The following is a 72,089-nucleotide window of genomic DNA, read 5'->3' as shown; positions in this document are numbered from 1 at the left end:
TTATGCCACGTGACTCACGCTCTCATCTCTCAATTTAAGGTTCTTTGGTTACAAGCAAGAGAAACTAGCTCTGGAGAATGGAAGCAAGGAGATTGGTCAGCTCGCCGAAGAGACTAGAAGGCTAGAGACCTGGGATCCAAAGAGGAACCCAGGCGCGTTCTCTCCGGAGTCTCGTCAGAGCTTGGCTGCCAGACTGAGGGGCACGTGTCATTCTGAGATTGTCCCCACCTGGATTCACTTTGATTGCTCAATTTGGTCACCTGATCACTCAAGCCAGGGAGGGCAGGACACCTTGATTTTTGTCCCTCTGATATGGAAGGTAAGTCCCAAAAAGGAAATCAAGGAGCTGCTACCGAAGGAAGGAGAGGAGATGTTGGACAGACAATAAACAGCCAACGTCCTACAAAACTGTTATAACACACCCATTTTGCAGATGAGGAAACTGAGGCCCAGAAAGGTCCGATCATTTTCCCAAGGCCACACGCTGAGGGCAGAGCCGGGATGCCAGCCCCACTCCGTGGGTTCCAAAGCCCATGTACTTCCCACGCACAAGAGCCCCGTCTCCGGAAAGCAGAGGCAAGGCACAGCCTGAGTGTTCTCTCCAAAGACCGGTCATCTGAAAGCTATGGCTTCTCAAACTCTCCGTGCGTTCTCGCTGCTGATGGAAATTAAGGCTGTGACCAAGTGCAGCACTTGTTGCTGGGATATGGGATGCTGCTGGAACGCCTGTCTTATTACAGCCATCCCACAGATGCAATTTCGCAGGCCATCTGGCCGGAGTACGTGCCTGCGAAGGACACAAAAAGATGCCCTTGGAGAAGCTAATTAAATAATAAATTGCAGATCCAATCCCGAGAGCACTGGTTCATGGAGAAATGGCCCCAGAAGCTGTTAAGGACCCTGAGCCCCAGACAGTGGGCCTGGCTTGTGTCCCTGCCATTAAGGGGAGGGACAGACATAGCTGCCCAGGCAGGGAGCTGGCAGGGGCCAGGGGTGGAGGGGATTGGGCTCGAAATGGAAAGCTTTTGGAATCAATGAAATGAGCTTGTTTGTTTCCCTCCAAATCAATGAAATGAGCTTGTTTGTTTGTCTCCGGAAGAGCCCAGTTAACCACACTCGGATAAAACATTTAGATCCACTCTCCCAGGAATCTTGTCACCACGATGATGACCAGTGTGTAAGGCTGTGCTTTTCTCCCAGAGAGGCCGGGGACAAGCAGGGAGACTGCTTAACGCGTAGAAACAGCTTCCCTCCAAAAACTGCCTCTGAACAAGGAGCAGGCAGCTTGGAACTGGCCTGAATGTATTTCAGGTGAAGAGATGGCGTGAGGTTGCCATTAAGAGATGGTCCCCTATGTCCTAACTTCGAGTTAAGAGTGTGTGTGTGACCTGCAATGCGCGGGACAGCCCTGAACAAGAGAGATTCATCCAGCCCAACACACGTCAGGGGTCCTCAGCCTCGCCACCACCACCGGCATTTGGGGCCAGTTCGTTCTTTGCCGTGGGGCTATTCTGCCCACTGTAGTGTGTGTAGCTGCACCTGGGGGCCTCCACCCACTGGATACCAGAAGCAACCCCCCCTCAAACAAGTCAAATTCCCCTCTCATTCTGATAATTCAGAAAGTCAGAGAAAGCAGCTGACTTATCCCTGGCTGGAGCTGAGTGGGGCCCGTGGGGCCTTGTCACCATGGCAACCTCCTGTTCTGCTCCCACCCATTTCCACTCCCCTGACTGACAGGACCAGGCCAGCCTCCAGGCATCTGCATTAGCGCCCCCTGGTCAGTGTGGATGCGGCAGGAGGTGCCCTGAGCACTGGGCATCTCTGTGAACAGCCCCTCCCAGCCGCAAGTGAGCTCTCCTCTTCCAAAGCAGGACCGCTCATCACAGGGCCCCTCGCAGTTTACAAGGCTGTCTTACCATCTCCCCTTCCCCTTCTTCATCTTCATAACAGTTCTAGAAGCTGGGACACAGAGGTATAATCTCCCCCAGAGCACGGGAGGGGAAACTGAGGGCCTCAAAGATGTGTCGTGCCACCTCACCCAGGGGACCCTATAAAGAGGAAAGTGGGGTGGAGCCCGAGGGCCTGGTCAGCGTTTCTTATGGACAGGATGCTCTCGTCCCCCAAGGTCATGTGTTGCGGCCCTAGCCCTGCCCTGTGACTGCATTTGAAGACAGGGACTCTAAAGAAGTGACCGGGGCTCAGTGAGGTCATGGCGGTGGGGGGAGGGACAGTGCTCTGACAGGACGGGTGTTCTTAAGAGAGACCTCAGAAAGTATCCTTCCTACACCCCCCTCCCCACCCTCAATGTGGAAGAAAGACCACGTGAGGACTCAGCAGGAACACAGCTGTTTGCAGGCTGGGAGAGAGTCCTCACCAGATGCAGGGCCCTGGGTCTGAGCGCCCAGCCTCCGGAAGCCTGGGGAATAAACGACTCCCGCTGCAGCCTCCAGCCTGTGGCGCACTGTGCCCGCAGCCCGAGCAGACAGAAAACATGCTCCAAAGTCTAATTTGTAAATTGCCTTTTCACTTCACAGTGTATCGTAGACATTTTGAGGGGTCCTATTCTGTAGGGGCAGCGAGTCCTTTTCAATGCCTGCATTCAGCTTATGGGGAATGAGTCTGCAATCAAGGCCTCTCACGTGTCAAAGCAATGCCTTCTCTGAGTCTCGGAGCAGGGACTCCAGAGAGCAGCATCCTGAGCTCAGCTGAGATGTGGCTGGGGCACGACCTCCCTGCGGAACCCATGTCCCCGACAGCGACAGCACCGTGGGCAGGGAAGTGAAGGCAAGACCCCCACCCCTACAGGGCATCCTTTCAGAGGGCAGAGGCTGTGAGGGCTTCTCCCCGCTCCCCATGGGGACCAGTCTCGAGGCGCTGCCGCAAGGACCCGCCAGGCAGAGTTTAATGCATTCCCAGCATGATTGCAGGTAATGGCTCTGAGTCAGATGGGAGGGCTGATTTTTTCAGCTCGATTTTTCAAATTAGGGCTGGGAAAGTGTGCCTGCCGCCACCCAGGCTGGCTGCCTGCAGCCTGCTGCCTCCCCCCAACTCCACCTCCTCCCAGCACAGGATTCTCAGAAATACAGAAGCCCCCACTTCTAATTAAAGGGAGTGAGAGACCTGCTCCCTTCACTAGAGCTGTTGACAAAAATCACTGGATGCTGAGACAGGACCACTGAGCCCAACACCCACATGCTTTCAAAGCCATAGTGTCCGTGCCTGGCCCCAGCTGGGAACAGGGGTCCTGCAGCCTCGGGGGTGGGGGACAGTCTCCTGGACAAGAGAGCAGGGCCTGCCTGGACAACGGAGAGGTAGGGCCCTTGCTGCCCGCTCTTGCTGAGTCCCTGGAATGTAGCTGAGAGATCAAGCCCCCACACTCCCCACTACCCCCGCCAACCAGGGCCACCTCTAGGCTCTTCCTTTCCTCCCCATGCGCCAAGACAGTGTGGTGACAAAGAGCCACTCTCTGAACAGCCACTGCACTCCAGGCATCGTCCAGAGCCGTTTACACAGACTGGCTCATTCAGTGCCCATCTGTCTGTGTGGCCGGTCCTAGTGCCTCCCTCTTCCACAGACAAGGTACAGGGGCTTAAGGGAACTGTCCAGGTAGGAAGCGGGGCGGTGGCTTTGACCCCAGCGCACCTGCTCTCCGGTGCGACGCTGGAGAGCCTGTACAGGTGGGCAGAGCACAGAAGGTGCCAGGCTGGGAAGGAGCGCTCACTGCCATCAGATGCTGCTCTGATGTCGCCCACACCCGACCCTTTCATCAAGTCACGGCACGGAGGAGTCCCCACACTCTTTTTCAGCTCTCAGATGGCACAGGACATCGGGCAGGCTCTGCCTGTAAGTTCTGACAGGGTAAGGCCTGGCGCCCTCATCTGCTCTGATGGCCTGGCTGTGCAACCTCGGGCAAGTCGCTTAACTTCTCTGAGCTCATGTTTCTCAAAGATCAAATGCAACAATTAGATAAAATTAGATCTGGTTTTCAAACACTTTTAGCAGCAGATTCCTAACATGCAAAACAAGCAAAGGCCCAGCCTGATAAATTCACGGGCTCTGGGACAGTCAGAATGGTCACCCAAAGACCCATCTGGGTGGTTTCTCTCCAGACCATCCAAGAGACTCCTCCACACACACTGAATGCAGCCTGTTCCCCGAGAATCATTTTGCCAAGTAGAAAATCATCCAAACAAACGGAAAATGTCATACATGAGTACTCACCAAGCAATTTGCCAGGTGACCAATTTGTCTACATTATTGGATTTCCAGTTTGATTCGGTCAATGTAATAGTAGCTTATTAGAGAATTTTATATTCATGAATATCAGAAGTCTGATAATGTAGACAAATTGATCATTCAGCAAATTGATCGGTGAATTCTTAGAATCAGATTCTAAGGCCTCATTCCAGACTCACGGAATCAGGGTCTGCATTTTAAACAAGATCTCCACGGTACTCCCAGTACCCGTCAGCGGCGACAGAGGGCTAACTTGTAGCGATGGTTTTCAGTCTCGGCTACACGTTAGAGTCACGGAGTCACTATTTCTATGAGACGCTCATTGCAGCATTGCAACAGCCAAGATATGGCAACAAGTGCCCATCCGTGGAAGGATGGATAAGAAACTGTGGCACGTGAATAAATAAAAAATATATGATGCGCACACGCTGGAATATTACTCAGCCACAAAAAAGCAGGATCTTCTATCGCCTGTAACAACATGGGTGAACCTGGAGGGCTTTATGCTAAGTGACATGAAGTCAGAGAAAGACAACTACTGGATGATCTCTTGTGTGGAATCTAGAAAAGCAAAACTCAAAGACATGGAGAGTAGATTTGTGGATGCCAGGGTTCTGGGGCAACAAGGAGATGCAGGTCAAAGGGTATAGATTTCCAGGTGTAAGGTGAATTAAGTTCCAGGATCCAGTGGATGGCATGAAGACTGTAATTGACAATCCTGTATTGTATGTTTGGAAGCTGCCACAAGGGTAGGTCTTCAACGTTCTCACCACTGCAACAAAAAAATGGTAACTGTTAACTAACATTTTGTGATAATCCCTTTGCAGTGCATGTGTCAACTCATCATATTGTACACTTTAAATGACACGAAATGTCAATCATATCTCCACAAAGCTGGAGAGTAAAACAAAAGAATCATCCAAGGAGCTTTTAAACACTACCCGTGCCCAGGGGCCACCCCGGGGGACTTTGGGCTCCCCAGGCGATGCACACAAGCAGCCGGGACCCTGTGTGCACATCGGGGCCGTCGCCTCCGCAGCTTCCATGCTTCTTCCATGCTTCCAGCTTCTCTATCGCCGCCCTCCCCTTCCTCCAGGGGACCCAAGAGCTGCAAGTGGGGGCAGAGATTCTCTGGTTGCTGTCATCATCTGAGGCTGACAATCAGTCACAACAGGCCATCAGCCAGGAGGATGCAGCCCTTTCAGAACAAGTGGGTAGCAGCTTCCATGCCCAGGCCACTTTCCGGGGGCGCGTTACTGGAAGGGCAACCATCTGAGAAGCAGCCCCCCGGCCCCCGCAGACTGCAGATGAATGACACCCAAGCAGGAGACGGGCCAGCAGCAGGCAGGCAGAGGCGGGACCATGTGCTTCTTGGCCTACTCTCAGGTCATGAGCAGGTCTGAAGAGGAGGGTCCCATCCAGGCATAGGTCACAGGGCAGCCAGGGCAGAGGAAAAGGCCGCTGGGCTGGGGATGGGGGCAGGTGGGGCCAGGACAGGCAGGAGCTGCCTGAAGCCAAGATCTGTAAGGCCCTGAGAGCTCCCACCTGCCCCAGGGTCACCTGGAGGGCTGGCGAGAGCACAGAGGACTGGCCCCACCCCCAGCATTTCTGATTCTGTCGTTTAAGGGTAGGACTGAGAATGACACCCTCCCATCCTCCTCCTGCCACCCCATTCTCCCCACCCTGCCAATCCAGAGAAATGCAAGCAGGGGGCCAGAAAAGAGGTCCTATCAAGTTCATCTCCTTCCCCTGGGTAATGAACGGAGCCAGGCCTGGTTGCCCCAGTAACCATACAAAACCCATCTATTTGAGGAAATCAAGAATCCTGTGCCCATTAATCTATATTAATGAGCCCTGACTGCAGAGGGCTCTGGGGGGCTCCATTCCAAAATTCCCATCCCCAGCTGGCTGGGTAATCACTTCTCCCTCCCCGGGCCAGCAGACAACAGCCTCCTCAGGGCTGAGCAGCCAGCCACCAAGCTGTGGTGACGCCATGCCAACCATGGCAGGGCCCACCAGGCCGAGGGGGAGGCAGGAGCCTGGCCAGGGCCCTCTCGGGCCCCCGACTCAGGAAGAAAGGCACTGGGAACCCCAAACAACAGGCCCTATACACCCCAAATGCCAGGCTCATCGGTGGGCTCGGTGGCTCCTAGCTGCTGCCAGGGCTGTTAAGTGACCTTCAGTGGGAGGATGGGGACCACTGTACGTCCCATACCCCTCCAGCCCAGGTCCTGACTCCACCGTGGACGCTCAGGGTACAATGACGGAATTGAGTGAAAAGGACAACTGAACTTTTGTTCTAATTTTAACCCTAGATGAGAAAAGTTGAAAAATGACTTAAGAACTGGTCTTCAGTTATCGTAAAACTTGGAACCTTAGGCCTGCTATAGGCCGTGTCCCCATGGGCATCCAAGCCACCTGGAGTGGAGCAAAGGGCAGGTTTCTGGGTCCTGCTCCAGAACCACAAAATCAGAATCTTGGGGGCCTCAAGGTAACAAGCCCCTGTATGGTAGCCCTGCACGCCGAAGTGCAGGAACCCACTGTCCCAACTGGCAAGAGGGGCAGCCAGTTGGGAGTGTCAGGGGGCAGCCTGAGGCACAGCTCTGCAACGTGCCCCTGCGGCCGAGAGGCAGGGTTAGACCTGCACCTGCTGGGAGGCAAGTAGACAGTGGCTCCAGGACTCTGCCTGCAGCACAGAAGAGGGCCTGGGTGGGCTCCGGCAGCCTTGTTGGCCAGAGAGGCAGGTGCAGGCCAGGTGGGCGGGGCCTCCATCCAGGGGCATCTCCAGGAAGAATCGCAACCACTGTGCTCAGACCACAGAGATGGGGCTGTAAGGAATGGCTCAGGTGGGGCTCGGGTTTGGCCTGGCCATGTCAGCTCTGCCACTTAGCAGTATTGCAACCCTAGGTACCTACCTCTCTGAGCCTTAGCTCCTCATCTGACACTGGGAGTAACCAGGGTTCTGGCTTCCCGGGGGGCTTTGGGCTGCACTAGACAACTGTGTCTCCTCCGCCGTGTCTGCTTCTCAGGTCCGCCCGCTTCCCTGCTGCCCACCTTCATCCTTTTCTATTGCTGAGCTCTGCTCCCAGACCTAAGCACCCCAGGCCCTTGGTGCACTTGCTTCCCCAGTTCCCGGCCCCACCAGACTCCAGGCTACTACTGCCTACAGTGCTGTTACATGCTAACTCACCCTGTTACATTACTCACATCTGTAACTGCCCATCAGGGCCAGTTACACCTTCCCAGGTGGCTGCGAGGAGTTAATAGCCTTTCAGCTGCCAAATGAGCCAGTCTGGCAGCATTTGGGGGTAAGTGATTGGTTCCTAGTAAGCGTCCTAAAATACTGAGGTGGCTCGGAGCCTCCTTCCCACTCAGGGTCTGCAGCGTGGCCCAGGACGAAGAGCGCAGCCTTGGGGACTGACCCAAGCCGGCCCTAGCTCTATCCCCTGTCAGCTGAAGGTCTTCAGATAAGTTACTGCATTTCCCTGGACCCCACTTACCCCACCTGTAAAATGGGGTTGCAAATCTTAGTGGCTCCCTTAAGGAAACGTCTTGGGGTTTGCCTGTCACCGTGTGCATACGGCGCTTAGCTCATGGCCCAACAAGGGACACACTCAATAACCGAAAGCAACTGTTTTTACCCAGGGACTTCAGTTCTGGGACCACAGCCTTGGACAAGGGCCTGGGTACAGATCTAAGACGAGGATGCTTCAGACTGCCACAGATCTTCCCATCTCCTCCAGGGAGGCTGCTCGGTGGCTGTTCGTGGAGTTAAAACAACAAAACAATCACACGAACAAACAAAAACAGGCATCTAATCTTCACCCGAGGAAGAAAAAGTTAAAAAACAACTTGAGCAGCAGGCTTTGGCTAGACAAGAGTGCAGTAACCACTGCCGTCCTCAGCACTTACCACGGGGTGCCGGCTGTCCTTGAGAAAAGGGCCATTTAAACTCATTATAATCACAGCGACTGTCATTTAGCCCCACTTCCAGTTCAAGGCCCAGCACATCAGAGGGGAAAGCCAGATGCACGAAGGCACATTTGCTAACTGGCAGAGCTGACATCTGCCTATCCCCAACGCAGCGTGCTCCTAGCTGGGCAGCCTACACGGTGCCAGTTCTCACCCTTGTCTCTTGCCAGGTGGAAGGGGATAGATGACGAGGCCCCAAGCAGTCCTCTGACATTACCCCTCCCTCCAAGTGGACCCCATGGTGCCACCAAGCCAGGGGCTGGCTGTGCCCAGGTGCGCTGCTAGAGTCAAGTCGGGGAAGTGGTGGCCCTGAGGGAGGAGTGGCAGACCTGGATTGGTCACCAGCTGGCTTCCCAGGGCCACAGCATAACAGAAGGCCCTCTGGAGTCAGACAGCCCTGGTTGGAACCCAGGACCAAACCTCACGAGGAAAACGGGGGGAATAAGTAGTATTCTCACAGGGGTACCTGCCTCGTGCAGTGGGTCCCACCCAGCAAGGGCTTGCGAAGTGAGACTATTTTTCCCAGACATCTTCCTTCCGAGGACAGAAACCGAGGCCTGTGATGCAGTGTCTGCTCAGGGCCCAGGGAGGCTGGGTGGTTGTGGGGGTCCTTCCAGATATCACATGGCATCTAATGAGAGGGCCACCCTTGTCCTTGCCCACCCCCAATCATTAGAGCCTGGTGTGTGTTGGGGGGACAAGGGTCCCCAGATTTACCCACTCCCTCCCTGAGCTGGCCTGGCTCCCACTCAAAGCCCAGGAGACCTGGCACCAAGGACAGGGGCCCGGGCTACCAGGTTGTCCCCGGAGCTCCTGCTGCAGTGACTTGCAAATGGCTAGAGGGACTTTCAAACAGTCAGCAGAGGAGCTGGTGGCTCTAGTGTTCGGCATCTCATTAAACAGTGTTGACCATGGCTTTGAGAGGCAGGCCAACGACCGGGTTCAAGCATCCATTCACACGGAGCGGAGGCCAGGCCCTGTTGGACAGTGTCTGGGGTGAGTGGACACCAGGGCTTCCCTGCTGGTGGGTGACCAAGGCTCATAGACACTGTGTCCCTGCTTCCTCCACCCTGAGAACATCCCCCTCTCCTATGCTATTTGAGCCGTCTCCTTTCACTAACAGACAATGTGTTCACCAAGCACCATCTGAACTGTTTTTGTTGTCCGATGCCCTCTTATCTTTACCTCATCACATGCCACCACCACCCCCCCTCCTTAGCTGTGGTTCAGGTGACCCATGCTCAGCTGGCCCAAGCTCTTTCTGGCTTTCTCTTCCTTATTTATAGCTCCTGGGTGTTCCGGTCTGCAGTATGACTATATGCTTTGTCATTTGTGTACTTTCAAAGGAAAACACATCATTCTAAAGGGGAAAACATATCATTCTAAAGGAGAGGCGGACAGGGTTGCTGTGCATTCGTGTACGGGCCTGGAAAACCCAGTTGTGGAGTCAGAGGGGGTTTCTTCTGTCCCCTCCTGCAGGCTCCCTCAGCAGTAGTCAGAGTCCTGGTAGCAGACTCCTGCACCCAACAGCCATTCCTCCTGGCCCCTAGCAGTGCTCCGGTATCTCCTCCTGAGGCCACTGGGAGGATGAGCCCAGCCCCAGCCCCAGCCCCAGGAGGGGACACCTACCATGCTGGACCCATCCTCCTTCCCAATTAAAGAGATGCTGGGGAGCACAGCCTTCTTCTCAAGAGGTCACTGTCGCCTCTGACAGCTGCAGCAGCCAAGCGCAGACCCTGAGGAAGTGGTATGGGGACAGGGCTACCAGCGAGGCTGGTAGAGCAGAACTGGCAGCAGTCTGGGCCCTCGATGTCGACGAGCAGCTGTATTCTTCAGCCCTGGCACTGCCCAAACTTGGATCTTCCGTGAGAGAATAAATCCCCGCAGTGTTTAAGCCAGCAGTCTCCAGGGCAAATGAGAACTGTAAGTGCTGGGAGAAAACGCGGGTTGTCATGTTTTTAAGAGCAAAGATGTTTGGCCAGTACACGGGCACTGCACAGGAGTGGTCAGGGAGCAGGTGGACACCCCGAGGGATCCTGACGAGGTAGGGGGGAGACATTGGGGGGGAGACGCCTCCAGCATGTGGGGGCGGGGGGGGACACATTGGTCCACTCTCTCAGTGCTGTGGTTGCTGTGACCCCGGATGGCAAATGGACGTAGCCACCTCATTCTCTTCCATGAGGGCCTCTTACAAGATCGTATCAGATGGGAAAAACTAAACCCCAAAAGTGGTTTGCTGGTTTTCTCAGGGCAACACCCTGAGAAATGCTGTCAAATGAAAAAAGATGTGTTTTTATTGATAAAAAGGCAAATGTTTGCCATCTGCCAATCTTTCTCATGGTGGTGACAAGCACTGATCAGTAATGTGTAATCGGAAAGTATTAAAGAAAAAACAGACCGTATCTGACCCTTCGAGGTAAAGATGAGAGTGCACCGATGGGTAAGTAGCTATTTTTCCAAGAGAAACTCATGGTATGTGCATTTTGAACACGGTTAGCCATGCTTGAAGCTCCGTGAAAATGTGTTGCCAAAAATTGTCACCTACACAAATTCTTACAAGTGCACATTTCAACTCGGGACCTGAAACCCCAAAATGAGTTTTGGTGAGTTCTGAACCCATTTGTGACCAAAAGTAAACATGCCAGACTCCCAATTAGTGAGCAAGGACAAGTTACTGACAGGGAGAAAGATGGAAATGACAAAGATTTCAGCAAACATTATTTTAAGACTAGTGGATGGAACTGAAAAGTGAGTTGTTTTTCAGTACAGCACAGTCTTTTGGATCCACAGATCTTAATGAAAGAGCTTTTTCAGCTACAACAGCCATTACACTAAACCGACCTTGGAACTAGACATTGAAAGTTTTTACCATGAAGTGTTAAACCTAAGAGTTGCAAAAATGATGAGGCATTTTTAATCCTATGGCTCTAACATATTTTTTTAAAGAGCAAAAAGTTTTCTAAAGCACAAATACACATGGAAATATTTTAAACTTTTACCTCATCTTTCCTATTTCTTTCTTACATGTCTTAGGACAGCACAGAAATATTAAGATCTTTGTACACATACACACACACGCGTGCGCTCTTCATCCTGCTATCGGGTGACGGGTTCACCCCGGGCTGCTGAACGTTGCTGTGAGCACCCTTAGAACAGGCTTCTGCCCCAAGAAAATATTGACTGTATTGTCTTCTGGTTTTTATAACTTCATTGACTTTGGTGAATGGTGTTAACAGGAATCAATGTAATTTTCTCCAGTTCTACTAACATCTGTTATTGAAGAATCCATCACGGCCAGAATTATTTCAAAAGGCTGGGTCTATTTTTATACCAGCATTAACACTTATAAAAACATGAGTCCTTTTTCGGGGCAGCAAGTTCCTTTCCCTTTTCAATGAAGATCTTCCCATGCCCATGTTTAGACTCTACCACAGGATTTTTAAAAAGTCAGGTATCTGAAATGAACATAAATACCAATGACCTACTTTTAAAAGATATTTTTGTGCATTTCTTTCATAACACATCTACCCAAAGGGTTCATACAGCTCTGCTTTCCACGGATTGCATTTTCCCATCATGCGATCTTCCACAGGCCCCTTTTAAGGTCCCCTGTTAATACGCTCCTGTTGGACATTTGTTCTTTCTTTGAGGTGTAATTGACATTAAACATGGTATTCATTTCAAGATCCATCGTTGATTAACTTACACTAAAATAACCTTTGGTATTTGAATTGGCTTTGCACTGCATTCACAGCATTCACTCGAGAACCGCCACGTTCAGAGGTCAAAATGTCCCAATCACCAAGTTCTCACGATCCCGGGCGCTCCTCTCTGCTCATCCCCCTCCACCCCATCCCACGGCACGAGTTTCTCCAGCTGTAAATCCTGGGCTATAAGATACACCCGTGTCCAACTTCACTGGATAATACTGGTTTCCAACGTGGCAGAGACGATTTGCATGCCGACGGTAGCACATGCAAGGACCTGTTGAATAAGCTCTCCAACTGTTGGTATTTTCTGGCATTTTGGTTACTTCCAATTTGGTGGCTAGGAAATGGCATTTATGATTTTAATATGCATTTCCACTTTTCACGTTTATGGGCCATTTCTGTTTCTTCTGTGAAACATTTGCTTGTGTTTTCCACCTGTTTCTCTCCCACGCTGCTTTCGTTATAGGCTTGCATTCAGGGGCCAACAGCTACGTACATATTGTGACAATCTGCACCCCATTCCAGCTTGGGCCTTTTTTCACTCTATGGCATGTTCAGTACACAGAAGTTCTTACTATCAACATAACCAAATCATCCTCTCTTAGTTAACGATTTGCACTTGCTTATTTACAAAGTCCTTACCTTTTACCCAAGTCCTAAAAAAATGCTCCCATGTTGTTTTGTAAATTCAAGTGTCCTCTGTAAATCTCTGATCCGCCTGGGACAGACGGCTGTGCCTGGTGGAAGGCAAAGGTCCAGTTCGTCCTGTCCTTTGTGAGAATTCCTGGCGCCCTGTTGGAGTTGCCTGGCCTCCTCCACACTGGTCTGTAGTGCCGGTGGCCACGCACGGGCGCGCCGGCTCCCTGGCTCACTCTTCTTGTTCATTCACCTACTTGTCATCTCGGTACCGTTTCCACATCGTTTCAATCACTGTATTTGATGTTAAGTTTTACAATCTGGTAGTGCTTGTTCCCCTTCGCTTTTTTTTTTAGGAATGTCTTGGATATCCTTGATCCTTTGTTCTTCCATTTATACTTTAGGATCAGCTTGTCAAGGGACAGAATGAAACCGTTGGTATTATTTGTTGGAATGCAGGGACTTATTAACCAATCTGTATACAGAGTTGAGGCCTCCATGATCTTACCCACCAGTCTCTCCATACATTTAGGTAAGTAAAGGTGGTTTTTTAAAATAACCATTTTCTCATTAAAAGGCTTATACCTTTTATTAAAGTGTATTCTTAGGTACTTCATATTTTTGCTCCTACTATAAACTTTATTTAATTGTGTTTAAAAAATGTAAGAGGCATTATTGCTTGTAGCTGGTGCATGAAAATGTAATCACCATTTGTGTATTGATTGTGTTCTGGCAACTTTGAAAAACCTGTGAGTCTTCTAATGTGCCCCGTAGGTTCTTTGTATATAGACGGTCTGAGCATCCAAAGTTAATCCATTACTAGATGAGTCACATTGATTTCCTAATCTTAACCAATCTGCATTCCTGAGATAAATCTAATTTGGATGTTTGTTATACTTTAAATGCAATGTTAGATTTGGTTAGTAAACATGCTTATTTTTTTACTGGAGGGTGCGAAGGGAGGTATGGAGATTTTATTTACATATATATCCATCACATCCAATTTATTAGCTGTGCTATTTAAACCTTCTGTGCTCTTAATCATCATTAATTTTGTCTTCTGCACCATCTATTGATTAATAGATCACGCTGGCAGATTATTTCTCCTTGTAGTTGTGGCCACTTTTTTCTCTATATGTTTTGAGGTATGTTATTAGTAACTTAGGTGCATAATTAGTAAGTTTAGAGTCGTTATACCCCTCTGGATAAGTAAGCCCATTGCCATACGTGGAGGCTCAACCACTAGCAGTAAGGTAAGGGGGGTACGTGTTGAATATTAATATGAAGAAACTTAGCTTCAGAAAAACAACCTACCCAAGAATAGTAGCAATAGCTAGTCGAAACAAACTTTTGCTCTCAGATTCTGTGTATGATATTCCTTCTACTATATCTTGCTTTTTGAAATTCAAATATTTTAGAACTGTGGACTATTGAGAAACAAGCCAATAGGGGAAATAAACATACATAAATATACGCTAAGAACTGGCTCTAGCAGGAAAGTTTTACACTCAGTTTAAAAAACAGCGAACAGGAGAGGACTTGCTTGGCGAGGCAGGGGCAGGCGGTACCTGAAGGAAAATTTCAGGTGATTTAAATACAGAGAAAAAGAAGATATAAATTCACTGAATCCCGCTTCTGTGGGGTAATCATATAGGTTCGTTACAACACAGCTTAGGTCATTTTTTAAAAAAAGGATGAGAACTGGCATTCTGAGAACACTGTAGGAAAGGATGCTTGCAAAGAGACAGTGAGAAACTAAAATTGTGAGATTTCACAACACATTAGGGGATATAACTGATTTCACAGCAAGAAAACACCAAGGCTTATTTTTTTTAAAGCTCAATATAATCAACGCAACCCCCTCCAAGTCAGAAGTTTTGATTAAAAGCCCACAATGTACCCAGTGTTTAAAAGGAAAACTACATCTGCATGTACATATGTATACATACTATCTACGTGTAGAGTTAAACACAGGCACGCTGTTTCTCATCACCGGTGTGGGGGTCGCGACGGGTGCCCACTCTGCGGGCTGAAGGGCCACCGTGGAGCAGACAAGGGCCGAGTGTGGCTCTCACTTAGGAGCATTACGAGGGTACTGTAAGCAAATCATTATGTTCTATATTGTAACAAGGTTCTGGTGACCCAGGCACCAAGATAGCAAGGCCAAGGACATCTGTACAAGATTTATTTCATTAACTGCAATGTTTTAGGGTGATGGTTTACACCCTAATGCGGCAGGACTGATTCAAAACCAGCAAACTCAAAGGTCAGAACCCTAGTCAGTGGCTCTGACTCTCCGGTCAGGGAGTCTCATACACCACATTGTTTTTCTTGGACTTGTGAAAGGCTGATGCACAGAATACCTCGTGCTTCCCAACAAGGAGCAGCACCAGAGCCTAGATTTCACTGCTTCATGCCGGCTCTGGCTGTGCTGGTGGGGGGCTGAGCCTCCCATCCGCCTCTACCCCTCCATTCACTCACAAGCACCCCCGTTTCCAGCCACAGCTCCCCGTGACTGCACATGTGCACAGCTTCCCATGAACTGCATGGCTGTGATACTGGCAAACGGGCCTAATGCAAGAAATTAAATCGTCATCTGTTTAACAAAACACACCCTTTGAAGTGAATCTCCAGTCTTACTGAGTTTAGTACACAGTCACAACATTAAAACGACACGTGGGAATCAATACAAAATATTTATTTTTTTTCAAACCACAGAATTCACCCAGACTTGTAAGCCATGAACATTTTTCTTGACAATCTGGTCCAATGACAACATCCACCTGGCGGGGGCGCCACACACTGGGGCCTCCTGGGAGCACACCTCTGAGCAGCCCTTCCCAAGTTCTCCCACAGTAGATGCACCCGCACGAGCAGAAACACTGTGTGCTCGCGCCACCTGCTGTGGACAGAGGCTCAGAACAGGGGCTTGGCCAGTGGAGGAGGGAGTGTCGATGACTCAGTAATAAACTCGGGGGGCAGGGGGTGGCAGGAACACACAGAAAAGTGTTCTTTTCCAAGAAGAGAGTTCCTTTCATATACAAGGTGGGGCAAATGTAGTAGGTCTACAGTTGTGAGCACGTGGAACACATGAGTTTATTCCTGTAGTAGTATTTATTAATTATTGTATTATTTTCCATATGAACCACTAGAAACCTACTTTTGCCCCACCCTGTATTCCAGTGGCCAGAAACTGGGGCAAATTTCAACAAGGTAACAAAAATAATCAGAAAGCCATTTCTCCATAGTAGCTACTATGACCTCTATTTTAACTTCTGATAAACATGAACCTCATCTTAGGCAATCATATTGAGAACAGTAATCACAAACAAAAAGGCCCTATACACCTCTTATAGGTATCAGTCAAGGAATTCACATTCTGATCTTCAATTCAAAGTCCCCCTAAGGGGCCTAGACCTGCAGTCAAGTAAACAAGACTCTGAAGCTCAATGAGACAACATAGGAAAAACAAATCAAGTGAAAACATCCAAACGACGAGTGGGTACTAAAAGTAGGTTATTTTGTGTTGGTTTTTAGTTGTAACGTTTTTAATATCTCAGATTAGTGTATACTCCTAAGACAATGTTATTTAAATACTAGCTGCTGATTAAACCACTGACTTTGGGCTTCAGGGCCATACATCTTGCATGATAATCATGCGCACAATTGAGATGAAACGGAAAGAACAGAGGAAAACACAACCGGCCCGCCAAGATGACCACGGACCCGGAAGGTCACGCTGGAGGAGTCCACAGGCTCATCCGGGCACCGACGCGGGCGGGCGCTCCCGCTCACACCAAGCCCGGAGGAAGCTGAGCTGTCTGCTGGGTCGCCGCGAGCTCTGCTAGCGCACGGGCGCTGACGGCCGCTCTGACACTCTCCTTGTGCTGAAGGACGTTCAAATCCCTGCTCAGTCTGTACAGAATATTGCGAGGTGATGCATGTGCAAACTCTTCCTGAGGAATTCTTTGTGTGTGCAAATCTGCAACCCGACAAAAAGTGTGCAGCAAGGGGTCTGGCAGCGCTGTGGGGCTGCAGCGCTGGGGACGCATGTGCGGAGTCGCCGGCCTTGGCCTTGGGCATTCGTTCTTCTGCAGTCTCTCACCCACAGATCGGCTCTCATCCTACACCCCAAAGAAATGGAGCGTAGCTGCCCCAAACTTGTGAGAGGGACAGAAAACATGTAGCCTTCCCACCAAATGCACTAATGCACAACCCCTGTGTCCAGGGGTGAGTTCTTCTCACCGACTCAACCTAAGAACTGTCAGGGTTTGCTCTTCCCCAAAGGACACAAAGGGCGTGCTGGACTGGGCGCATCTGCGACAACAGAGGGCACAACGTGACATTGTTACTGAAGATTCAGGCCGAACTTTACAACACGCACCGTCTCTTCCACCCAGCTGTCATCTGTTTATGCTCTTCCACGTCACATCTCCGTGGGACTGATGTCACATCTCAGTGTGACTGAACTGGCCCCCCTGGGAGGGTGCGGCCCACACGGGCCCACAGACGAGCCAAACTGGCTGCGTGTGCCGACGTGCAAGGGAACCGCCCGGGTGGCCGATGTTCCGACCAGGCTGCGGGCCGGGGTTTCACTGCGCGGAGAAACTATACACTCTAACTGGCGAGCATACAAGTCAACGTCAGAAAATACTTTCTGGCGAATAGTGCTTCATCAAAACCAAATGGAGGACAAATCTTATTTCTTCTCATGTTGAAAAGTGAGAATTTTGTTAAGAATCCCAATTAAAGAAGCAAGGTCACCTCTGCCTTGAAATAAAGAAATAGGTTCCTCCTACTGCCATCCACCTCAGGGATACAAATGAGTGCCGACAGGCCACGTGCACTGGGAAAAGGTGGGGACTCCCCCTGTGGCACCTTCCCACCAGGCTTTGCAGCACTGACCCAGGCCTGGCTGTGGTCACCGCACAAAAACTCAGAGAAACTAAATTCTACAGACTTTGCTGACATTTTGTTCACACATATAATAATAAAAGGAGACAATATAAAAATTTTCTCCATTAACTTAATAATGCAAATACATCCAAAGATTTTAATGCCAATTCATATCATAATACAATGCTTTTATAGAGAAAGTTCTGTTGTTGGCCAAAGAACAGTCTCTCTCAGAAAAAGCACTTGGGTATACTATTAAAATACTGAAGAATTCATTTTTAAAAACTCCAATTTTATTCCTTGCAGAAATATTATCAAAACCACCCCAGAGAGACTTTAGTTGCAGGTGTTATTTATAAGCGTGCAGCAACATTCCATCGAGAAACTAAAATTTGGCCTTCGTGGTAAAATGGAGTTTTCCCTTGCCCCCAGAACGTTGCTGGTGCAGCAAACCGAAGTACACCCTGCCAGCAATTCAGTGTTTATAGATACAATCCACTACGCCGAGGTCATGAGTCTGACTCAAGTCCTCCACAAACTCCACCAACGCTGGTTGGTAAGTCCTTTAAAAAATAAATCTTACAACCTTTACTTCTCTGGGTAGTAATTTTACAAACACAGGACTTCGAGCAGGTAACACACTTGCTCCCAAGAGCACACATCTAAGTCTCCCGCTCACCCACTCCCCAAAAAAGGACAGACTGAACCGGCAGGGGCAACTGTCAGAAAAAACGTGCACGTCAGAAGTGCGGCAGTATCTCTAACGTCTCCTTTTCCTGCTCCAAGTTCTCTGAAGAAAACACTAGCCTGACACGGCCTAACAGACACAGAATGCTCACTTTTTAGATTCACGCAGAACTGAGAAAAAAATTTTTTCATTTACCACATCTCTTTTTCTTTGCCTTTCAAGAACTAGCATAAGCCTCAGAGCCTGAACAGGACCTACACAGCCCTGTGGGTGCAGAAAAGAGAAGGCACAGTTCCGCCACAGCTGGAAGGGGGCCTGAAAACAGCAGTGCTACTTCCCTATTGGGCTCAAAAATACATAAATAAAAGATTTAAAATAAAAAAATAAAAGATGCAGACTGCAGACTTAAAGTACTTCTCTTACCCATTGACACTGAGATGGCTCCAGCTCCCCACACCACTGATCACACTCGGATGCAACAACCTATCTGTCCCCAGAGCATCACAGGAGCCAGCTCTTCCTGTCGAATGGTTCACAGCCCTAAACGCCGCGCTTCGGGGCCAGAGGACCGGCCGCCCCAGAATCAGCGCAATGCCGATGCTCCAGCAGCTGGTGAACCCTGTGCAGTGGGAAAGGGAATGCAAATGTTCCTCGAGAGTTGGTCCCCAGCATTAACACAGATACGCCCCGGGGGGCGGGGGAATCGATCCACGTGCGACAAGTTTCTGTTGCCCACTCACTCAGCATCCCACTGCGGAGTCACACCTGACGTCACACAGGGGGGGTTAGTCCGTGACACCACAAACCTTTTCAGGACGCATGTGTGAGTCTGACAACACGGTCACAGAGTTGCAAAGTGCACAAAGCTCAAGGCACAGAGTAGAAGACAGTTGTGAACGAACTGGGGAAAATGAATGGCAACAGCAGAGTTAGCATCTTCCTTTCACGGGACTTTCTAATGCTACACAAAGACCAACTCTTTGAAACGGGTTTGTTTGGTTATGGGTGAAAAATACTGCAGAGTAATGATCGGCTTGATTTTAAAGCAAAAGGAATCTTGATGTGTGAAACCAGTACGCTGAGTGCCGAGTCCACAGTGAGCAAAACAGTGCTTAAAAACAATCTTCTGCTCTTACATTTTTGGAGAAAGCTGCCGATCTGGGCCGCCGGGTTCACTTATAAAAACATCCCTTTTCAAGATGCCTGTCCCTCCCAGAATCTACAGGTGGATCAGCCCGTTTCAAAATCAGCCCCAAGTCTAGCAGCAACTGACAGTTTCCTTGTTAGTTTTTTTTTTACATTACAAATCCAAGTGAGAAGTCCAGCATCCTCTTCCAAGAACCGTCCCCGAGGGCAGGGCCCTGCTGTGCCCCAAGCACAGTCTCCGCAGCCCCAGGGCGTCCTTGTTCCGGGAAGGGAAGCACATTCAGCACGTTCACTATCTGTACCCTCTGGAACTCGCACACGCTGAGGAGCTGCCTGAAAAAAAGTCATGAGAACAGGAAAAGGTATGAACAGCAGATGACTTCGGATGACGGCAGGAACCTGCCTATTTAACACAAGCCCCTCCCCCCGTCTCAACCCCCCACCCCAAAAGGTTTTCCTTTTTAAAGTGGTTCCAGGTGGAGTAAACAGGGGCCAGATCATCAGGAACTGAGGCGGGTCACTGGCCCGTTCCTGCCGACGACAGAACCCGGCAGCCTCTTGACAACGGTCTGAGAACCACTGCCACCAACTGGAGTTCAGGGGGCCAGTTTGCAGAAGAGTCTGTCCGTGATCACACAGGGCGCCTAATGAGGCCACCATGGACACCTCACTGCATGGTCACGGCCAGTGGCCGTCTTACATCACAAAACCGCCCGGGCAGAAAGGAGCATCTTCACTTACTGTAGGCCAACTCATCCCCCGCTCTCTTCCGGGACTGGTCACCTCTGGGGATTAAAGAAAGAAGAGGCGTCAAAAGAACTGACTGGCTGCTTCACAGACCAAAGCAGGAGAAACAATCGACATCACTGATAATGGAAGTACAATCCTAACCCAATTCTAACGCAACAACCTATTTCAAAATAGACATTAAACTGAAACAGTAACTGAGTCATCTACAACCTGAACATTCTTAGCTAAAGGGCGCCATCTTACGAATGCAGAAAGCTGTTCAATGAAGGAGGGACTGTCTGTAAACATCGCTCACACCGGTTCTGGTGACAGTTCAGACTAAAATGTCTTTGAAGACTAACCCGGGTTCTGCTATCGACTCCCCTAGTGACCTTATACTAAGGACTTAAAGCTCTTGAAAAAATCTCAGAAACTCAAGAACGAATACAAATACCCTTCTTGCAGGCAGAAGAACATGAACCTTTACACACATTCACCAGTTCATCTGCAAATACCAAAGGTGTTGTTCCACTTCAGAGATAAGAAAACAGGTTCTGATTAGGTTCTTCATTACCCATAAATTCTATTTTTGTCTTTTTAGTTTCTCAGACTATAATTAAGACAAAGGACTAAAATGCCAAAGAAATGAGTAACAACAACCAATTCACCAGCTTTTGACTCTCCCCAACACTGTCCTCGGCCACTCTTCCTTTCCTCTATACCCTCCTTAGCCTAGAGCAATAATGACACCAGTACTGTGACTTGAAAAACCACCTACAGGCCAGTGGGTCCCACACCTGAACCTCCAGCTCTGACATTTGCACTGCACTTGAGGCGCAGATCTAACTGCCCATCTCCACTGCCACTTGGTATTTCTACATACTGCCAATCTACTGTGGCCAGAACAAGCGCTACTCCCCGCCATCCCCACCCCTTCCCCAGCCTTCCTCAATACAGGCACCAGCATCCGGCCAATCACTCAGCCAGAGTCCCAGCTCAACCCCCGCTCCTCTCCCCCTATGTTCCCAAACACAATCCGAAATAGACCACCCCTCTCCCACTCCCCCGAGACAGCCCCACTCCAAGAAACTATCATCTCTCCACTCCACAACTGCAAGAGTCTCACTACTGGTCCAGACAAGAGCCCGAGTGATCCTAAGTAAAAGTATAAACAAGATTATTTCATGCCTCCCATTAAAGCCCTTCAGGGGTTTCCAATATGGATAAAAAGCCATTCAAATGCATTCCCCCAGCCCGGCGAGGCCCTATCTCTCCACCCTCCTCATCTACTTCTGTTCACTGTACTTTAGCTACTCGGGCTTTCTGTCTGTCCCGGGATGCGTTAACACTTTTGTACTTACTATTTTCTCTGCCTGCAATCCTCTTCCCCCTAGTTAGCCAAGGGAGCTCCCTCCTTATCATCTGCTCCCTAGCTGGAATGCCTCCTCCTCGGGCTTGACATTATCACCAAGTCAGCCTGGACAGTGCCTCATCCATGCCCCGGCCACTCAGGCCCTCCCCTGCACTCTGTTGCATCTTCCTCACGGCACTTACTTGGAAGACTGTGTTTATTTATTTATTATTCATCTCCCTACATTCCAGTGCAAGCTCCCTGGAAACAGGAACTCCACCTGCCTTGTTCACCCGGTCCCTGGAACAGTGTCTAGCACACAACAGAAAATAAGTGCTCACTGAATTAACAAATTAGTGAATAATTCATAAATGGCCTCAACAGATGATTAAAGCGCTAGTTCAAGTAATAATTTTCTGCTTTGGAATAATCTTTCAGATTACCAAAATTTCCCACTTTTGTTCTCTGGTCCTGTCCAAGACTGGGAAAGAAACCCCCTGCTGGGCTGGGTGCGGAGTCAGAATGACCAGCAGCAACACAGCACAACAAGGGGCTCTGAAGGGTCCTCCTCTCGGCTAAGCAGCCAGAGCATGAACTGGCCTCAGGCAGCCTAAGAACTCTTAGCAGAGGTCCTAATGCCACTTTGAAACGTCTCTGCTATGACCAACGTACCCGCTATACCCGGCAAGCCCGCTGCGTGTCCTATGTCACTACCACTCCCAGTGGCACCAGCACACAGTGCGCACCAAGCACTCTGCAGCAAGCAAGTCAGTGCTGATCAAAAAGAAAGTGCAGGATTTTCTATCTGGAACCTCAACTTCTATAGGCAACCTTCATTCCCTACCCTCATGCTAAATAAAAACTGAACATGCAAAAAACGAGAGAGAAAAATACAGATGTGAGAACGACAGGAGAAAGGATGGAGAATATGAGTGTGATGTATACGAGAGGCTGCCAAAGATACCACCTAACGAGGCAAGTAGGGAACGGTATAAGCTGTGCTTCCAGCTTGTGCTCCGTGGACCCTGCTACTCCACAGAAAAGTGCCGGTCTACCGTAACCCTCCCGACTGGAAGACCAGCAATACCTCCACCCTGCAAAGTTCTACCTGGTTCCAGAAATCCAGGTCCCAACTACTCAGAAAGAACATTTTATTTGCCCTTAAAAGGCAGTTGGCACCTGCTTTGAAGAGGACCACAGGCTGCCTTGAATGAGACGCTCCATCTCGGAGCACGCACGTTAGAAGTTCCCAAACGAGCGTACAGCCCACGATGCAATCTTTGACAAGACATCAACCTGCCTTCCCTGACAACAGTTGATTCAATCATGCAGGTAACATCAAAACAGTACGCTGATCTTAGCTTATATGTTAATTCTAGCTTTGAAATAAGTCCACATTGAATTTCCACGCACCTAAAGATAGATCTTCTGCAAAAACTTCAGCTCAAATAGGAATCTGTCCAATAAATGCAAAGGAGGATGTATTTGACAATACTCATGCATTATTTCAAAATACTTCAAAGACTTACTCTGTGCTGGCCACATCACAGCTGTACACTGCTGTGCAGGACTCCACACATCATGTAAGTGGAACATAATCTTAAATGAAAATAGCTTGCAAAACTGAATGGGAACTGCATGGTGGATTAGGCATAAACATAAAGTGACTGGTTCTATCCAGAACAGCCAGAAACAGAACTTCTGATAGACAGCCTATGCTAGGTTTTCACCTTTTTTTTTTTTGATTAGTGGACACCATTTCTTCTAAAACAATTTTAGCCAAATAACATCCAGAGAGTCATCGAAGCTGGCAGGGCATGAAACAAGCTGGAAGCCCAGGCAGGATCTGCCCACGGCTACGTAAATGGTGCCACACATCCTTTCTGCCCCGGCTAGGCCAGCTCAGCAGTGGGACAAGTGATGCTGAGAATGCCAGCTTGGGCAGGACCTACCCTGTGCTAGGCACCCATCAGAATAATTTGTAAGGCAGACCTTAATCCTCATAGCAAGTGTGAAGAAACTGCTAACTTCATTCTAGAAATGGCCCAATTCAGTTTATAAGACATTTTAATCTTATCCTCTCCTAGACGACTACGTTTAAATTTCAGGCAGAAGGTATATGAAAGAGTTCCACTAAGGAAAACAAAAAATGCAATTTCCACGGCACTTCTGGAATGGACCAACTTGGCCTTGGCAGAAGAGTGCCATGTTAGTCCTTCATGTTCAAGGGCAATGTGACATGAATCCATTTAACCAGTAAAATGGATTAACCATTTAATCCATTTACGGAGTCAGTGACTCACCCCAACCAGATTTTACAGGACAGCTACCACACACCAAGCAACCCTCTACCCTGCTGTCTTATTCCAGTCCCAAAATTAGGGTTAAGAAACATCCCTGGGTGTGCTTAAACAGCTGCCCATGCTGCTCTGAAAGATGAATTCAAGGTGTTCAGAGACACCTACCTCCCTGAACTGCTTCACAGAAATAAAACTTTTCAGGTAGCTGTCTGTTTTCTAAAGACACCAATAGTTCATCTCTAAAATTAAAAGCAAACATTCAAATAAAACATAAATAAAAGTACAGAAGACTCCAAAATTATGGTGACCCCCCCCACCCCGCATGTTTATTAGGAAAAAAAAGGTATACTCAGATTATTCTGCATTTATTTTAAAATATGTAAGGAAAAATTTCTGGCACATAAGCCAGAAAAAGACAAAAGCTAATACAGTTACACGAAGATAAAAAAAACTTCTACATGACTTAAAATTAAAAAGAAAAACCAACACCATAAGGAAAGTCAAAAGACAAACAAAATAAATTAACTGTCTTGTCACAGGCAAGAATCAGTATCTTTACTACAGATAGGACACCTTGAAACTAAGAAAAAAGCAAACTATCAAATAGAAAAACGGGTAAAGAACATGAACAGGCCATTTACAGAAAGAGAAATACAAACATGAAAATATGCTCAGCCTTACTCACAACGAGAAATGCAAATTAAACCAACTGAGTAATTATGTTTCACTTGCTAGATTGGCAAAAATCCAAAAGGTTAACAACATACCCTATATATGCAAGGCCACGAAGGGCAAGCACTTTCAAACTCTGTGGGTGCACATACAAAATGGCACAATCCCCTATGGAGAGCAATTTAGCAGTATCAATCAAAATTACAGCTGTATTTACCCTTGACCCAGCAATCCTACTCATGGGATTCTGCTCCCCAGATACGCCTGCAACAGGTACAGGGTTATGCAGGGACCAGAGTATTCACCACAGCATCGTCAGCAACAGCAAAAGACTGGAAGTAACTCCAGTTGTCACCTACGGGGGACTGGTTAAATAAGTCATAGTGGGTTCACCCAACAGAATGTGTAAGGAATGAATAAAAATAAGAACATATATTGTATTTGCCTTTATCTGGTTTTTAAGAAAAACGCTGGAAGGAACCATAAACTAAAATAATGATACCTAACGGGTGGAAGCAGATGGGGAGACAGGAGAGAATAAAACTTCTCAGTGTAGGCTTTGATTTTCAGTGTATATCATTTTGATTTTTGAATCACACAAATATATCAGCTCTTCAAAAAGGAGTAAGTGAAACTACTATGGCATTAAATGGCCGTGTTCTGTGTGTGAAATACTGCCATTAGAAATATCACAGTTAATGTCAGAAAGCGTGTGTCCACTGGGCCTCGGACAGAAAACCAGCCGTTCACACGCCTCCGTTTCCCACGGGCCTCTCCTTCCTTCCCCTGCTGCAAGAAAGCAGGACGTAGAGCCCTGGGCACCTGCACAGCCTTCCCGAGCCTTTCCACAGGGGGACGGCCAGTGGGTTACCCAGTGAGCCCACTACCACGAACACAGATGCCACCAGGACAAACTGGGAAAAAGTGTCAACCCACAGGCTAAAGAGTCCTCTGCTTTATTTCCTGACCTGTGCTGGAACTGCAGACTTGGTAATAGTCAACTCGGTCAAGGCCAATATTCTGAGATTTCATTTGGCCTCAGAACCTGTGAAAGTGAACGTCCAGCCACAGTCCTAGCGAGTGAGGTAAGTGAGTCAAGGATCAACCGACTACTGATGGTCACAGCTGGTGGTCACAGCTATGCCACCAGGGACCCAGGTAGCTTCTTTTCCATAACTTTCTTCCTTCAATGCCACAGACCCAAACAAGAGAAGACATGTAAAAATGTAACTAAAGAATAAGAATTATAAGAATACAAGGCACTATGTGACCTTCAGTGATGAGGTGACATAACAGGGTGTTTCCCCACAGGGATCACAAAGTTTTTATATAATTTATTTCAGTTGAAAAGATGTGCTCTGCAAGATTTTCTGGGTCAGAGCCATGATACTGAACTGTAAATTTCAGAGAAATTAGCCAAGTGTATATATCACAACCAAGGGAGGCAAACTTTCTGGCCACATTAAAGAGATACCCTACTTTTTAAGCAGAAACAACTAGAATTTAGGGCAAAGTGAAAAACAGAATCTAGCCCTGGCCAGGTGGCTCAGTTGGTTAGAGCATCGTCCCACAACCAGGTAACAGTGTGGGTTTGATCCCCAGTCAGGGCACATGCCTAGGTTGTGGGTTCAGTCCCCAGTGGGGGTGTATATGGAAGCGAATGATCGACATTTCTCACATCGATGTTTCTCTCTCTCTCCCTTCCTCTCTCTCTAAAATCACTGAGCATAGCCTCAGGTGAAGATTAAAATAATAATTAAAAAACAGAACCTACAGCCTCTTTATACTCGCTTAGTCATAAAAGTACCTTATAACTGATCATAACATTTCTTACAATGCTTTCCCAAAGGTTCGTAACTAATGTGAGAGGATCTAAGTTGGGAGAGCTCTCAGGCACTGCCCAGCCTGACTGCCCCCAATGAAAAACCCCTTCTTCAAAATCCACAGAAGTGAAGAGCAGCTTCCATAAAACCCAAACCCAGCCTAAACGTTCTGCAGACAGGGGCCACCTCCCTCTCCAAGGAGCAGCACCTTGACCTTGCACAGTTATGTCCTGTCTGAGAACCCTGGCACCCCTCCCCTGCCAGGCCAAACTGACCTAAGGAAATGCACATGTTTTGTCCTGAAAGAAAAAACTTGCCTCATGAAACCGTTCTGTATAAGCTCCCTCTGGAGTTTCTGATCCTGAGCAGCGTACTCGGAAAGCTCAGATTCCACCGCCGGAGGGAGGATGTTCGGAATAAACTTAGAAAACAGAGCTGGAGCCATCTGAACCCACTCTGCGAGGAAAGAAAAGATTCATTAGGAAAATCATACAGACAAGTTAAATTGAATGGGAAAGTTTTATTTTGTTTGCTCAGTATGTATCAAACCAAACTTAAGTATAATCCCATTCTGATAAATAACATACAAGAGGTTCAATTTCCTTTCGAGAAAGAATTTGCAGTGTAAAGAAAGCAGATGGTTTCCTGTTTTACTGATACAGCAAAATTTAATGAAAATTTCTATAACAGAATTTTATCTTTATTTTTTTACTGAAGTTACTGGGGGTAACACTGGTTAATAAAATTATACAGGTTTCAGGTGCACAATTCTGTAACAACCACCTGGACTGGACCGTGTGTGCACCGCCCAAGTCGTGTCCCCTTCCATCCCCATTCACTGCCCCCACCCTCTCTCCTGCCTCTTACATGGGTCTCATCCAAAATTCTAAATATGAGGAAAAACATGAATGAGATAACGGAAGAATTCTGAATGGGAGGCAACTGGGAGGTGAGAAGCTTGGTGGAAATACCAGCCCTATAAAGCATCAGTTAAAACAATATACTGGATGAAGAATAGAGCCGGATAGGGAATAATAAGAAGACATATAAAAGTCCTACAAAAATGGAGGGGAAATCAAACATTTAACAAGTAGGCTGGAGATAACTATAAGTACTACTAAAATAAAAGCCTATTCTGACCCATGCTAAATGACAGCAAATTAAATATATATAACAGTGAAAGAATTAAAGTTATTTAATTATTAAAAAATATAAATGATCAAGAGAATAATCTAAAGAAAAGCATTCAAAAATAAAATAGGGAAAGAGAAGTCTAAGAAAGATATTTACATTAAACATGAATAAGTATTTTTAATACAAAACATTTTTAGAAATCGCTAAGACCAGGTAAGTGAAAGATAGGGTTGAATGGTTTACAAGAAAAAAATACACAGACTAAAAGCTTTGCTAATATGCACAAAAACCCGAGTTGAAATAAACACAACCCCTTCCCCTACTGCCTGAACACTGGCTCTAAACGACGGGCATCTGGTGCAGGGCTGTGGCAAAAGCAGCCCTCTCTCCGTGCTGGTGGCCCTACCTGACCACGGTGGACCTTGGGGGTTCTTTTAATCTGGCCCTTTCAAATGTTCCCTCTTGGAAAACATCTTAGCTATGTACATCAAAAACCATAAAACGTCAATGCTCTATTTATGCCAGTAGGCTCAATTTAAAAATTGTAACAACTATAAATATATTTCTAAATTTGGAAAAATTACGCTAATGCTGTGCAGTGCTGAGTCATTAGTAACTTAAAAAATTTTTTTTTCCGCCCTGGCTGACCACACGATCACGGTTCAATTCCCAGTCAGGGCACATGCCTGGGTTGCAGGCCAGTTCCCAGGGAACTCATGAGAGGCAACCATACATTGATGTTTCTCTCCTTCTCTCCTTCCCTTCCTCTCTAAAGATAAATAAATAAAATCTTTAAAAAAAATTTTTTTTCAACAGAATAGCTACCTTAGCAATGGCAATAATAATAATAATAATAATAATAAGGCCCCCAAATGGCACAGGGCCGATCCGCTCACCCCTTCTACATAAACAAGCTCATGGCAAAACGTCCTCGACTGTGACCCCACATCTAAGCTCAGCTCCAGTGCAGCTTAGAAAGAGCCTCCGCGAGGTGCTCTGGGGAACCGCGAACCAATCAGTGCGAGCTGACGGGAGTCAAACAGACCTGCCACCGTGGGGACTCCAGGCAGCCACCAAAATACACACGAAGAAACGAAGCATGTGTGTTAAACAAACGCAGGATGGGACGGCTGCAACTACCTTTAAGCTGTGCTTCTAAGGATCAAATGAAAACACACCTAAAATGGTAACAGAACTCAGAATCTCCAAGGATTAGAGCCCAAGAATCTAGTTAAAAAAACTTCCTTGGTTGGTTCAGATGCATTCATCATTATACAAAGACCAGCATGTGAGAACCACCACAATGAAAGAAACTTTTACACTTAAAATGCAATTCTCAAAATATTTTAATTTTAATCTGTCAGATGAATAAAACTGCTTTAATAAACCAGAAGCACAATAGGCAAGACATGTAAATGTCAAGATGTGTTTCATCATATCTCAGAAAACGCCTAGGGTCACAAAAGGTTAGTCTGGGATCAAGTTCAGTTTTGGAAGGACAAGTCTCAAAAACAGTATCCATGCCTCACGATAGTGGGAATCCTATTAGAAGAGCTCGAACGTAGACAAAATAGCATTTAGAGAACAAGCGTTTCTACCCACAGTGGTTATTTTTATTCTGCAATTTATTGCAACAAAAGCCAGAGCTTTCATGATAAAGCTGCCTACGTGGGAGGCAGAAAGCAGAAATCTGTCAAACTGCACTTGGATGCCTTCCAGAATGAAATAAAATAAACCACTCATGACCCAGCACTAAAGGAAACGCCCATGGGCCGTTTCATCGCATTTAGTCAAACGAAATTCAAACTTCTACCAAACTAGATAAAGGAAAAAACATCAGCTTACTGGACACACGTAATAAAATACTTGTGCTACCTTATACAAGTAATTACGTCATACAGGTAATTTGTTAAAAATTATGAAGAATAAAACAAGACCTGATTAAATTTAATATTAAATCTCAATCTGCACAAGTCACCAACTGTTTAAAGTGGCCTGAAAAAGAAGTATTTGACATCACACGCTGCCCCTAGTACCACCATTTGGACTTGGTTTCCATTTTTAGCAAGCTAAATTCTGACACGTCTCTTACTACATTAAGCAAACAAGCAACCAGTTAAAATAACCACGTGACCCAAGTATATGGTAATCACAGTTACTGTTAGCATGCTTATTATATTTTCAGATACTGTGTTAAGCAATTTAGATCAGGTTTTATTTCATTTAATCCTCAAATGACAATTCACAAAAATGTGATTAAAAGTGATCCCCCTTTACCAAGTAAGATACATTCCCAGCCCTCCAGTGGATTCCTTGCGAGTTACGTAACAGGCCTAAGGAGCCGGGACAGTGAACGTGGACGCCTATGCGCATCTGCAGTGTGTGAAGGAGAAACTCCGCAACAAAAAAGACAAAGATCAACGCTACACACAGGAATCCATTCCACCAAAAGTGTCTCCCACAAATTATTTCCTGTATTTTCTAAATGAGCTGGTTTTCAGCAGAATACAGAGAATTCCAACTGAGACCCGAGCTTACAATGAGGAGTACCCACTCCATTTTTTTGCGGTAACAAATCCAAACACCACCCGGCCTCAGAAGAGACACAGAGAAACGCCGTCCTCTTGGATGAGGCTGGGACTGCCAGAGACAGACAAACGCAGCAGCCAAAGAAACTCGGTGCAGGCTTACCTGGTCTGAGAGTGTACAGGCCTTTCACGATATTTGCCATGGTGGACGGTGTGACCTGAAACGGTGTCGACTGGGCTTCTAAAAGTAAAGCTGAAAAAAGAAGAGAAAATGGGATATAAAAATGATGTCGCACTCACCATCAAGGTTTCTATCCCAATTACTATTTCTCCCAAAGGCGGAAGAATAAACAAGTGCAAGAAAAGACCAGCCCAAGAGGACAAACCAAAGAATTTATACACAAAAGACTTTTTAAATCCAACGCAGCAGAGCTCAAGCTAACACGCACACAGGTACGGTTCCGCTGCAGTACTGATGGAAATGATTCAGTTCATCGAGGTTCAGGAAGCAACGCTCTCTAAGAGCAACGGCATTGACGGCACTCAGCAAGCCAAAGTGCTTCCCATTATGTTCGTGACTCAGGAGACGGGCACTTGGGGATGAAATGTTCTCTCATTTTCTCAATCACTGCTCTTCCCCTCAAACCTCCATGGTCGAGGCTCTCAGAATCTTTCTGAAAGACACGCTACTGGTGATCTCAGTAACTGCAGAGTCACACTGACTTTCCCCACGGCTGCAACTGTACGTGCTTTGTTCCTTGCTGAAGCGGATGGCATGAGAGTGTGCCGTCCCCCTCACTGTCCCGGCTCTGGGAGCCACAGGACCCCGACGGAACGTGACGAGAGGGGCAGTTTCCTTTCAGGTTATCTAACGCCAGACAAAAATTTTATTGAAACATTTTTTAAAGATTTTATTTACTTATTTTTAGAGAGAGGGAAAGAGAGGGAGAAAGAGGGGGAAAAACAATCAGTCGTCTCTCGTACACCCCCAAGCGGGGACCTGGCCCTCATGACCCCTGGCACATGTCCCCTGACCGGGAGTCGAACCAGCCATCTTTTGCTTTGAGAAGTGCCCAACCTGGGTAGGGCTTATTAGAATATTTTTAAATGGACAGAAACAATTTCTCTAAATAACATCATCAACAAATACAAATAAATTCCATCTTTTAGAGGATACAACAGATACTAGTGATTCAAAAGAGTTCATTTTTAATTTATTCCTCAAAGACCTACAATTTACTAACCAAAAATACTTTATAAAACTCGGCATAATTTTACTGTAGGCCAGGCATGTAACATGGGACAAGCTGTCCTCTTCTGTCCACACCTTTTTAAACATGAAAACACAGCCAACACATCTGGCCGTCTTACTTGGCCAACAACGACTTTACAGTTTCAAACATACCGTGTGAGTTACACTTGAATTTACATGAGGAAGGCCAAAGGTGCACCGTTCAAGTTTATCCTGCAGATTTGATCAGTAGATAGCTGCAATTCTGAAGGGCCTACTCTACCTGTTAATCCACCTTCCTACCTTTTGACCAATCGTTTTGACCTTCAATAAAGTCTTGTTCCAACTGATGATTACCAGATAGGAGGGCAACTGGGGGAGAATGGGTGAAAAGGGGAAGGGATCATGCACAAACTGGGATGTAAAGTACAGCACAGGGAAGACAGTCAGTAACATTAGCAATTACAAAGGGTGTCAACCAAGTACTAGACTTACCAGGGGAAACACTTGGTAAGTTATGTCGATGTCTAAACACTATGCTGTATACATGATACTAATGTAATATTGTCATCTATAATTAAATTTTTTAAATATTTCTTTAAATAAGTATTATTCCCAGTAACTCTTCATGTTCAATGAACATTCATTATATGGTCAAATACTGGGTTGACAAAAGGTTGGTATGGTTTTCCCCCACAGAATAAAAGACACACTTTTCATTTTCTCCAGTAACTTGATTGACTTGGCTATTTTGTGTACGTCAGCTACCTCCCACGTGGTAGAACACTGATTGTTCTCAATGTCTCCATTTGGTCACTATCAACTTGAACTGGTCCACTCGACTGCGGAGCATCGTCCAACGGAGATCTCCAGCATGAAACTTCACAATCACTTCTGACAAGGTCAATCAGTCACAGCACCTTCTCTATACACTGTACAAGTCTGTTTCTGCATCTCAGTTCCAAAAAACCTTTCTTGAAGTAATAAAGCATAATATGCCGAAAACATTGCTTATTTTCTTTCATCTTTGATACTGAAATGGCTACACAAAAATTCTCCAATTTTGATGAGTTTTTTAAATGCACGCTGATATGACGGCCGTCACAATACAATCTAACACAACTGTTCTGAAGGACGTTAAGGACAACTAAGCACCACTAGAGCCATCTAATGGAAAAAACAAATGAACCTTTTGGCCAACCCTTACAAACTTACAAACAACCCTTACACAACTGTGTCAAAATAACCTGTGTCAAATTTGGTATCTATGAAAAAAAGGTGAATTCAGATTAAATTGTACATAAAATGTATATGAATTTATTTAGGATGAATTAATTAAAAATAATTGCATTCAGTAACAAACGACTATTAGAGTTGAAAAGCTGCAACATTTCCCTAAAATCCCCTCCATCTAAACCTTTTCTAGGAAAACACTGTTTCAAAGACTTTCTAACTGATCTCTCCTTTCAAGAAAAAAGAAATGGAAATTTGGAGAAGTGGTAGCTTGAGACAGGAAAAATGTATTTATCGAGTATCTAACAGGTGCCGGATACTCACATGTGTTTAATTCTCATAATCCTTCATTTAAAATTTACTTTCTCACAGCTTAATTCTCACCTACCTTTTTTTTAACAGATAAGAAAACTGAGGCTAAAAACAAAACAGAATAAAAAACAAAGAATAACTCATTGAAAATCACCAAGCTGGCAGGTTACAGACGAGGCCCGAGAACCTGCCTCTCTCTCTCTGAATCCTGTATGGTTTCTGGTTACCGTACCGCCACTGAAATGCTGGTCGTACGGGGAAACTGGTGCTAACGGAGTGTGAGCCCTAATAACAATTTTCTTCCAAGAAGCATTCAATTTTTTAAAAAGCAAAGATCCTCCAATAATCCCACCAACTGTTGACTGTCAGTAAACAGTTTTAAACTAGAGCAGGATCTTAGAGAACCTCTAGTGCTAACCTCTTTCTCACAGACTTTGACCTTGAAGTCCAGAGAAGTTAAATGCCCTCCTGAAAAGTCACCTGGCTTTTTAATAGCGGGACTGGGACCAGAACCAGAACCTGGCCCCTCTGCTCTTTCCACTACCCCTCAGAACACCAAGCTCACCGAGGGACTCCTTGCTTTTATTTGCGAAGTAATTCTTAAATCAAACTAAAAATACTTAAGATTTTCTCAAACTGTTAGGGTCTGAACTAAAAGGCAGAACCTAAGGAGAATACCTGAATGTCATTATTTAAAACCTTCTGTGCCAACTGACGTATAACGTTCTACTGCAACTCAAAGTGTGTTTCCTCAACAAACTTTTACCATTAACTGACTCATTTGGTTGAATTTGCACAGAATTAATACAATAATACTACAGAGGTGTAAGTGATTAATGTATATCCTAGTATGTCTATTGTTTTCAAAGTTTAATGCAAAGTAAAAGCTATTTTCAAAGAAAATTTTAATGCCAGCCAAAAGTGAAAGCCATTTTATTTTATAAGCATACATGCACGAAAATGATGACCACGTAAAGATGATAGAAAACCAGCTCTACATGCAGTGAGAAGTCACTTTCTTCATTCAGGAAACAACTACTAACACGGGCATTTGAGTATCGATTATCAGCAGCTACTCAGGTAGCAGGTGTTCTTTTCCCTGCTGCACTGGCTTTAACAAACGGCCCCCAAATTCTTCTGGCATGCCTCCCCTCGAGAGGTGTGTCCACATCCACTCCCCTAGAATCTGGGCTCCATAACCGCCTGCCCATCAGAACACAGCGAAAGGGACACTGTGGCAGGTTCCGGGCCCGGGACTCACAAACTGGCAGTTTCCCCCCCTCTATCTTGGAACGCTCACTCTTAGAGCAAACAACAGAGGGGAAGCCAAAGCCAGTGCAATCTGCCGGCCATGTAAGTGAGCCACCTGTAAAGTCCCCGACCCTGACGGAGTCCCTCCAGCCAGTGCTGAGCAGGGCAGACATGAACTGCCCCACCAAGCCCTGCCCACTGCAGATGTGCGAGCAAAATGAAACAGAGTTACTGCTTTATGCCTCTCCGTTCTGGGGTGGTCTGTTACACTGCAATAATAAATACAACGCTGGCATTTCCAAATGTGTCTGAAGCCACGTTAAGGAAATTACTGATGAGATTTTAGAAAATTATAGAAACTGAATGTAGTTACATGTTTTGGTAGAGAAAGGAGTATATGAAAATGTGTAACTAGAGACAAGAAACCAACCCTTAACAGCTGTGTTCTTCTGCTTTAAAATAATTTTTCCCTCTCTGAGCCTCAGTTTTCCCATCTGTCGAACAGAGGTTATGACCAGACCCACCGGAGAGTCATGAGAGATCCATCGGTTAGTGTTGGGCAAGTCTCTAAAACAGACCCCACACTGCAGAGCAGTGTGTCTGGGCGAAAGCTCTTTCCGGCGGCCAAGCACCTAACACTAGAGTCTCCTGCTGTTACGGAGTCCGAACCAGTGAGGCCAGCGGTCACTTTTGTGTCCCCTACTCCAGGCACAATGCCTGGTAATTGCTTAATAAATATCTGACAAGCTCCGTTTTATCCGATTTACAAAAGCTTAAGGGCCTTTTCAGTTTATTTGGAAAAAAAAGCCATATCCACCTTTAAGGGTAATTTTTATTGAAAATCGGATTATATAATAAACAAAAGAAAGAAGTAATCTGTTTACATTTTCTCTGACCAGATCTGGACTACCATATTCTCTTTGATTGTTCTCTTTGCATATGCCTGATAAAACTGATTTCCAAATTACCGACAAATATAAAAACGTTTTTACATCGTAAATAAGCTTTTCTACCAAATGATAGCACTCATCTAAAGAATTTTAACAGGAATGATTCCAAAACGCTGTGTTTTATTTCACAATGAACACAAGACAATGTCAACATCAGAGATAATACTTAACAGGCTACAATTAATAGCTGGGATATCTCGTGAGATAATGTTTAAAGATATCTGTAAGTGTCTGGCCAGCCTTTTTTAAAAAAGAAAAGAAGGCCATACTCCCAAGATTCTAGATCTCTATTATGATTCTGGAAATTCTTGGGAACATAATGAAACATTTATTATCTTCATCTACAATATTGTTTGAAAATGCTGCCTTTCTAAAGCGAACTGGCTTAACATTTAATATTCCTTCTCTTTGTTTACACTAAAAAATGAGTTTGTGGTCAGGCTCACAACAATTCTCTTGTAAACTCTGGTAAAAGTCAGTTGTGGTAGAAGCTCCAACCATTAGAAAAACAAAGTAACACCGCAAATCCAGGATGGGCTGAATTCTAAAACACGATCTGATGACACGCTGCACACAGTGTGAGCTTTTACAGAGTGCGGACCCCTCAGGTTGTCGGGGACCCCAAACTCCATTCAGAGAGGTGGATTCCTTCGGGGAAAGGCACAACAAGATGCCACCCGCTGTTAGGGGGCAGGGGGCTCGGGAACAGGAGGAAAGGAAAAACTAACTGAACGCGACCATTTGATCTGCTTGTTCAATAACCCACATGACCATGTTAAATATCTTACAAGTCCCAATTCACGGAAGAGGAAACACAGGGCCAGAGGCTAAGTAACTGCCTACAATATAGTTGGTATGTGCCAGAGCCAGAAAGAAAGGTTTTTGCACTAAAGATTAAGAATCAGAGCGGATTCCGTGCTACCACTTCAAAGATAAGCATGCTCTCCTCCCAGAGTCACCACAAAGTTAGGGGTGAACCCCTTACTAGTATTTCCCCCCCGCTGTCAGGAGGGGTAAAAAAAGGCAGCAGGTTTTGGGCCAGAGATGAAGGCACCATCCAGTGGCGTGACTTAAGCAGCTCTCAGCCCAGCAGGTAGCCTTCAGGTCCTATTTTCAGTTCCTCACGCCTCTTCCTATCGAGCCGGGCTTCGACACTCTGCCGTGTGCTTCAGAGGATGCCAACACTGCGGTTTACGTACCAGTGCTCTCCGACCAAGAGAACACGTGTATCACTGCCAGTGCGATCTCACCCCCATAAGCTCAGTTACTTACGCATTAGGCTGTAAATGTGCTTTTCTGCAACGTGTTCCGTAAACAGCTTTATAAGGTCATCTTTTAAGTCTCTGTTAAGCTTGGTTTCGATGTAAAACTTATTCTGAAAAAGAAAGTAAATTACTCCCAGTGCACTAATTAGGAGAAACGATTAATAAACTAAAACACTAAAAAAATTAATTATTTTAGAAAACAACTCATAGAGATATGAATTAAAACATAAAAAAATACCAAACAACAAAAAAAGTCATGTCTTATTTATATGTCCTTCTGGCATGAGGTTAAAAGCACACAATGACAAAATGCTATGACCCACACACCTCCAACGTAACACAGAAAGACACCTGACATGTCCTAGACAGGGATGTACAGACACAGGGAACCACACTGTGTGACAGACACTTACTATGCTATTTAAAAATACTTTATTATCTAAAAAGCAACACTGGGAATCACTAATGAAAGACCCCCATGAAGCACCGATCCAGGCTGAAAGCAGGTAGCAAACATGCGTTGGCTGACTCCCAACTAACATTCCACTGCACTGCTTAGTCTGAGTCGTTGGCAGATGGCACTCCTTAGAGACGACCATCTCCGAACCATCTCTGGTTCAAAGGCAGACACCTGACCCCAGGTGACCCGGTAAGACCGAGAGAAACCTAGGCTTGAGTGTGAAGTCCCTTACAGTCATCTTACCACCCTGAGGAGAGCAAGATGAAACATGTTGTGTACAGCCAAGGGAAAAAAAGAACCTGCGTCCTCGGAGACACCGTTAAGCCACAGATTCAGCCAACCCTGCAAACCGCCTTAGGTCTGGCTTCTAGTACAAGAGCCAATTCTTTTCCTTATTTACTTAAATCACTTTGAATCAGCTTTTCTGTTTCTGGTAGCCAGAGCATCCTGATTAGAATAGCTGGCAAATCAAAAAAGAGTGCACTTTCACTGGCTGGTGTGGCTCAGTGGACTGAGTGCCAGCCTGCGAACCAGAGGGTCACCGGTTTGATTCCCAGTCAGGGAACAGGCCTGGGTTGCGGGCCAGGACCCCAGTGGGAGGATGCTCGAGAGGCAACCACACATTAACGCTTCTCTCCCTCTCTATCTCCCTCCCTTTCCCCTCTCTAAAAATAAGTAAATTTAAAAATCTTTTTTAAAAAGATTGAATCTGTTCATGTTTAAATAATACGTCAATGTATAGGAATGGAAAACACAAGAATGTTATCAAGTTGCTGGTTTTTACTCACAAACACGTCTTTTTCCTTTTTAGAAAATTATAAATATAACATGTGCGTGGCTAAAAATTAAAATCACGCAGAAGGGTACACAGTGAAAAAAACTGTCCTCAGCAGACCCTCTGTCCCACCCCGAAGGCCCACTCTACACTGGGAAAACTTCCGTGTATTCTTTCTAAAATGCAGCTTGCATATATATGAATACGCTTTATTCCCTAATAAAGGAGAAAATACAAAAATAAAATTTAAAAAGGAAAACACCTGCCAACGGAGCAATAGTCCACGCTGCTCTCTGTGTTGCTTTTCCACCTAATGTCTCCTGGGGGGACTGTTCTCTGAAATATCAGGTGTGTCACTACTTTTACTGCACCTTTTTCAACTGTAAGTATCTTCCATAAGTTACTTAAATAATAGTCCCCCGCTGATCACAGAAATTTCTCTGCGTCTTTTTTTTCCTAGCAGTTGTTTTGGTTTTTTTTTCAGTAAAGTATATCTATGGAGAATGAATCATTTCAAAGACTGGTATAAAACATACAGCCATCTCCGTGCTATAGATTATAGGGTCAGCCTACACACCCCATTCCCCCATCAATACACAAAGAGGAGTTGGGGTAACGATTTCACTGCGCTGGGACGAGTCCCGCCTAACAGGACCACGCACAACTTTATGTATTTAAGGGGGAGGTGCTAACCAACAAAGTCAACAGACTACAAATTCCACTCAAGGCACATTTCTCCAAACGAAAGCGATCAGCAGAATGGAAGCAAATTTTATTTTTCTTTTTTATGAAATGACTTTCTTGGCATTTACCACACTTCATGTTTTTAGATACATCTTAATTCTCTTTTCTGAGGACAAAAAATCTTTCTTACACACCTTTATTTTCCACATGGCAGAAATAAAATAAATGCTAATTGGGTGACTGCTGATATTAATGCCTGTCTACACAGCAATGTTATTTATGTAATTTTAACAGAAAAGGGCAAACAATTCTTCTATGATAACACTGTCAAATATTCCCCAAATAGGTTACTCTCCACTTCTACCATAACAGATAGTATTAAAAGGCAACAGAACATGCTCTCCGGGCTTCGATCAATAAACCGAGCTCTAACTTACCATATATATGAAAAGAGGCACGATGCTCTGCAACGCTCCCATATATTGTCCAAGAGCTATATTAAATCTTTCAATGTAGAGATCTGGAGGGCTGGCCTGTGAACAAGAACATACACGTGATCATTCTGGGAAGCCAGTTTAAAGACCTGCCCTCGAGATCTAAAGTGCAAATGGCTCCACTTACAAGCTCAAAATTTGCATAGTGCACTCCTCCCTTGCAACTCGGCTTCCACTATTCCGTACTTACAGGTTTGGTGCGTACCAGGTACCTGCAAACTGAGTGTTCTTTCCACTTTACATATGAAACAACCAGGGCTCAGAACATTTAGTCACCTGACTTCAGTTGCACAGCTAATAAATCTTGGTCAATCCAAATCCTTCCGTCTACTCACTCCTCTCTCAGTACCCTAAAACCTTTAGAAAAAGCTCCTTTTAGAAAAATTTCTGATGCAGGGCACACTGTGTGCCTCTCCACATCCTTATCACTCTCTTTCTCACGTGCAGCCCAGCCTGGTCAACACAGGGAATGGCCTTGGCGGAGACCAACCAGCATCGGGTGCTGTCTCAGGCTTCCCGAAGCACTCTCTACCGGAATGTCTTCGCCACCACCCCCAACCAGTTTCACCTGGCTCATTTCTGTTCCTCCTTCAGTATCTGTCACTTCCTCAAAAACATCTGGGCTACATGACCCTTCACCATCACACTCCCTCATTTCTCCCACTGGGTGGTCTCTGTCACTAAGCTTAGGTCCCTGCAGGGCAAGCCCTCACTCAGCCCCCCCTTCCCATCTCCAGTGCTGAGGGCAGAGCTAGGCACACAGCCGCGATACATAAAGGCATGTCTTCCAAGGATAGTCTTTCTTCAATGCAGACTTGGTGAAATCTAAATCTAACGTAGCTTTGTTTAAATCTAAATTGCTTTACTATTTAACAAGGCTGTATGACATCATGCAATTCATTTAGGCCCCTGAATTTCAATTTCCACACATATAAAACAGGAAAAATACCAATGTGCTATTTCTAAGATGTGCTTAGATTCAAAGAAAATGGTTAAGTGCTTTGAAAAATGTCAAATATGATACATGCATTATGCAACTAGTAAGTAAACTTTCTGAACTAACTACCCATTTGCCTAATAATTCATAAAAACCCATTAACGTTGTTAAAAGTATGAACATTGATTAAAAGGCATACTTAGTAGCAGACGGAATAAATAAAATTTAATTCCTTAGTTATTCTTTTCAAGAATTCACAAAACTTCAAATATTATGGGTAATAAAAAGTACTTTTTCTACTAAATCAAGTGTCAGACATTTAGTTTTTATTTTCACATTTCATGCAGCACTTACTCAAAACCTTTTAAATGACAGGGCTGTAAATTATAACAATCTTCTAAAATAAATCCAATCTCTTTACTAGGAACCTAGAAAAATCTATTTTTAAAACCTAATCAAATTGTTCATCCTTAAAACTTAAATTCAGTATACTTTGGGCCCCACTGGGTAAATTGCTACCTATTTGATTTACATCATTTCAACATGAATATATTTGGCTTGGACATTAAGGGAAATTTTTTACCCCCCAAAACAAACAAGCTTCATTTTCTTTTCAAACAAGAAAAGGTAAGCTGCCAAAAAAATGACTGTTAATCCAAACTTGCTCCAACTTTTCATAATAGACCTTGATTCCCTGAAATTTATTATATGGCTGGGAGGGGAATGTTTTCTTTTTTTAAAAAAAAAATGACTAATACATTCACCTGGTTTAAAATTCAAATTAGTTCAAAATCATTTAGAGTTTACCTTCCTCGCTAAACCAATACTTGAGTCATTTATATTTATAACCTTCCCCAAAATGTTATGTATATACAAAAAAATAAGTATCGTATTTATACCCTTTCTTTTTCACATAAACACTTGTATTTCACATAAACAATTACATGATTGTCAATATACAACCACACACTGACCTGCAACTGATCTAAAAATGTATCTTGGAAACTGTTTTATTTTGGTGGTTCTCAGACATTTTGACCTCAGGAATCCTTTACACTCTTAAAATAATCAAAGATTCCAAAAAGATTTTTTTTGTTTTTAATCTTTTATTTATTTATTTTTAGAGAGAGGAAGTATTTATTTTTAGAGAGAAACATTAATGTGTGGTTACCTTTCATGTTCTCCCACCACTGGGGACCTGACTACAACCCAGGCCTGTGCCCTGACTGAGAATCAAACCAGAGACCCTTCGGTCTGCAGCCTACGCTCAATCCACTGAGCTACACAGCCAGGGCAAGAAGGCATACTTTAATAGCCTTTTCAGGTAACTGTGAACATTCTTTGAAACTTAACAAGTGGTAGTTTCTTACAGATTAGTTGCAATCAGAAACTATAAAATCAGAAACTATCTATCAATGAATGAACTCTTTGTCCTCTAGCAATTAAAACCTACTGGTCTATCTTCTACTTTGAATGGATCTTTTACACATACATTTTAAAACATCACAAACAGGTCATTTGGAAATACAAACTTACTGAATTATGCAGATCTTCCAAATGTTGACACATTTCACTATATAACATCAAACAAATTTTATTTGCTAATATCACCTATCAGAAGAGTCTTTTTAGTTGGCACTGAGAATCGATAAAGGTCACCGTGGTAGACTCAAGTTTTCCATAATTCTAATTTTCACTTCAAACCTCAAATGTTATCATTGGCAACAAACACTGTCAGCTGTTTTCCTTAAAGTGACAAACTCACTTAATTCACTTTTAAGAAAATGTCTGTCAAAATACCAAAGTCTAAATAACCATAGCTTATCAGTTAGTCATTCTTTCAAATAAAAAGAGTGTTCTATGGGGGGGGGGGGGAACGACAGCTAGTTTAGCTCAAAACTTAGATAACCACACCAGGGCTTTTCTCAGACACATTCCTTGGACTTTGGTACACACAGGGTATTTTTGAACTCAAAGTCACCATTTAACACATTAGTATTTCCCACTGCTTCAACTAGGGCACACTTAAGTGAAGCAGGCTTCTTTCTGCTTCTGTTTTCAGCTGCAAGTGTGTGGAAGTGAAGATTCCAGCAGTTTCACTCACTGTCCCTGTTGTACCACCCAGCAAATACCAACAAATAAAAAGGGCAAATGACATTCTAGTAGTATTAGAAAAACAGTTCTGATCTTGTAGCCCCCCTGAAGGAATTTCAGGGATCCTCAGAGGTCCTCAAACCATAACTGAAGAATTCTACTCTTGCCCTGCCTGGTGTCGCTCACTTGGTTGAGTGTTGGAGCGCAAAGCCAAAGGTCACTGGTTCGGTTCCAACCAGGGCACAGACCAACGTTGCAGGTTGGGTCAGGGCATGTAGGAGAGCGATCGATCAATGCTTCTCTCTGCCATCAATACTTTTCCCTCTTTCTCCCTCCCTTCCCCTCTCTCTAAAAAGAAATAAACAAAACAAAATAAGATAAAATAGAAATACTGGGTTGGCCAAAAAGCCCATTTAGTCTTTTCTATAAAATAAAAGACACGTTTTTCGTTTTCACCAATAACTTTATTGATTTGGANCTCAAACCATAACTGAAGAATTCTACTCTTGCCCTGCCTGGTGTCGCTCACTTGGTTGGGTGTTGGAGCGCAAAGCCAAAGGTCACTGGTTGCGGGTTGGGTCAGGGCATGTAGGAGAGCGATTGATCAATGCTTCTCTCTGCCATCAATACTTCTCCCTCTCTTTCTCCCTCCCTTCCCCTCTCTCTAAAAAGAAATAAACAAAACAAAATAAGATAAAATAGAAATACTGGGTTGGCCAAAAAGCCCATTTAGTCTTTTCTATAAAATAAAAGACACGTTTTTCGTTTTCACCAATAACTTTATTGATTTGGATATTTTGAATATGTCGGCTATGTCGTAGAGGCCAAGCGTGCTGTTGAACACCTCCTGAGGCATAAGACAGCCCCACAGCAAAGAATTGTTTGGCCAAAATGTCAACAGTACCAAGAAATTTCACAAACCACTTTTGACCCGTTCCATCAGTCAGAGCAGCTTCTCCATACCCCACACAAATCTCTCTCTGCTCTTCGATTGCATTTTTACCTTTCTTGAAATAATAAAAGCATAATATGCGGAAAATGTTGTGTATTTTCCATCTTCAATATTACAATGGCTGCACAAAAATTCACCAATTTTGGTATTTTTTTTAAACAAATGTACACTGATATGACAGCTGTCACAATGACAGCTGAGCGCTATCAGAGCCATTGCACAGAAAAACCTAAACGAACTTTCTGGCCAACCCAATACATGCTTGTAAGTATGTACAATGTTTGAATGCACTATTTAATCAGGATGCATTTCGATTACTTGTCCATCTTTTATTACCACCAAAAATGCTGCAATGTATAACTTCCCACAGATGTCATTTTGTAGACAGTTTTAAAGTAAAATTTCAAAGTTAAAATGGTAGGACTAAATAATAACCTTATGTATCACTAGATAAAAACAAAATAATGTTGGCATCTAGTCTGGAAGACCCAATCTGCTAAACATCACTGAGTAAATACATTGTGAAAAATGCCTCAAGGCAAGAGCGGAAGGGTCCAATCTGCTACTCCCATGAAGGCTTCACCGGAGGGGAGGGGAACATAGCTTGTTACCCTTAACTTCTGAGCTAGATAAGGAAGTTTGGTCAGTTACTCTAATTAAATGCATATTAATTTTGGAGCAGCATGATTTTTTAAAATCATTTTACTACCTGTTAGACAAATATAGCATAAGCTAGGCCAGCTCTGCCCAACAGAACTTTCTGTGATGATGGAAATGGCCAATATGGTAGCCACTAGCCATGTATGTTACTGAGCACTTGAAATGTATTTAATAAAACCAGGACCTGAATGTTTATTTCACTTTCATCTTAATAACTACATATGGCCAGAGGCTACCAACCTGGATGCCGCAGACGTAAACTATAAACAAGCTCCACAATTTCATATTTATGTCTTTCCTCCCCCACCCATGCCTGCCCCATCACCATCCCACCAAAATGAAAAATGAAAAATTAAGGATGTGTTTTATGTCTACAAAAAACATTCTGGTTTTCTTTAAATAAAATAATGATTTTTCCATGTGAAAATGAAATAGGAAAGAAAACGGAGTGAAAAGAACTAATAAACATTACAAGGGCACTCATATCTATCTTTACAGAAGGAATGCATGTTCACTAAAATTTTTAAAAATTAAAAATGCAATTATAGAAAAATAAGCACTACCAACATTGGTAGGTAACTGGCATTAACATTTTCTTCTGCTCTTATGTCTGTGTATTTAATAAATACCAAATTCCACTATTTTGTATCTGTTTTTATCACTCCACTATATATCACCAACATCTCCCAGGTCAGATGTATTTCTGTGACATAACAGTAACACCATTGTCCATTTCATCAGTCCCTCTTCATCAGATACGGAAACTGGGCTTTGCTCTTCATATTACCCAGGTTTGCCTGGATACTCCTAACCCAGATTAGCACTTCAGTGGTACAATCTGTTCAGCGGCTTCAGCAACAACGCCATCTTACATTTAAACATGAGACAACACCACTTCTTGCTTAAGAGGGAGACCAGCTTCAGGCTCCATGCTTCCTCCGCAGCCCGGTGAATCTGAGCCAATGCTGCTCCCCAAATCACCTGAGCAACCTGTCAGGGACACCGGTTCCTTGGCCACACCCCCAAGCCCTGACTCAGAAGCTCTCCAGAAGGGTCTGTTTTTAGTGAGAACTGCCGGGGATTCTTCAAACCGCTGCCCCAGCAGCTGTTAAGCATTTGGAAATGCCCACCACAGCCCCCTTCAAAGGCAAGAGGAGGTCTACGGGAAGAAGTCTAGAGGATTCAAGGAAAGGCTGAGCAGCAACTACCATGCAACACAAGGCACGTGCTGCGTGACAACAGTGACGATTCAGCTGCCAACTCTACCGCAATCAGCAGAAATCGACACACTAACACTTTAACATCAGGACTAAGACTATCAGTGAACTTTTCCTTTAAATTTAGTAATTTCTTGACTGTCACTAAATTCAGTAGTTATAAAGGTATTAAAATGGAGCAGTGACGTTCCCCTCCACTAAGAATGCAGAAATTCATGAAAGAACATCAGTCCCACATGACGATTTTAAAAAAGGCTGGTTAACCTACGTAATCTATTTTTTGAGCCTATCAGAGACCTGAGGTCTTGGTATTTTACATACACAATGTCCAACTAGATGAAGTGAATTCCAAAAGGTGACAAGCTCCCCCAACGAAAGAAAGGACACACGAACTGCTTCTCCTTTGGGGAGGACACCCACAAACGCTGGTAAGAAAACCATGTTGTAATGAGTCCTTAAAGGCCGAGTATGAACTCACAGAATTCCTGAGCGCCTCGCACAGGGTGGTGCCCACTGGTCCCCGCTCTTTTCCAGGCTCCCGCTGGGTCTTTGAGAGAAGAGTGACGGCAGCGAAGGGGATGTGCCAAGATCTGAGGATGAGGCAGGAGCCCCTGAAGAAGCCCAGCATGTGTTGTGCGCTCCAGGAGGGAGAGGGTGGTGATCCGCTGCCAATGGCAGCCATGAACAAAAGCGGCCTAAACCTTGGACCCTACTCAGGTACAAAGCAAAAGTCATTTGCTGAAGGGACAAAGTAAGAGACCCACCTGCACCTTGGTGACCCTTCTGTGAAGTGATGCAAAAACTCTACCACTGGCGTGACCCCTCCAGCCCACCTGTCCCCAGCAAAGGTTGCTTACCACCGGAGGGGGTAGAAAACCTGCCCCCGCCCAGGTTCCTGCCCCGGTTCCTGCACTGTCGCAAACCAAGAGGACACTGCTGCTGAGGGAAGTGCGGGAAGCCTGCTCACTCCTCGAGGCTGCCACAGGGTGCAGGGGACAAGAGGGCAGGTGAGGGGACAGCAGGAAACCCTCCTGGGCTCTGGATGAGGGACAACAAACACATCCTTCAGGCCAAACCTGGCCCACCGCCACACGTTTTCATTAATATGCAATAACTGCAACAGTCAAGCCCGTCACTTAGAAACTGTCTCTGGCTGCTTTCATCTGCCACAGCTGAGCTGAAGAAGCTGCAACCAAGACCATGAGACCCCATGTGGATATTTACTCTCTGACTCCTGGTGGAAGCAGTTTACCAACCCCTGCTCTAGACCTTGAACTGAGGAGGAAAAGGCTATCTGCAAATGGGGTTGGGAAGTGGAGCCTGAGAAGGCTGACAAAGCCCCCTCCCAGGCCTCAGACTCACGGACGATTCCTATGGACGATTCCTATGGCGGAGGCAGGAGCAGGAGAACCGAGCCAAACAAAAACCACAGGCCCTGCCCCCCACCTCCCACACCTTGTACCACCTAACAAGTAGCCAGCCAGCCAGCCATCCACTCGCGGCTGACTGAGGAGGGTGAGAGTGCAAAGAAGGCCCTGCAGAGAAGCAGAGCCCACTGAGAGCTGAGGAAAGAGCGGGAGGAGCAGAAAACCTCCGGACTCACTCCCAGAACCGGGAAGCCATGGTCCACACCTAGGGCTGCAGTAACAACAAAGCCTGCAGTCACCACGAAACTCAAACCCAGCTCAACTGGCATGAATGAGAGCCACTTGGCCCTTCACACTGGCAGCCTGACAGAAGAGAGCCACGCCCATGTCTAAGCATAAGCATTGTTTACGTCCGTCTCTACTGCTGTGTTTATGCACAACGTTCAGCATTTAACCAAAAATTAAGAATCACTAAAAAAAAAAAAAAACAAGAATCAAGAAAACATAACCCATCGTCATGAATTAAAGAGTCAGCCCAGGCTGGTGTGGCTCAGTAGATTGAGCACTGGCCTTCGAACTAGAAGGTCAGGACACCTGCTGGGGTTGCAACCACCGCCCCCAGCCCCCAGCGTGGGGTGTGGGGAGGGTGAGAGGACTGATCTGTTTCTCTCCCGTTCTCTCCTCTTCCCTCCCCCTCCCTCAAAAAAAAAAAAAAAAGACACTTTAAAAAGAGAGTTAACAGTCCCAGGTGCAATGATGCCCACGAACAGTGACCATCACATAGACTTTAAAATAACTACAGTTAATGCTCGTAAAGACCTTATAGGGAAGGTGGACAACATGCATACAAAGATGTGGAATTTCAGCAGACAAATGGAAAGTTGTTTTTTAAGTCAAATGGAAATGCTAAAAATTCTCAGATTAGTTTAAATCTTTTAATATTTATTCCTATATTACCAGGTATGATTTTGGCATTTTGGACACCATACAAATGGACCTGATGCTCTCTCAAGGATCCTTAATATTATTTTCTGAATCAAAGTAGAAATTCCTTTTTTAAAAATCTCCTCTGCACAACTAACTTCAGCAAAAACAAACAGTGTGTCATATGCTTTTAGTCTAACTAGCTCATTCCATGACCTTCCAGAGCAGTCTCCACGCTACGGACAGAGGGGTCACGGCCCAGGAGCAGCGTCAGTCCCCCCTGGGGCTGACAAAGAGGCTGCCTGAAAAGGGAGCCCCCCCAAACAGCTCCGACACTGTGCTCTCGGTCCTGCTGCGAAGGTAGCGTTCCCACTGCAGACCACCCCAAACCGGTAAGTTGTACGGAAGGGAAGTGAACCACAGGAGCCTCAAGTTGTCATTAACACATCGGATGCGCCTATTATAAATCGTAACAATGAGTTTCTCATCAAAAGTACCAATAAAGAAGTGAAGGTGAGCCCAGAAGACATTTCTCTTAGGGGTATTAACTCCCAAAGTTAACTGCTACTATTATTGCTATTACTATACTATGGTATGGACATTTCTTCCTCATTTATTTCTAAAATAAGACTTTCCCCAGTGTCTTAAACAGTAACCTGCACGGGAAGTCTAGTCTCCGTGTTCCTGGATTCCTTCAGCTTATCCACATGATGAGATAAATCTGGGTTCTAATCCCGGGGTCTGAAACCGACTAGCCAGGTGACACAGCGCAGTCCCAAGAGGTCTAAGGACCAGTACTCAACACGGGGAATCTCCAGAGGTCAGGACTAGGACGACCTCCCACTGCCCCATGCACCTCATCTCTCAAACGCTTGGCAAAAGCTACCTCTTAACCCTGTTTGCTTATTTTCAAAAGTAAACGGTTTCCTTACTTTTTCCAATTTAAGGACATGACTGTCTCAAAACAAAGTTTATTTTAAAGGAGTGCAACTTCTAACCGTACTGTGTGCACTGTGGCAATAAACTACTGCAAATAACTGTTCTTTACTTAAGCGATTTGACTCTGCTCTCACCACCGACTCCGCCTTCTGAGTTCAGGAAGCTCTCTGAACCGAGTAAGACGGTTCTAGTAATCTCAGCTGTAAAACTAAATGTGCTTTCCATCAGCCAGTGGGTACTTTCTGAGACCTCTCTGGGACCCGGCATCATGGTCAGCGTGGTGGGGAGAAAACACCGTCCTGCCCTCAGTGGACGGCAGTGAACACACAGGGCACCTCACTGGCAAATTCTCTGGGCCAAGAACAACTCTGCTACAGCAACTGCTCTAAATTCTAGCATGGATTAATAAACAGATCTCCAAATAACTTGTAAAAAACATTTTGGTAGAATATACATGTGGAGAGTTACTTACCAGCTGGCAACAATATTTATTTTACTTGAAATACATGTAAAAAGGCTAACAGGCAACTTTCTTATTATCTAGAATCTCCCTCACTCTAGCAAGGAGTAAGTACCATATTTGGGGGAATAAAAACTTTCTTTTTTTAATTCTGTGTGGTTCAACAGGTATAGATACAATAAAAACAGAAACTCCCAACCGACCAGGTAACAAGACATGCTGAGTTATGCTGCCACCCACTGGACAAAGCACAAATAGCACAGCAGCCCCTGATCTGACTTTAAACCACAAGAGAACCTGGCTCAGTCTCTGGCAATTGGCAGTGTCTCTGAAGAATGAGTCAAAGTTAAGTAATGTTAATCGATTATGGTTTATTTTCTATTAATTCCCATTATTACCTGGTTTTAGAGTCAAATGACATTTAACTCAGGATATATTCAGCTTAGAAGACACCAAAATACTTTAATAAACATTGCAACATCTTCCTTTTCCCCCTGTCTTTGCAGTCTCTTCCTCTGAACCTTGAACTCAGGCGGCATCACTGGTGCTGCTCCTAACACTTCAATGTTGCTGTCCTGGCCGGGAACCAAATCCGGTCAAACACTGTTCACTGGAGGCAATACACAGTGTTAAGTTGCACACCAATGTCAAAGGAAGTTTACTAATGGTTTCTTATCTGGTAAAAGTAAAAATATACTCTCAACTTAACAAACTGAATTAACATATACAATAAATTTATCAACACTACTTAGGGAGAAAATGTCTCAACTGCTCCAGGGAATTCCAAGTTCAGACACACACAAAAATAATCAAAATGTGGAAGTGTCACTTAAGGCAGTTTTAAGAGTAAAGGATGTTAGTTATGCTCAACAAATTCATTTATCCAAAACGGCAGTGGGGCAAAAGCAAGATGGTCTAAACACCATGCATTCAAACACCCGCTGTGCTAACCTCAGGACTACAGTAGCAATACAGACAAAGTGCTACAGAAGCAAAGGGAAAGTGCTTAACTGAGCCTATGGGGAATGACGAAGTTAAATGCTGGGCAAACCCTGACAGACAGACAGAACGCCCCCTCCACAGAAAGGGAAGGAAGGACAGAAGCAGTGGCAAGAGAAACCAAGAGAGAACACACAGGAGGATGAAAAGGCAACGCATGTAAGGGTCTTGACTTGTTAGACATTCAGCCTCTACGCCTTTTTATTGGAGCATGTGATCCATTTGCATTTAAAGCAACTGTTGATAGATATGTCTTCGCTACCATTTTATTATACACATTTTTTTATCTTAAAAAAGACCCTTTAATGTTTCTTGTCACACTGTTTTGGTGATGATGAACCCCTTTAGCTTTTTCTTGGCTGGGAAGCTCTTTATCCGCCCTTCCACTCTAAACGACAGCCTTGCTGGGTAGAGTAACTTTGGCCGCAGTCCTTGTTTTTCATCACTTTGAATACTTCTTGTCAGTCCCCTCTGGCCTGCAAAGTTTCTGTGGAAAAATCATCTGACAGTCTTATGGGAACTCCCTTGCATATAACTGCTTTTTCTCTTGCTGCTTTTAAGATTCTTTGTCTTTACTCTTGGCATTTTATTCACGGTGTGTCTTGGTGTGGTCCTCTTCGGGTTCACCCTGGTTAGGACTCCCTGTGCTTCCCAGACTTGTCCAGAGATGGGAATGGAGACCACACATACTCCACAACAAAGATCTCAAGGCTCTGTACACTCTGAACTGAGTGTAACAGTGTTTTGCTTTTTAAATGCATACATTTAAGAGACTCACTTCAGGTCAAAAGGTACATACAGACTGAACGTAAAGAAATGGAAAAAAATATTTTATAAAATATAAAAATGGGAACGAACAAAAAGCTAAGATTGCAATACCTACAGGCTAAAACACAAAATAAACAAGCAGAACAGAGACTCACAGATACAGAGGACATTTTGACAACTGCCAGGTGGGAGGGCAGTGGGGGTATGGGTGAAAAATGAGGGGGTTAGAAGCACAAATTGGTAGTTGCAGGACAGTCACGGGAATGTGAAGTACAGTGCAGGAAATATAGTCAATGATACCGTAATAACTAAGTGTCATAAAAATATCATAACTAAGTGTGGTATCAGAGGGGTACAAGATGTATCGGGTGATCACTTTGTTGAGTTATATGATGTCTAATCACTGGGTGTACACCTGAAACTAACGTAACATTGTATGTCAACTGTAATTTAAAGTACAAAATTATTTAAAGTAAAAAAAAGGATTAGTAGGTAAATCGCTCAGAGCCGTAACCCATAGGTCTTGGGTCTCATCTACAATTTACACACAATGTCTCAGCGCCAAACACAGTTCAATGAGTAAAAACTTTGTGTCAGTGGCAAAAAGGTGAAGAAAACATTTTATACTAACGAGAGGAAAAGTATATTACTTGGCTACAATAAACAATACTCTGGAATATGTTTTTTAATCTACTTAGTGCAACAACAGTCCAGAGTAAGTAAGACTAAGAGACCCCGGCACACGGTAAGTGAGGAACGACATCCAAGCCCCCCATCCCCCATCACTCACTCGAAACGGCGATTTCGGCACTGCCGGAGCCCCCCCAGCCGCGGGTGGACCCTGGTAGTCTACTGCCCAGGGGCTCTTCTGTTCATGTGCCGCTCAAATGTGACCCGGCCCTGGTGTAAAAACAGCACCTGACCCCCAAGCACTGGAAACTACTGGGGCAGAGAGGGCGCTGCAAGGACCACGAGCCCACGTGTTTCCCCCAACAGAGTATTCTCCCCACCTTTCCCCGGACCGTGCGGCCAGGACGACGCTCACCAGCAGAGGGTTCATCAACAAAACGCTGACTTCGGTGTTTGCATTAGAACTTCTAGGACCTGGTACATGCACTGCTCCTCAAAGATAATTTATTAAAAGTCCCAGGAAAAAAATTAACATATACATGCTTATATTACAAATGCCACCAAATACTAAAGTTACCAGAAAAAATGAGGCTTTAAATAAAAAAAATATTCCTGTGGTAACAAATGAATCAGTTAAAGTCTGAGATACAGGCAATATGAAAATTTCCACAATTTATGTCAAAATTTTAAAATAATCTATTACGACAATTAGCTGATTTGGTCACTATCCATCTAGAAAATATTTATAAATTTATACCACACTCAAATTAACAAGCTTCCAAAGATACACCACACAGGCTAATCTCAACCAGTCCGAAAACCCCAAGGAGGCGAAAAGCACCGCCTGGTTCTTTACCTGCAGCTCCTTTGAGACCCTCTCTAAGTGACCAGTGATCTTTTTAATCAGATCGCTGTACATCTGCTCCGAGTGCTGCTGGCACACACATTTATACACGCAGCTGTTGGGGGAGAACACAGAGAAACCAAGTTAACGATGGAGCACTTAATTCAGCCTACAGCTAAAGCATCCACAGCCCCTGGTCAAATAGATAACCAACTCGGGCCTCAAAACAGTGACCGATCACAACTTCAAGTAAAAATTTACCCCGCCCCAACCAGTGTTCAGATGAGAGAAGTACTACCAGCAGCAACAACAATCTTTCTGAGTACTCCAGTGCACATTTTGTCAGCACTAAACAACCTGAGAGTCTATGGCAACTCCTTAAAAACCACCCCACCCCCTGCCACTGTAATGAATGTGAAAACAAGGAAGAGGGAGTGATCGCGGGGAAAGTTTCTAACTCCCCCAAACATGTGCAATGTAACCTCTCCGTGCATCTCGAGTGGAACAACTCGGGTGGCTCCTCCTCCTCCTCCTGTGACTGGGCTCATCGCACACCCCAGGTCCCCCCCAGTTTGCTGCTTCCACTTAGCAGGAGCTGGGACACCAAACCACCAGAGGCAGAGAACTGTGTGTCAATGAACACCAACAGACCAAGCGAGGGCCTCCCTGGGGGACTGAACACACCCACTTTTGCCGCCCGCCGTTGCTTCTGCATCACGTGTGGCCGAGGGGAAGGCTGAAGTGGAAGAAGCCTGGTCCGGTGGGATTAACTCTACCTCCATTTGGACACCAATTCTGCAGCAGAAAGTGGGAGCCAAACTTCCAGCCCACGAGTGTGTGACACATGGACAGCTTCTGTATTACACCCTGCATGCCAACACGCTGCCATAACTCACAGCGCCGTGAACCCAACACACCCCTCAGCCCCAGCAAACCAAACCCGCACCCACCTGTATATCTGTTCGTAGGAGATGGGGATATAGTCTCCAGGACTCTGGGTCAAAAGCTGATCTATGGCACCATCCAATTTTGGCCAGTATGTGCTCTTATAGTCTTCAATAGTTATAACATTCATCACTAAAAGTCAAAAGCAAGATAAATATTACCACCGTTACATGTAAACAAAAACTATACCAATTCTGCGCCCTCCGTCAAATTCCTTTTTGATTTCACATTGACAGTCCACCACCTAAATACAACTCAATTACTAACCCACTTCCAACTTAAAAAAAAAAAAAGCAGCAACCTGGTCAGGGGTTTTAAGCAACCACTAATTTGATTTTAGAAGGAATTCCTATGAGTCTGTCCAGCTTTGAAAATAAAAACAAAACAAGCAAATATCGCTGGCTTTCCCTTCCCACTTTCTGCAAGCTTCCACAGTCGGGGGAGCTTCTCGATCACGCATTGCCAACGACGTACAAAGACGGCCTCACTGAACCACGGTAAGGTTCTGGGACACCCTGGGAAGACCTACTCGAGCACATGACTCTGCAAATTGAAGCCCAAAGACTATGGCAACCAAAGAAGTTGCTGGAGACCTGCAGAGGCTTCTTGAACCACCAGTAACCCCCAGGCATTATTACCACAGCTCTGACTGCGGCTCTAGCTATCTTCACCTTACACTTTGGAAAAGTCCGACAGGAGGGAGAGGAAAAAAAAACACGTTGATGAACTGCAGCCTTGCGTGGGAGGCTCGCCTCATTCCCACTGGCTGGCTCGTTCCTGGCCTCCTAACAACTATGAGATCCAGGGGTGACCACTATTTCACAAGAAGGAAATGAAGCTAGTGTTAGAAAGAACTACCCAGAGCACCTAGGACACCACGTGTCCTATGGACCTCCACTTCCTCCCGAGATCAGAGCTAACAACTGCTAGATTCGGTATTTTCCCTCACCAGACACGGGGAGCAGACGGCTGACCCCCCTAAGGGTTCATGGCTAACTACTGGCAGAGATACCAGGTGAAACAAAGCCTTTACCGAGAGTCTTTCTACCACGCTGACAATTTCCAAATCTTAGTTATTTGGGTTCAAGATGTTTCTCATCTCTATGTACCACCTATATCATTTTTTGTTGAATATTTTCTTTCAATCAATACAAGGTGGGGTTTTTTTTGTTGCTTAAGTTTACTTTGAAGGACACAAGAAATGAACTACTGATTCACACAACATGAAATAATCTTTAACGCATTCTGCTAAGTGAAAGAATCAGACCAACAAGGCTGCATATTGTAAGATTCTCACTGACAGGCACTAATAAAGGCAAAACTATACGGAGGGAGAGAAGTCGGCGGTTGCCAAGGGCTGGGAGGTGGGGCGGTCTGTCTACCAGGGGGTGATAGGGAGAAGTTTTTAGGACAATGAACTGTTTTGTATGGACACACCACCCCACTTGTCAAAACCAAGACTCACACCATAAATTTACTGTAAGAAAATTTTAAAAAATCAACCAGGATGCAGTGGTAAAGGTGAGATACAAACTGTGATGAATCTAATCTACAAACGAGTGACACAAGCTGAACTGAAAGGAAGGGGAAAACTGCTAGATGCACACATGCGAAAACCAAGGACTGTACCTGGGTGAGCTCACAGGTGGGCATGCACAAGCGCACACGCACACACACACAGTAGACAGAGGCCAAACTGCAGGGCCTTGCGGACACTGTGACAACTCTGGCTTTACACTGAGTAAAGGGGAGGCTTTGAGGGGAGAGGGGACCTGGTCTGACTCCGGTTTCCAGTTTCCGATGGATCCAGGGGCTGAGTCAGGTGTAAATGAAGTTAGGTAGCTATGAGGTGACGGAGGTGGGGCCAGATGGGCAGTGAAAGCTGCGAAGAGCCAATGAGATCTGCTGACGGCTTGACTGTGGGCTGTGAAAGAAGGGTCAAGGATGACTCCGACGTTTTTTGGCCTGAGCAGCCAAGGATGGGGTTACTGTTTATTAAGATGATGAGGGTATGGGAGATGCTTAGCATGTCTGAGAGTGTAGCAGACAAGGGGGGGACCCCCAAAAAGATGAAACTGTCTTCTGGAGGGTGGGCCCCTTGTGGTAGAGGCTTCTCCTGCTGGGTGAGTGTTCTAGGAACCCGTCTGCATCAACGTAACCAGCTGGTGCTGTTGTAAGAGGCTACATTCAGCTCCAGCGAATTTTTTTAAGACCCTTTCAACGCATTTGCCCATTTCACGATGGGCGATTCTGAAGCACACCTGCCCACACCGCCCTGCGTGGTCAGCAGTTTTGGGCCATAAACTGCATGACCCCTGTGCTCCACCTTCCCTATTCACCACTTCCACCACCAAGTGACTTTTTTTTTGTTTCCCCTGGATGAAAAATATCCTCAAAGGGAAACGTTTTGCCAGTGTGGAAGAAGTGAAACAAAAAAAATGGCAGAAACGCTAAAAGGCATCAAAATTGACAAGTTCAAAAACCGGAGCAGTGGAAAAACATCTCAATGGGTGTACCACATCAAATGGAAAGCACTTTGAAGGTGATTGAAGTTTAAACATGTAAAAATAAATACACAATTTTTATAATAAATTTAGGGTTTTTCTGGTTCCCCCTCAGAAACTGTGGACACAAAGGCCACTGTCAACACCTACCATTATTTTTTTAAAGAATTTTTTTATTTTATTTATTTATCTTTAGAGGGGAAGGGAAGGAGAGAAGGAGAGAAATATCGACGTACGGTTGCCTCTCGTGCGTCCCCCGCTGGGAACTGGCCTGCAACCCAGGTATGTGCCCTGACTGGGAACCGAACTGCGATCGTGTGAGCTAACACCTACCATTATTTGCCTCAGTGCTCTCTCTGGCTGCCAGTGTTGCTCCGCCTGAAGAACGACATCTCCAAGACCCACATTTAAGTGCCGACTAATGAGAAATACGGTGCAAACACCCCAGCATCTCCTTTACTGTCCAGCGAGGTACATGAGCTACACGACTCCCAGAGTTCCTCACGGGAATTAGGCTTCAACTGCTCACAGTAGTGACTTCTTTACTGGCTTCCTTGCCTTTCCTATCTTTCTCATGTCTCCACTCCCCAACAGGTGCTTCCTAGATTCACCCCCTTACGCTTAAAACAACTTGCAGTTTTAAAAAAAAAAGAAAAGAAATCTATCAAAAACGGAAAGGCAGTGTCATCTGCCACCAAAGGAAAGGCAACACAGGAATACACGTACAAAGCTATCAAAGTGCAGCTCTGTGCCCTGCATCAAAGGCTCTGAGCCCGAGGCCAGCACCCCTGTGAGAGGGAGACCGGCAGGTGCTGGAAGCTCTAAAATAGCTCCAAAATACTAGCTTTCTGCTTTCAGAGGGCTCAAAGAAAATTAAAAAACAAAAAACCTGAACAACAAAACCACTTTTCCCACTGTGTGATGCCAGGTTACCGAAGCCCCTAATCAGAGACCACCTAAGCCGCACCTAACCCCTCTCTACACTAAAAGTTGAGGCTTGAGTAAGTGACATGCTCAGCAAGACAACTCCAAGTCCCCAAAAGGCAAGAATGAACATACCATTCCCAGGGACACCTCAGCTGCTCAGTTCCACAAACTGCACCTCCAGGAGGGCAGGTGGGGGACACTTCCACTTCTCAAGCACAGGCTTCCCCCATCAGCGAACCCCCAAATTGAAGATATGGAGGAGGAAAAAGACCCTGAAATGTAAAACCCTGCAGCCCCAAATACAGCACAGTGCCCCACGACAGAAACAGTGCCCACTAGTGCCTCTCGGGTGTCTTTCACTCGCCACTTTTCTGACACTCTGGTTTTCATGGCCAAGTTCTTCTCCTCCAAATCCCTTCTCCCCACCAGGAAAGCTACCTTCCTTCAGAACTGACTCCTGAAGAACAGTATAACGGCATTATGAAACAAACGGAAGAGCCAAATTTAGCAGGCTAAATACTGTCTTAAACACAATGGCTCTTTAGATTAAATATCATTAACGACAACTAGGTAACGGGACAGAATGGAGTAGGAGAAGAAAAAGCCCTGGCTGTCCAACTTCACTCTGGCTGGCCAACGTGACGTAAGAGAAAAACTGTGACGTCCTGCAGCCACGGTGCGCCCGCCTACAGCAGCAACTCGTGTGCCTGGGCGGCAGAAACATGCCTGCCTGGTAGAACGTGCTGCTTCCTCACACACGAGGGAATGACTGGAATCTTCCCAGGAACAGATCGAGTGAAGCCAAGGACCGAACACAGAGCCAACAGAAGGGCATTTTTTAAAAGCCTGCCTTTGGGAATAAAGAAAAGGACGGGTCAGAGTGGAAAGGGAGGGTCAGATTCAGAACGAGATGTGCAAGTGTAAGAAGTAAATGGGGTTTTTTTAACCTTTACTTAAAAAACAAAAAGGAAAATCTCAGTTATTTATTTTTCTCAAAAGTAAAATAACTTGATACTAGCAAAGGAGACAGTATTACTTACTTGCTCCTAAAAGAACTGCCCATATTTTTTTAAAGAAAAAGTCAAATATTTATTCAAATACTTTAACTATCCTTTTCCTTACTAGGAGACCAAAAAATAAAAAGTAAAAAAACACCCTGCACCACTTACTCAGGTGTATTTTGATTTTCCATTAGAAGAGAGTAGTGTTAATCCTAATGAAGCCCATCTGCTTCTCAAGCAGGCGAAAACCTTTCAAAAAGTTGCATGTTTTGGGTGTCTCTTTTACTGCTTAGAAATCCACACATCTCTCAATTTGAGAAAATGTAATAGAATAGTAGAACTTTCATTCACCACCACTATCTTAAAAAACGGAAATCTAGCTGCAGTGGCCTATCTGCAACAGTGCAACTCACCTCTTCAGAAGAGTTAATGCACAACTGTTACAATCATGATGCCACACCTGAGCCTGCGAATAGTTTCTAAGACTAAGATGTTATGACAGCGCGTATATGAAAAGGCCAACGGCTACCAAGATGTCCATTAGGGCTCCAACTCCGACTAATCCAAAACTTCACAACATTCAAATAAAAAGTATCTGTTCAATTGAGATTACATACGTGTAAGCCACGCTGACTGCAGGTCTGCCATAGTTTTAAAATTCTGTAATTTCCTGCAAAGTATAAAAACACATTAATCTTTCCACTGCACGAAGACCAGGGAAGTCCGGACCAGCAGCCTAAGGCAGTGTGCCAAGGTGGAAACTCCACTAGGGGTGCTACTCTGGGTGCCCTGCAGGCCTCTGAGAAGTTCAGGAGTTGAGGACAGGACATAGGAATGTGGGCTAGAGGCCAGGGCCGGGGGGGGGTGTGAAGACTGGCTGGAAGACTAAACAGCAAAAAAGAGAAGCATTATTCTGCACAAAGACTGAAAGACAAAAGCTTAGGACTCTAAGACAGCTTCATGGTAGGTGGAGGTGCAAGTGCAGGTGTGTGTGTGTGCACATGTGTGTAGCACAGGGCTCATGTGTTTTAAGTAAAAGCCAACAGTCAATATCAGAAATGCTCAAATATCTAGTCCTGCTCTTCTCTTTAATTCTTGAATGCCATTGGCCAGGAGAAAGGTACTTTTTTCCATGCTCCACCTACCCACTCCTATCATTCTCCCTTCACTGGAAGACCCTTCCCTGGTGAAACTGAGTAGTCCCAGAGAGAAGACATTCACACACTAATGTCTGGCAATTCCTCTGCAAAACAGCAGCTAGTTAACAGGCTTAAAGAATCAAAACAGAAAATTCAACACTTGACTAACAACAATTCCAGAGAAAAGGAAAAATTGAGAAAATGTAGTAAAAGGAGAAAAATATCGACATATATAAAGAATCCCAGAAATGTTCAAGGAAAAAAAGTCACACAGGAAAGAACAGAAGTCAAAATGGCACCTGAATTCTCCATTCTAATACTGCGCACCTAAAGCAACACTCCAAAGAGTCCAGGAAGAAAATTTTTCAGTGACAATTTTTATACCCCAGCTGTCAATCAAGTGTGAAAGCAACATTTTTATCTATGCAAACTATTATCCACACACATTTTCTCAGGAGGCTCCTAGAAGGCATGTTCTAACCCCCCCCCCACACACACACACACGTAACACACCCATAAAAAGGAAGACATGAGTAAGTGCCTGGGGAAGGCCCTGAGTGGCAGCCGTGCAGAGAGACCCTAAGGAATAAATAGGGACAGGANGGCATGTTCTAACCCCCCGCCCCCCCCACACACACACGTAACACACCCATAAAAAGGAAGACATGAGTAAGTGCCTGGGGAAGGCCCTGAGTGGCAGCCGTGCAGAGAGACCCTAAGGAATAAATAGGGACAGGAGGACCAACGGCTTCACAAGCAGACAAAAAGCAAACACTGGTTAGTCAAGCACGGTAAAAACACCAGTGACAGGTATATGGTGAAGGTGCTGTAAACTTTTTAAGTTTCACAAAAATTATGCAAGAATAAACAAAACAAAGTTCTCTCCATGTAAAAGAACATGTAATCTGAGTATACTCCTGGCCCTTGAGTAAGTATGTGCATAGCCATAATGTAAACATGATTTATTGATTGAAGCAGAAACTGTGGTATTGAAAGAATTGAAGAGATGAGGTATGTAGAAGAAAACTAAATTCTCACCTTAGTGGGAAGTCAACAGTCAACACAAAAGTACAAAATTAAGCAATAACAATATTAACAGATTGAAATATGTGGATAAATTTCAAAAGAAACAGCTAAATGCAGTAAAAGTATTGACTCTGGGTAACAGCCCAGGAACGGGAAAGGGGAGAGAACCACTGATTTTAATTTTATGTCTTTTCAGTTTGAGTTTTTAGATTACAAAATCTGTATTTTAACAAGAGTAAAGTTTTAGTTCAAGGCCAAAGAGTTTGCTGAATCTTAAATACTCAGAAATGAAAATATAAATATAATGAAATTAAATTTTCATCGCAGTATTTCCAACATTCTAAGGCACGGGAACGAGAAAGCTACAAATGACCGATTACCTACAAGACCCCTCTCTCCCTGAACAGTCCTCAGACACCTTTTAAAAGAGACAAGTGCATCTACCTGTACTCCTCCCAAATCCAGGTCGAAGTCCAAGGCAGGCCCCAGTCACCCAAACCAGCAGTCTTGGGACCTTCAGCCTCCCCACTTAACCCCCAAATTTTTTAGAATCCAGTCCCCAAACAGTCCCAAAATCTGAAACTACCTCTCTTCCGATGCTGTATTTTGCTCAAGCCTTCATCTCTCGTCAATTACCCCCCATAACCAGTCTTCAGCCCCCCATTCTCTCTCCTTTCTCCTCCGCACTAACACAGTCACACAAATTTCCCCAAGCTGACTCCCTGCACACCCTTCAGCGGCTCCTGCCGAAGAAAACCCCACCTCTAACAAGGAGCCAGCACATGCGGCTCTCTAGATGCTTCCCCCTACTCGGGGTTCACCGCACCACCCCCCTGCGCCCCACACCCTGTGTTCCAGCATTAACTTCAACTCCGCATCTTAAGCACAGCCTGCCTCTCCAAGAAGTCTCGAGTCACCTTCAATTCTCCTGACAGGTGTCTGCTCGCGTGTGAAAGGTTCTCTGTTTCCTCTACACTATCCTGTACGTACATAACTTGACCACTTAATCCTAATTATCTGTCCATCATCTTACACCCTACTACACTGTGTTTCATTCATCACCAGAGGCTAAGTTTATTACCCTGACATACAGAGTGAGTATTTGCTGAATCAAACGCCATTCAGATGTCTAGTCAGCACACCTGCAACCGCAAATCACAGGTCTCTGCAGCTCCATCCACACAGGTTAATAACCAAATGCCCACAAAAGAAAGAAGAAAAATGAGAGGCCAGCTTGCCTGCCAACACATATAACAGTAATTTTTGCCCTGGCTGGGTGGCTCATTTGATTGGAGCGTCATCCTACACACCAAAAGGCTGCAGGTTCGATTCCTGGTCAGGGCACATACCTAGGCTGTGGGTTCAATCCCTGGTTAGGGTGCATATGGGAGGCAACCAACAGATCTTTCTCTTTCTTTCTCTTGCTCTCTCCCCCTTCCGCTCTCTCTAAAATCAGTAAACATATCCTTGGGTGAGGATTAAAAAAAAAGATAGGAAGCTGTGTTTGGTCATCCGATCATGCTGGAGTTCAAGGTAATAATGATATTGCTACCATGAGATAACATAACACTAACAGTACACAGCACGCAGCAGCAAAGTGTCATTTAAATGATCACTTGTGCGGACCTGAAATCAAGTTCTTCTTGAAGAAAAGAATCTGGTGGACTGCTTTGGCAGTTATGACGGAAATGAGAAATACAAGGACCATGGGGTGGGCCGTCTGATTCAGACAACAGATGAAAGCTTTAAGCTTTAATTGTTAGCTTAATGACCAAAAAGCCTCCATGACCACCATAAAATAACCTCTTCGTTCTTATAGGCACAGGGTTGAGAAAGCCCATAACACATGTAAAAGGGAAATGCAAAAAAAAAACAAACAAACACAATCCCACAGTGAGATACAAACTATTCCGCCTCTAGAAAGGCTAAAATTTTTGTGTATGAGTGCCAGTAAGTTGAGGGGCAACGGGAACTCTCATACACTGTTTGTGAGCATGTGAATGGTTCAATAACTTTGGAAAACAGCCCAGCAGTTTCTCTGAAGTTAAACGTATAGTTAAGATATGACCAAGCTATTCCAGTTGTATGCATTTATATGAAAACCTATGTCCACACAAAACCTACACAATCATCCATAGCAGCTTCATTAGTAATAACCCAAAACGGGGACAACCCAAGTGATTATCAACACATGAGTACATAAACAATTTCTGGAATATCCTCCAAAATAATAGTCATCACCCACAAAAAGTAGTAACTTGCAAAAACAAGAACAAATCTCAAAATCAGAGGAAAGGACAGAAACCAAGCACAAAATAACACAGACCATATCAGTCCGTCTGCTTGGAAACCCAGCGACGGAAACCAGTGGGCACCTGTGCCTGGGGGCAGGGCACCTGTGCCTGGGGGCAGGGCACCGACTACAAAGAAGCTGAGGAAGTGTTTCAGTGGTGGACAGGTTCCAGCTCCTGACTGTCGAGGTGGTTACAGTTGGAGAGACAGTCCTCCTCCGGCCTCCCACACTCCTACATGCCTTGTTGAGTGTGCCAAGTCTGCAAGGCTCTTGAACCTGGGCTGCAGCTGGTAACCTTCAAAGATGAGGTAATGTCTTGTCCTGGACAAAGAGCAGGCTTGCTTACCGCTTTCTATAAAGGCAATGGATCCCCGAGTTCAACATTCTTCAGCTGCAACACAAAATCCACTGAGGGAGCACCCATCCTGGCCACACTGTCACCCCTGGTAGACTTGGGAGGACAGGGAACCTCGGCAAATATTCTGATTTCCCATCCCATTCACTAGTCCCAGCTTCCGCCAGCACCCAGTAGCAACAGCAATGGGGCTGGCTTTTAGCCGCTTGCCCAAATCCCAGGTCAAACAACTACACAGGTCAAAATTCATCAAACTACATGCCTAAAATAAGTACACTTTAATGAATACAAATGAAGGAGGGAAAAGAGAAAAGGTGTAGGAGAAAGATGAAAATGGACAAGGAGGAAGAGAAGGAGGCAGGGACGGAGAATGAGAGGGAGAAAGTCAGGGCACTAGAAATTCTTTAGTAGAGCAATGAACTCAGACATACGACGGCAGAAGGAATGTTGCTGTTACTGCATCCAGCCCACTCACACACACTGTTAAACTGTCCAAGAAGGAACTGAAAACCACACCGGGGAAGGGTACACGAACGTCCTTGGAAAATGCTGTGCAGCTGTCCTTTGTAGTTCTGGGGTAAGGTGGGCACTGCTGCCAGTAAAGGGGCTGCCCGATTTCAGTGGGATAATGAGACTCCCCGAGTGATAAAGGGCAAGTAGAAATACTTACTCCTCAGATATACAAGGGGTTGTAACTGTGGTAATAGGTGGCAGGACCAGACTGATAATCAGAATGGCTTAGATCTCTGGTGGTGGCAAGCCATGGTGTCCTTAGGAAAGAGATGGACACTCCTCACTAAGGAACTATTTGATGTATGCAATACGTAGAAAAAAGAAAAAAACTCTAGGTGTATCTAGCAGAGGCCTAACTTAAGGGACCACGATGGAGAGGTATGGTACCTCGCTTAAAACCCAGACTGAGCCTGCTTACAGGCAGAGTCCCTGGAGTACAGGAGAGGGTGGGTGGGCTCCAGGAGGAAAGACCCTAAAAAATCCCATCAAGAGCATGTGACTTAAAGTCTTCCTCCAGGCCTCCTCCAACAGAACGTGCAGCTATGTCAAGGAGACAGCACATTCGGGGAACAGACTCACTTGGTCTCTCCAGGGGTTACTCAACACTGGCTCTAACAGCAGCAACCCTCAGGGACCAGAATGTCACTGTGGAAAAGCAGTCAGATCAGCGGGGGGACGTCATACTGATGAACGGTGCTTTGGCCCCTATCCATCTCACTGTGGGCCCAGTGGATACACGGACCTGCCTGCAATTCCCGAGTTCCTGAATGCACAGGGAGGGGCTCCCTGAACTGCACAGTGAGGGCTAGCAGTGTAGGAAGGGCCAAGTAAACCCCCTAGCCATGCCCCTTCCTTCCAAATTAATAAACCAAAGCACATGCCTGTGGACCCTGCAGAGGAAGCATCTTTCAAAGGCTTGCGAGATTCAGGGAAGGTGATTGCTATGACGCTCTGATTCCACCAGCCTATCTGGCTGGTACAAAGACAGGTCTTGAAGAACGTAGCTTACAGTAAGTCAAATCAAGCGGCGACTACACCTGTAGTTGCTGTTCCAGACCTGGTCTCTTTACAGGGACAACCCAACACAGTATCTAGCACCTAAAATGCATCCGTCAAGCTAAAAAAAAAAAAAAGGCCTTTCCCCCCAATCTATTCCAAAACAGACCAGCAGAAGCTGTTTCCATCTGAGAGTCCAGAAATACCCTCTCAACGTCACAGCTCCGGCTGCAGCAGCACGCCAGCTCCCTTCGTTAGCTAGTGCGCTGTGACTGTGGCCACCTCAACACCTCCAGGCCACTACCCTGGCAGTCCTGCCGGCAATTCCTCTGTCCCCACACCCCCATCCGCACTTGCTGCTTATTATGCTGCTCTCTCATGTTTGCCAGACCTAATAGGTGAAACAAGATGTGCATTACATCTTTATTGACTCCCTTGTTAATTTTAGGCACTGCTAATATGTTCTTTCCTTCTTCCACATGTCTTTTGCAGAATAAAAAATCCTTAATTTAAAAAAAAATTTAAAGGCTTTATTTCTTTTTAGAGAGAGGGCAAGGGAGGAAGAAAGAGAAGAAGAGAAACAACGATAACGCAAGCCCCAACTGGGGACCTGGCCCTTTTCTCTTCCGGAAGTTTGTGATGACCTAGGAAGTCCTGTCCTGAGTAAAGACCTTCTGCAGCACCGGCTCCCATTAATTTTAATCTTTCCTTTCACATTCAGATCTTTAATTTATCCAGAGTCCATCCTGTTTGTGGTGTCAGGTTGGTTGGTTCTCCATCTAGTGAGCCGCTCTCCCGAAAATCTGACTCCTTTCCGCCATGACCTATGGTGTCCCCTCGAAGTTCTGAATGTGTACAGCAAAGTCTGCGCTCTCTAATTTGTTCCCCAGTCTGTATTTTTGGTTCTTGCACTTACATTAATTGTTACTGCTACAGCCTTGAGACATTTTAACTTCTGATTTAAGTTCTGATAAGGCAAGCCCAGTCAAAGCAAATCTTTAAGACTGATTCAGCAATTTACAAGCTTTATCCTGCTTGCCATGTAAATTTTAGACTAGGTGATCGAGTTCATTGACAAACCAACTGGAATTTTGACAGCATTTTAATTTATAGATTAAAATAAGAAAACTGACATTCTTATAAGTAATCTTATCCCAAGAACATAAAAAGTTTCCCCTTCTATTTACTTAGGTCCTCTTCTTCATGAAAGTTTTAAAGTTTTATGTATTCTCCAGTTAATTCCTAGAGACTTCAGTTTTGTTGCTATCATTTTATACAATATTTACCTCTGATTACCTTTACTAGTTGATTATTGCTAGCATAGTAAGTGCTACTAACTTTTGTATGTTGATCTCTAAACCAGCAACCCTGCTAAACTCTTACTAGTCCTAAGTTTCTCGTTTGATTCTAATGGTTCTTCCAAAGTAAGTGATATTATCTGCAAATAATGAGTTTGTTTCCCTTCCTATCCTTACACTTATTTTTTCCCTTTATACTGTTAGCCGGGGACCTTTCTTATCATGTTAAACAGCAGTAGTAATGGGGGCATCCTTATCTCATTGCTGATCTCAAAGTGAATGTGTCTAAAATTTTTCTATTAGGTATTATTTGATGTAGGTTTTTAGTAATAACCTTTATATGAGCTAGATCTTAAGTAATTTTATGGTATCAAGGTAATCATCATTTTTCTCCTTACCCCATTCATGAGATAAATTACATTTTAGATAACTATATGTTAAACCATGCTTGCATTCCTAAAACGAACACTATGGATCATAATTCTTTTAATATATCATTGGATCTGGTGAGCTAGCCTATTGTATAAGATTTCCATATCTTTGCTAATAAGAAAAACATCTGTAATTTCACTAACCTCATAAAATGACAGTGGCATATCTCTCTCTCTCTTTCTCTCCCTTTTTTTCCATTTGCCAAGACAACTTATAAAAAGAAATTAAGTGTTATCCAAAAGTTCAATGCAACTACTAGTGTGGCTGTTGATCGTGCATCGTCTGGCAAAGTGAAGGGCCACTGGGTTCAATCCCTGCTCCGGCACACGCCTGGGTGGCAGGTCGGTTCCCAGCTGGGGACAGGGTGAGAGGCAACCAATCAACGTTTCTCTCACACATCAATGTTTCTCTTCCTCTCTTTCTTCCTTCCTTCCCCTCTCTAAAAATAAATAATAAAATCTTAAAAAATAAAAAAATAAATAAAAGTCAATGTAATTTGCTTAAAGACTACCTGGATCTAGAGTTTTTTAAAGGGAAGGTCTTGAAACTACCATTTCAATTTGTTAAAGATTTATTAGGCAATTCAAGCTTTTCTTCTGATACCAACCATCAACTTTCAGTTTATAGTTTTCTAAAAAATCTACACATTTCATCTAGGCTATCAAATTTATTGACTTATTCATAAATTCATAAAATTTTAAATCTCATGTTTGTGGTTATCTACAGTATCTCATACATTTTACTTGCATCTTTTTTTCTATCTTATTAAGCATAGGTCTGTCAAGCTTATTTACCTCCAAAGAACAATCTTTTTGTTTGGCAAATCTTTTGTTCCTTAATTTCACTGATTTCTGCTTTTTTAGGTTTGTTTTTTGAACTCTTCAAACGGACTCTGTTTAAGCTCTACAGCAAGGTTCCTTCAACATTCAGATAAATCACCCTGTTACTGTGTCCCCGGTCTGGTTTCCCCACAGACTTCAACACACAAAGTATATGATATAACTATTATCCCCATATATGCATAACATAGGAAAAATAAAATACAAATTTTACCAACCATACCTATATATATGAATGCCTCTGATTAAAGCAGTATCTTGAAGGCAAATAAATAAGATTATGTGTTCTCACCAAAAAAGTATAAGTCTGTGATTATATATCTGAATTATGGGAAACATTTTTCTGGAATGCTAACTGAACAATTATTGATGCAGGTTGGTAGAATTAGTAACTAGAAATGAAATCTCCAGTTGCTTTACCAGACGCCATTCAAAACTTGCAGGAGAGAAATTAATAGTAAGAGACAAAAACTTTCCTGTGACGGTCAATTTCCCTCCTCCCTGCCCCAAGAAAACCCACTGAAAGCAAAAGCAGATTTTTTTCCCCTAGCTATGGAAGCATACATCCTGGTTGGGGGCAGTTTCGGATTACAAAACAGACTTTGGTGTTGAACTTTTCTGCCTGCAACTGAGCGTTAAAGCAAATCACTAAAATAAAGTCCAACACGCCAACAGAATTTTGGATTTGGACACATGCTGAGAGGCTTATTTATATCAGTGTAGGCTGCTCTGAAAATAATTTTATGGGTTACTATCTTCCAAACGGATGTCACAGCTCCCACTGCATTGGTTTACCCAACAAGCAACTCGGATATTTTCCTATTGGGATGCAGGAGGGCAACACTGGAGAAGATAAAGAACAAATGTAGATACAGGTCAACTTTGTAATTCCTAATGTGTTTAACATAGCCTAGCTAAAAGCACAAGAATGGAAGCTCCCAGATTTTTCTCTCTCTCGCTGCAAAAAAAAGACTGAAGGCTCCTCTCTATGGAAACTCCAGCCGCCTTATTTTCCTCTCACGTTTGAGGATGAAACTTTAAGAGGGAAGTAGGGAGAAGACCGTCCTAATGTTGAGTGACAGCCGGCTGCGATAAGGATCGCGTCTGCAGGAGGCCTTGGGGCTATGTGCGCACCGGGTGCTTCTCTAGGCCAGGTAACATAAGAAGACAGGGCCGCTCTGGCGCTGCCCGAAGGCACCAAACGGGGGGAGGAGGCGGGGACGGGAGAGGAGGGAAGGAGACCCCGGCCTGAAACAAAGGAAGCGGGGCTGCTCCGAAAGGGGTGGATGCGGTGTCTGGGTGGGGGAGGAGGAAAGCCAAGGCTGCTGGGGAAAGGCTGGACTCACAGAACTTGGAGGTGGAGGTGTTGATGTTGATGGTGGAGCTGGGAGTGGGGGCGGGGACCGCCTTGGCCACGGTGGCCGCCGGGTCGCAGCTCTTCAACATCATGATCACCCCATTGGGCTCCGGTGGCGGCGGCCCCAACGGGAGCCCCTCCTTGGGGCCTTTCCTGTCCACTGAGACAGCTGGCACCGCCAGCAGCTGCCCCCGCGGAGGCTCTCGGACAGGGGCTGGAATCGACGAAGAGGGTGGTGGGGGCTGCCGGAAGCCATCCACGGCGGTCTCCCAGTTGTTGTGGTTCTGGTCATCCATCATCGCCTCGTAGCTGCCCCCCTCCTCCTCTTCCATGCTTTCCTCCATCCTGCTGGCCCCCAGCACCCACCCGCCTTGCAGGCACCTGCCGCCCGTGTCAACCCCGGGCCAGGGGGCACGACAGCCTCCTCGCGGTCACATCGCCGGGGGCCAGAAGGGCGCGACCGGGAAGACAGTGGTACGCTGGGCCTCGCACTGTGTGCCGGACTGACTCCAGAAGTCGCGGCTGACGGCGGTGGGCGCTCCTGGGCTCTGCTCTGGGAGAGGCAACCGTAAAGCGGCAACGGCCCTCACGACATTTTACAGCGTCTTCCAAAAGGCAGCTGGGGGAGCGGCCAGGAAAGCACGTGGTTCGAGGAACCCGCTTCCAGAGAGCAAAGCAAAAAGGGGCGGGAGCTGTGAGTCACCGTCATGCAATAGGGCAGCGGTTCGCCCCGCCTCCGATAGCCTTGGAGAACCCAGGGGCCCAGGGCCCGGGCGAACCTTCCTAGCCCCACCTGCGCCCTGGCCTCACGTCACAAGGGCCCTGGGCTGCGCATGCGCGTTTGCACTCTAGTTACCCGGACGACCAGGAATCTGGAAGACTCCAAAAGCTGAGTAAAAGCCCCGGCCGACGGTCTTCCACCGATTCAAAGGTGTTTTGTGCTGACCCGGTTTACCGGACCAACGCATCACAGAGGCCTCGCAGCCCGGTGTTGGCTTGAGAACGGATATAGGGAGGTACAGCCGCCCCCCGCATAGCGCCTTGAAACGTGAAAACGTGTGGACCCCCTGGACAGCCCTTTATGGGACTGCTCCAGGACTTTAGCTCGCACTGCCCAGGCCCTGAAAACCAAGAGAAAGAAGTGAAACTTAGCAGGATGGCTAATAATAATAACCACCACAACAATAATAATGTGTTTGAAATGTTCATGGCTTTTTAAATATTTTAGGGCTTTTAAAAATATTTTATTTATTTATCTTTAGAGGGGAAGGAAAGGAGAGAGGGAGGGAAACATCAGTGTATGATTGCCTCTCATGTGTCCCCTGCTGGGAACTGGCCTGCAACCCAGGCATGTGCCCTGACTGGGAATTGAACCGCGCTCAATCCATTGAGCTATGCCAGCCAAATTTTAAATTTAAAAATACCAATCTTCATGTACCATTTCACTAATCTTAGTACAAGTTTAAGATTGTGTATATCTTGAGGAACAGAGAGGAAAGATTATGTAATTTACAAGTTTCATTCCTCTGCATTCTCAAATAATAGCAATATAAGTAATAGCAGAATCTATGCTATAATTCTTTGTTGAGCTTGCTCTAGCTACTGGTGCTGAGAAGGAGTGTCTAGAGAAAACTTTACTACATTTAACTTAGCAGATAATGAATCTTTACTCCCGAAAATTTGCAAATAGTGTGAAATGAAGAATCACTTAAGCCACTAGGAAATATATGTACTTCAACATCCACATTTGTTTCAGCTTCTTTACATATGTTTTCCCAATATAGTCTGCACTATGCCTAATGGAACGATTTTGCCAATACCTTAGAATGATTTAACTTCAGAACGGCTTTCTTATATTAATTAAAGACATATTTTTGAATCAGCACATGTTTTTTAATTCTCTGGGAGTGTTTTATTTTGGGAATACAAAATTAGGGGGGGACAGACAATTGCATGAAATGGTGAGGCGGGGTCGGGGATTCACAATTCTCTGCCCAACGGCAACAACGGAGAAGGAGAGAAGGAAGAATAAGTCATTTTCAGACTAACAGCTGAGTTTGTCATTGATAGACTTTCTAGGTAGGTGGATGGGTGTATGTGACTGGAGGTAAAGAGAGGTTTTTACATAATAAAAGGAAATAAAAGTCATAAATGTGTCTCTAATAACATTGGTTCAAACACAAAAAGTTGGCAAGTACAAGAAGAAAGAAACCTACCACCAGAGCAGATGATTTTCGCACAGCTCTTTAACAGATTGCAGTGGGTTATTAGTAACCTCCCCTCCAACAACATGTGCTCATTTCCTAATTCCTGGATCCTGTGAATGTTACTCTAAAACAGGGTCTTTGCAGATTTAATCAAAGATCATGAGACAATCATCATTCTGGATTATTCAGGTGGGTCATAAGTCCAATGACAAGTGTCCTCATAAAAGAAAGGTAGAGGGAGATTTGAGATAGAAGAATAGATAAGAGGAGGTGGCTACAATGTGACATAATAGCAATGTGACAATGCTATTATAATGAAGCAGGGGTCATGTAGCATCTTCTGCACAGGTACGTTCATGATTCAGCACTTGTCCGAAAAGCAGGAACAACGAGTCTTAGAACAAGGTCTCTGTCCTGTATTGATGTCCTTTGTCTTAGCCCTGGGGCACCCCCGGAGTTTCCTCCCTCCTAACTATCTCCAGCCTCACAAAGATACCCTTTTGTGGTAATGTGTTACAGCAGCCACAGAAAAACTGATACATAGATCAAGGGAACAAAAAAGTCTTCAGGGGACTGAGAAGATTCAAATAACAACACAATTACCAAGCTTGATTTGACTAATACGTGTAGAACATTACACTCAATAATTGCAGATATATATATAGTCCTTTCAAGAATAATATGTGAAACTTTCATAAAAATTGAACATACTGGGTTATAAAGCAAGTCTCTCTACTTGTCTAAGAATTGGTATCATAACAAGCACATTTGCTGACCACTGTGTAGTTAAGTTTGAAGTCAACAACCAAAAGTCAGCCAGGAAACTCCCAAATTTCTACTCTTCCAATCAACACATGGGGCAGAAAATCATAACAGAAATTAGAAAACATTTAGAACTGAAGAAAATGGTACTATCACAGCCAGGGAAGTTTTGCCCAGCATACTGGTGAATGCTGAACCTTTCACATGCATGCAGCTAAAATGATCAACAGTAGACATTCATTTTTGCACTAATCGATTAAATACACCTTAGGGTGTTAGGGTTCAGAATGAGTCACCCTAAAATCTGCCTTTGGGGTATGTGGATTATTTTGAGCTAAATTAACTAAGATACGGGAGACTCAAGAAAAGCTTCTGTCCCCGCCTTAAATACCTAGAAGAATTTATAAAATTCTTGCCCATAATAAGAGTTATTCATCAGAAATAACTAAACATTTGCTATTATCATTCTGCATATGACCTTCCTCCCCTCTGCATTCACCAGACATCTTACTTCATCCTTAGCTCAGAATGCCCTGTGGCCCCTGAACCTCTCATGTGTGTGTGTGGTGTGTGACTCTCTCATGCATACATGTGCAATTAAATTTGGTTATTTTCTCTTCTTAATCTGTCTCATGTATGCTTCATTATTAGACCTGCCAAAAGAACATTGAACAACAGAGGAAAGTTTCTTCCTCCCCCAAGAGGAAAAATCATGGTTGGGTGAAAGTCATCACTGGCAGGGCACACTTACCATAACTATGAAGAAACACCACCTACCGAAGGGAAAGGACATATGTCCAACCAAATGGACATATTGATAACTGGTTGATTTTACCGACATTGTGAGACTTGGTGATATTACACATAAAAGCATACTATATTTTAATAGTTATTATTTAAAATCTTTGATGATTTGTTCTGGTATGTGGAGATGGGGAATAACATTACCATTAATCATTGCCTCAACAACACTGGACAGTGGTAACTCAGGTTAATAATTACTCCAACTGTCCATAGTCATTGATATTAATCTGTTTGTCTTTCTGGTTTGTTTCCTGTTACCCACTAGGCTGTAAGTTTGTCTAAAGCAGGATAAATATATATATATATATGATATATCTATATCATATATATATATAAAATATATGTAAGTTTGTATATGTAAAGAGAAGACTAATTCAAAACATCAATAGCAGGTTTCTAAGGGGTAATAGGATTTTAGGAGGATTTAATGGTTCTTGGTACTTTTCAAGATTTTCTATGTTCTCTACAATGAGCATGTATTAGTTTTATAATTAGAAAGTTATTCCATACCTTATGCTTTAAAAAATAAACACAAACAACATTAAGGAAGTATAAATTGAAATTCTATATTTTAAAATGTTTGTTTTGGCTTCCAGAAAGCAGGAATCTCAAGTAAAAATGGCTTTGAATCAAAGCTATTCAGTGGCTCATTAACAAGGTCTAGGAAGGGCAAAGGGGAGGGGAAGTTCAGTCAGGGCCCCAGCTCTGCTCTCTGCCAGCTTCTTTGTCCTGATGCCTCTTTGGCAGGGATTACCCTCGGGATCCCAGCCCAGAGCCTCAGATACACAGAAACATGTCAAGGTGAAGAGGGCCCATGACCTCGGTAGCTCTCTATTATGAGTCTACAGGTTCTTTCCCAAAAGCTCTTGGTAAACTTCCTATCAGTGTCTCATTGGCCTGTTCCTGATCCAATACTTTCAGCCTCTGTTCCAGAGCCATTTACTGGAAAGAGTTTGCATTTATTCCAATAAGTCCTACCCCTGTGATTCAGAGTGGGATCAGCTTCTCCTTTAAGTACATTGGCTGAGAAGGGAAAATACCAGAACAAAAACTGGGGTCGAGTTGGGAGGTTTAAATGAGTGCTGGGTAGGCAACAACGCCCACTGGAAGCTTGAGTAGCTCATCTGCTGCAGGCTACCCATGACCACAACCTCACCCCAACCTCTCCACCTCTCTCCTTTATAGCTGCTCCCTAATCAATGTATCTATTCAAAACTATGGTTTGGCTGATTACAATCAAGAAAGACATAATTTGTGTTTATTTAATTATAAAATATATATGTGGTTAATTGTCAAAAAATAGTTAAAACAGGCATAGAGACTTTGTCACTAAGAATTCGTCTTCGTATGGCGTTAAATATCTTAATGTTACCTTTCCTGCAGAATATTTCATTGCACTTGTTTCGTATGTTTCAATGAATAAA

The 72,089-nt window shown here is 44.8% G+C and overlaps 1 protein-coding gene across 2 annotated transcripts; it reads right to left on the bottom strand.

Annotated features, from left to right (window-relative positions):
• Nucleotides 1-11,748: 11,748 nt before the first annotated feature.
• CACUL1 (CDK2 associated cullin domain 1) lies at nt 11,749-67,498 on the bottom strand. 2 transcript variants are annotated; one of them, XR_005068462.1, is made up of 11 exons: nt 66,882-67,498; nt 52,218-52,344; nt 51,280-51,382; nt 38,420-38,515; nt 36,071-36,173; nt 29,985-30,074; nt 26,477-26,615; nt 20,026-20,069; nt 19,481-19,617; nt 12,644-12,649; nt 11,749-11,758 (listed from the first exon to the last, which is right to left on the bottom strand). XR_005068462.1 is itself a non-coding variant. In XM_037059664.1 (9 exons), exons 1-9 carry the CDS (start codon nt 67,234-67,236, stop codon nt 19,577-19,579), a joined length of 1,098 nt encoding a protein of 365 aa, XP_036915559.1. In that variant the 5' UTR covers nt 67,237-67,498; the 3' UTR covers nt 15,237-19,576. The 2 variants fall into 2 exon arrangements, 1 of the variants encoding a protein (XP_036915559.1); XM_037059664.1 differs by lacking the exons at nt 11,749-11,758; nt 12,644-12,649 and having other exon boundaries at nt 15,237-19,617.
• Between the last annotated feature and the right edge of the window lie 4,591 nt (nt 67,499-72,089).

This window comes from Sturnira hondurensis, unplaced genomic scaffold (assembly GCF_014824575.4).
Source record: "Sturnira hondurensis isolate 20B ecotype Veracruz unplaced genomic scaffold, ASM1482457v3 Scaffold0011253, whole genome shotgun sequence".
Classification (NCBI taxonomy): Eukaryota; Metazoa; Chordata; class Mammalia; order Chiroptera; family Phyllostomidae; genus Sturnira; species Sturnira hondurensis.
This window is presented reverse-complemented; position numbering and strand designations above follow the sequence as displayed.

What these genes read in the sequence shown, in the direction of transcription:
- CACUL1 (XM_037059664.1), bottom strand. Translation starts at nt 67,236, where the DNA reads ATGGAGGAAAGCATGGAAGAGGAGGAGGGGGGCAGCTACGAGGCGATG. An exon ending in ATACAGAACGGTTTCATGAG is followed by an intron (nt 20,070 to 26,476) that starts GCAAGTTTTTTC and finishes TTTAATCCCCAG; the next exon opens with AGGTGACCAGTCCCGGAAGA. An exon ending in GGGGGATGAGTTGGCCTACA is followed by an intron (nt 19,618 to 20,025) that starts GTAAGTGAAGAT and finishes ACTTTTTTTCAG; the next exon opens with GCAGCTCCTCAGCGTGTGCG.